We start from the raw sequence: 72089 nt of genomic DNA on the forward strand, positions 1-72089 counted from the left end.
AAATTCTACTGAATATTTTTTGAAAAATTCCAACTCTTACACAAATTCTTTCAGAACAACAAAATATCAGAAATTCCTTATCTCATATTTTGAAGACAGTATGATCATGGGTTATAAAACCTAGAAAGTTGGGACACCTGGGTGGCTCAGCTGGTTAAGTGTCTGCCTTCAGCTCTGGTCATGATCCTAGAGTCCTGGGATTGAGACCCGTATTGGGCTTTGGTGGGGAGCCTGCTTCTCCCTCTGCCTGCTCTGCCTGCCACTCCCCTGCTGTGCGCTCTCTCTCTCTCTCTCTCTCTCTGTCTCTAACAAATAAATAAAATCTTAAACAAACAAACAGAAACCTAGAAACTTTTATGAAAAAAAACTTAGACCAATCTCTGTCATGAACATAGATAACAAAGTCCTAAAAAAATTAGTAAACCAATATATCTATAGATAAAAAGCACAATATTTCACAATTAAGTTATATTCATTTTAGGGCACAAGGCTGGTTTTACATTAATGTATGAAATGATGTAATTTACCTCATTAGCCTAACAAAGAAGAAAAACTATATGACTATCTCATTAGATAAAGAACAAGCATTTGCTATAATTCAATACATAGTTATGCTAGAAATTCATAAACGAGAAAGATGAGAGAACTTCTTTAATTTAATAAAGTATATCATACAGAAAACTTAGACCAATTATCATACTTATAAGTGAAACCTGAGAAGCATTTCCTTGGCTATTAGAAAGTAGAAGGCTGTGCTTCCTTCCAATATTGTAGCTAAATAATCATGGTTATTGTGAAAGAAGAACTAAAAATATAAAATAAAAACAAGAACTTAAGACTCTACTACCACCAGATTGGCAAAATTATAAGGTGAAAACATCAAATATTGGTGAAGATGTAGAAAAATAAGAACCCTCATAAACTGATGGTGGAAATATGAAATGATTTGGCTACTTTTTAAAAAAAAATTAATTTAATTTTTTCCAATGGTTCAAAATTCATTGTTTATGCACCACATCCAGCGCTCTATGCAATACGTGCCCTCTATAATACCTGCCACCAGGCTCACGCAACCCCCCATCGCCCTCCCCTCTAAAACTCTCAGTTTGTTTCTCAGAGTCCACAGTCTTGCATGGTTCATCTCCCCCTCCAAGTTCCCCCAACTCACTTTTCTCTATCTCCCAATGTCCTCCATGTTATTGCTTATGCTACACTAGTAAGTGAAACCATATGATAACTCTCTCTTCTTGACTTATTTCACTCAGCATAATCTCTTCCAGTCCCATCCATGTTGATACAAAAGTTGGGTATTCATCCTTTCTGATGGAGGCATAATACTCCATTGTCTATATGGACCATATCTTCTTTACCCATTGGTCCATTGAAGGGCATCTTGGTTCCTTCCACAGTGTGGTGACTGTAGCCATTGCTGCTATGAACACTGGGGTACAGATGGCCCTTCTTTTCACTACATTAGTATCTTTGGGGTAAATACCCAGTAGTACAATTGCAGAGTCATAGGGAAGCTCTATTTTTAATTTCTTAAGGAATTTCCACATTGTTTTCCAAAGTGGCTACACCAACTTATTCCCACCAACAGAGTAAGAGGGTTCCCCTTTCTCCCCATCCTCTCCAACACATATTGTTTACTGTCTTGTTGATTTTGACCATTCTAACTGGTGTAAGGTGATTTGGCCATTTTTAGAAAGCAGCTTGACATCATCTGGAAGATGTTGAAACATACATATTATATTATCTGGCAATCCCACTATGTGCATAAATACACTGAAAAACATGAACAGAGACATTCATAGCAAGACCATTTGTCACAGTTCAAAACTGCAAATACCTGTATTTCCATCTACACTAGAATGAGTAAACAATCTATTATATATTCTTCCAGAAAATTAGACCTCAATATATACATATGCATGCAAAAAATGAATAAACCTTCATAATGTTGAGTGAAAGAAACCAAATATAAAAGAATACCAACTGTTTGGTATTTATATAAATTTATATAAATTTCATTTATATAAATTTCAAAAACAGGCAACAAATTCAACATATTATTTCAAGATGAACAATTAGTAAAATAATAAGGGAAGGGAAAAGGACCTCATATTAGAATATTCAGTAGCATTGTTACCATTCAAATTAGTAAGGACATTTTGATCCAAGGAGCTTTCAGATGCTAGCCATGCTCCAGTTCTTGACATTGGTGGGGGTTGGAGAGACATTTATTTTTACAATTTGTTAAGTTGTGTATGTCTTTTTTGTATGTTTGTTACATATTAAACTTAAAAATAAGGCAGTGCAGAAAGACAAGAAATAACAAGAATAACTATTGACAAGGAAAAAATACAAATTTCAATTATTAGGACATGATGTATTTATGTATGTAGAAAATTTTTAGAAATCTACAAATTCTCCAGCCCCTAGCATGGCTAAGTATAAAGATAAAGAGGTAGACAGGACCAAGAACAATGGAATTTCATTGAAGGGATTTGAGTGCATGAATGACTTGATCAATCACAAATTTAACTGAAAAATCCTAGTTTTAATTTGGCTTGAAGTGCTACAACTTTGCCTCTTAACTGGGATATTACGTTCTTTCTGGTTACAGCTTCTAGGTAGTATTTTTTCCATGGTACAGTTTCAATAACTCTTTGTGGATTGGATTTACTGGGAAATTGGCCCTCTGCAAATACTTTATTAATTTGAACAAACTATTTTTTCTTTAACATTGTAATACAGACATAATAGTAGAAAATTCTGAAAATTATGGATTATATTTGTAAATTTTCTGTTCTATATACAAATATAATTAGCATAACTATTATGTCTACATATCTAATGCAAAAAAAAATACAGGTTAATAATACATTTGGGTGGAATTTAGCCTAAATGTTATTTTAGCACAAAAAATAACCAACCAGCCAAACATTAAAATAAACAAACACACTTAAGTGAAATTTTCCTGAATTGTCTAAAATATTGTTTTTTTTTTATTTAATACTGCATATGTAGATGCAGATTTTATTGATTATAAAATGATTTTGAGCCATCCTCCAAATACTCCTATCTAGAAAATGACTTCAAATCAGTTAACTATTTCCAAACTAACAATTTAGGATCAGTATCACAATTTTCTAAATAAGAGATGCATTAAAATATGGAGTAATTCAAGCCTTTATGGTAATATTTATAATGTATAAATACATTAAATATTACTAGAGCGTTAATAAAATATTAACATTATGACCTAAAATAAGAATAACAAGAAGTATTAAACTTATATTAGCATTGCAATATTGTCTTAATACTTATTAAATATTCCATCTAGCAAAACATATTTAGCATTAGAAACTGTAGCCACATTTAATACGAATACCTTTTGGGTTTGAAACCTCATACGTAAGCATTATCATCTCTTTTTTTTCCTTCTAATTTATTCTCCACAGAGATGGTAAGGTAATTGTAAATAGGGAAAGGAAGAGAAAGGCTTACTAAATCAAATATTGTTTTATAGAATTACGGGCAATTTAAAGTAATCCATAAAATGCATACATTTTTGCCAAGTATTATTTAAATTCCCATTAAAAAATATATATAGTCACATATAGTCTAGATGCTATATATTATGGCTTCATATTGCTACATTGGGGATGCTACATGGGGACAAAATAGTAGGTTACATTGAAGAGCAGAGTTTTAGGATTTTGAAAGGGCATTAGGCATTAGCTGATTGAAGAAATACAGAACAGATTTCATGCAATACCATGCCATATAGGAGTATCTTGAGCTGAGTTTCTCCATTCTGGGTTGTGGCTCAAGATAGGGAAATTTTAAATCTGACCACTGCTACTCAGAAATCTGTCCAGAAGTATTGTAGGGGCTGCTATCATCAAATTTTTATGTTACTTCCAGGTGTTTGTGAGCATTATTTGGAAAAACTCAGTCTTAGTGCTCTGCAAGTTGGCATTTGAGGCTTTGTACAATTTGTCTCAACCTTTATTTCCAGTTTTAATGTCCTCTACACATATTTGTCAATACTTCCCTCCTAGATGTTGTATTTGCCTATGATGTGTTTATAACTTTCAGAAATGTGAATATCCTTCCTGTTAACCTATTAAAGGTGATCCTGCCCTCCTTCAAAATCCAAATAAATTCTAATTTTCTCATGAAATATCTTCTTTTACTTTATCATTGGAAAGAGTAAGTCTTAGAGTCTTCTGGCATTTTTTAAACTTCAGTCTTCATTTACATACAGCCTACCGAAGTCATAAAAGTTCTCCCAAATTGAATGTAAAATTCTTAAAAGCAAAAACTGTCATCTTTCCTTTGGCTTTTAGCACAAACACTTGCTTATATCAAATGCCCTTCCATCCTCACATAACTTCTTTAGAATTTTGGAATGAACACAGAAGGGCCATACTTCAGAATTCCAATCCTAAAGATTAATGAAGTCCTCCAGATTATATACAAAAATAGAGTCCTGCTGGATGCTTCATGCATTAGTGTGTTCTCACTAGGTAAGGCTGCAGTAACAATCTCCAGATATTGTTGACTTGTAGCAGAGATGTGTTTCTTTTTGATGGTGTTTATAGACTGCAGTGGCTGTGGTGGTCATGATCAGTGTGGCCCTTCTGTGTTCATTCCAAAATCCAAACTGAAGAAGCAGTTCCTAGTCTTGACCTACCCATCTCATGGCAGAGAGAAAAAAGCAATAGAGTGCCAGTAGAACCTTGCAAATAGTTTGTAAACCTATGCTTAGGATCACAGATGTCTCTTCTGTTCATATTTCATTGTCCAAAGACAGTCAAATGGCTCCTAACAATGAGTCAAAAAAGTAGGTAGAGAGTCATACATGAAAATGCCATGTGTTTGGTGGTGCTTACATAATGAGCTTCGGATATAAAAGGAGGCCAGAATTACTGAAGAACAGAATGTGAGGGGCAGAGAATAGGACACAAAACTGGAAAGGTGATCTTCCCAGTACAAGTAGGGACTAGTGCCTGCACTGAAGATTCTGATTATTATTCTAGGTTTTATGGAAGAACCACTGAAGGCTTTTAAGTAGGAGTATAATCAGGTCACACTGAAATTTTTTTAAAAAAATATTTTATTTATTTATTTGACAGACAGAAATTACAAGTACACTGAGAGGCAGGCAGAGAGAGAGAGAAGGAAGCAGGCTCCCTGCTGAGCAGAAAGCCCGATGCGGGACTCGATCCCAGGACCCTGAGATCATGACCTGAGCCGAAGGCAGCGGCTTAACCCACTGAGCCACCCAGGCGCCCCCACACTGAAATTATTAAGCTTACTTTAGCTTCAGGATAAAAAGCTCTGAGACCTGGTAGCAGGGGCCAAGTAAATGGAGGGGAAATCAGTAAGAAAGCTAGGTTAGGTGGGACTAGAGTATTTAAGAAGGATGTAGAGAGGAGTGAATGAATGAAGAGATGTTTAGAGAAGATTCAAAGATGACTTCTATATTCCAAACTTGCTCAGTCAGATGAATGATAGTTGCATTTAATGACGTATGGAACATTAAAAGATGAGCAAATTTGCTTTTATATTGTAGATTTTAAATCTGGTCTCAGAGTACTGAGTTTACACTATTATTAAGACAACCAAGAGTTAAAGATGAGTAGGCCGTTTGATTAAAGTATCTGGTCTCAGAGTAGCGATCTGGGCTGGAGATATAAATTTGGAAGTCACTGTCTAGACCTTATGGAGCTCATGTATCCATAGTTCACCTAGAGAATACTGAATTTTCAAAGAGAGTAGCCAGAGCGATGGGAGGCAAACTTGGAGAATGAGCTATCTTAGAAGCCAGACGAAGATACCATTGCAAGAATAAGAGAAAAACGCTCGAGAGTATCAAATGCTGCATGGAGATCAGGTGTTATTGGATTCAAAAATTTCTTTGCATTGAGCAATTTGAAAGTCATTAGTGAAACTGATGGGAGTGGTTTTGATGGGGTGAATAGACTGGAGTGAAGAGTGACTGTGAGATAAGGAAATGACACAGTGAAACGAGGTAACTGGAGAGAAGAAAGTTATCACTGCAGCTGGAGGGGAACATTTGGATCAAGGGATTTGGTCTTATTCTCATCAATTATAAGAGAGTCTTGGAATATTTATGGGAATATTGACTAAGATGACAGAAAGGGGATACCTGATAGGCTAAGCCAGTTGTTTCCAGAGTGGGAAACAAGCACTCCAGAGAATGAAGGAGGTACAGTAAAAACTAAAATATGTATATAATTATTGTCTATATGTTTTATTATAAAACTGGGATATATCGTTGAACTAATTAATTAATTAATTTTAAAGACTTTATTTGAGAGATTGTGTACACGCATGTATATGTGCACACATGAATGGGGCAGAGACAGAGGGAGAAGGAGAGGGAGAAGCAGACTCCCAAAGAGGAAAGAGTCTTATGCAGGGCTCAATCCCCAGGACTCTGAGATCATGACTTGAGCTAAAGTCAGATGTTTAACTGACTGAACCACCCAGGGGCCCCTCAAATTTATTTATTTTTTATTATTTTTAAAATATTTTATTTATTTACTTGACAGACAGAGATCACAGGTGGGCAGAGAGGCAGACAGAGAGAGAGGGAAGCAGGCTCCCTGCTGAGCAGAGAGCCCGATGCGGGGCTCGATCAGATCCCAGGACCCTGAGATTATGACCTGAGCTGAAGGCAGAGGCTTAACCCACTGAGCCACCCAGGCGCCCTTCAAATTTATTTTTAATAAATGGCACACACAATGTAATGTTTCCCTTATTTAGAGAATACAAATATGAGGCTGCTGAGAAACCTGAAGGGAAGAAACCTTTTTCAAAACTTTATTATGGGTTTTTATATATCAATGTAAACCATCTAAAACAGGAAATTAATGAATACTCAACTATTTTATATACTGCTTTATTCTACATGCTTCCCAAAATATGCAAGAAAATTACCTTACTTAAACTTACTTAAGTTAGTTTTTCCTTACTGGCTAAATTTTTCTACATCATAAAAGTTGATATTATAATCAGAGGCTTACTAGGAAGCTTTTAATGATGTCAGACTCAGATCATCTTTAAGAGCATATATAGGTTGGAAATAAAGGGATGTTTACTTTCATGCATGCAAATGATAGCCAAAGGAGAACAGGAGTGGCTATATAAACTTTCAAACAAAATTTTAGTTAAAATTGTTTCAGATAAAATCAGTCAAAAGAGAAAGATGTCAATTTATATAGAGGATGTAACAATAATAAATTTATATGCACTCAACATCAGAGAACCTAAGTATTTAAATCAAATATTAACAGAATTAAAGGGAGAAATAGACAGAAATGTAGTAATAGTGGGAGATTTCAATATCCCATTTTTAACATTATCCAGAAAGAAAATCAGTAAGGACACAGCATAGGGGTGCCTGGGTGGTGTAGTCAGACTCTTGGTTTTTGGCTCAAGTCATGATCTCAGGGACACTGGGCTCTGCTCTCAGCACAGAGTCTGCTTAAGATTCTCTCCCTCTTTCCCTCTGTCCTTCTACCACTCAAATAAATAAATCCTAAAAAAAATGATTATGCTGAGTGAAATAAGTCAAGCAGAGAGAGTCAATTATCATATGGTTTCACTTATTTGTGGAGCATAACAAATAGCATGGAGGACAAGGGGAGATAGAGAGGAGAAGGGAGTTGAGGTAAACTGGAAGGGGAGGTGAACCATGAGAGACTATGGACTCTGAAAAACAACCTGAGGGTTTTGAAGGGGCGGGGGGTGGGAAGTTGGGGGAACCAGGTGGTGGGTATTGGAGAGGGCACGGATTGCATGGAGCACTGGGTGTGGTGCAAAAACAATGAATACTGTTACGCTGAAAAAAATAATAATAATAATAATAAAAAAGAAACAGTATACCTGAATAATGTTACAGGCCACATGGACCCAACAGACAAAATAAAAACATTCCATCCAAAAGAACCAGAATACACATTCTTCTCAAGCTCACCCAGAACATGTTTCAGGATAGATTACACGTCCAGCCTCAAAACAAGTCATAAAAAATTTAAGAAGACTGAAATAATATCAAATAACTTTTGAGACCACATTTTTGTGAATTAGACATCAATAACAAAAGGAACACTGAAAAATTCAAAAATATGTGGAAATTAAACAACACACCTCTGAAAAACCAAGGGGTCAAAGCAATCAAAATGGAAATTAAAAATACCTTGAAACAAATGCAAATGGAAATAGAATATACCAAAGCCTATGGGGTGTTGCAAAAGCAGTTCTAAGAGGAAAGTTTATAGCAACAAATAACGTACATTGAGAAAAAAGATCTCATATAAATAATCTAACTTTACACTTCAAGGAAATAGTAAAATAAGAGTAAACAAAATTCAAAGTTAATAGAAGGAAGGGAATAACAAATCAGAGCAGAAGTGAATGAAAAAGACTATAAAAATAAGGAAAAATTAACAAAAGAATTTTTTAAAAGGTTTTATTTATTTGACAGAGGGGGGGGGGCAGAACACAAGCTGGGGGAGAGGCATGCAGAGGGAGAAGCAAGCTCCCCACTGAGCAGGGAGCCCAATGTGGGGCTCAATACCAGGACCCTAGGATAATGACCTGGGCTGAAGGCAGACACTTAACCAACTAAGCCACCCAGGAGCCCCAAAAACTAGTGTTTTGAAGAGATCAACAAAATTGACAAACTTTTAGCTAGACTAACTCAGAGAAAAACAGAGAGGACTCAAACAAAAATAATCATGAAAGAGGAGACATTGCAACTGATACCACAGAAAGATAAAGATCACCTGAGGCCATTATGAACAACTATATAACAACATATTGGGTAATCTAGACAAAAATGGACAAATTTCTAGAAACATATAACCTACACCAAGACTGAATCATGAATAGAAAATCTGAACAGACAAATACAAAGTAAGGAGATTGAATCAATAATCAAGAGCCTCCTAACAAAGAAAAGCCAAGGACCAGGTAATTTCATGGGTGACTTCTACCAAACATCTAAAGAAATAGTGCTAACTGTTCTCAAGTTTTTCAAAAAAATTGAAGAGAAAAAAAATTGCCTTATTTTATGAGGAAAGCATTGTCCTGATATCAAAGCCAGATAAGGACACAAGAAAAGAAATTACAGGTCAAATCCCTGACGAATATAGATGCAAAAATTCTTTTAAAATATTAGCAAATTGAATTTATTCATATTAAAGGAAACATACACCATGACCAAGTGGGATTTATCCCTGGAATGCAAGAAAGGTCCAACATATGCCAATCAGTAAATATGACACACCACATTAATAAAATGAATGATAAAAATGATATGATCCTCTTGTAAAGAAAAAATGTTTGACAAAATTCAATACCATTTCATAATAAAAACTCTCAAAAACTGTATATATTAGGAACATAACTTAAAATAATAAAGGCGATATATGAAAAACTCACAGCCAACATCATATTCAGTGACAAAAAGTTTAAGTCTTTTCCTCTAAGATCAGGAAAAAGACAAGGGTGTTTACTCTCACAACTATTCAATATGATATTGTAAGTCCTAGCTAGAGCAATTAGGCAAGAAATGGTTTCCAAATCAGAAAATGATCTTTGTTTGCAGATGATATAATCATATATAGAGGAAACCCTAAAGAATCCACCAAAAAACTGCAGAAATGATTAATGAGCTTGGTAAAGGAAGACCATAAAATAAACAGAGAAATATCAGCTGCATTTATAAATTTTAACAACAAACTGAGAGAGAAATAAAGAAAACCCTCTCATTTACAATAGCATGAAAAGCAAGAAAATATTTTGGAATAAAATTAACCAAGGATGTGAAGGATCTATACACTGAAAACTTTAAAACACTGATGAAAGAAACTGAATTATTCATTACTGAAGAACACTATTCACATTACCTAAGAAGCATTATTCACAATACCTAAGACATTAAGGAAGGAGTCTTTGTCACATGTTATTTCGTAGCTTGATAGCTTATTTCTTTTCAGTGTTGAATAATAATAATATTCCATTGTCAAGATGTACCACAGTTTATCCACCCACCTATCAAGGACATCTTGGCTATTTTCAAATTTTGGCTGTTATGAATAATTCAGCTATAAACATCTGTGCTCAGGTTTTGTGTGGACATGTTTTCAGTTCACTTGGTTTAATTTCAAGGAGCACAACTGCTGGATTGTATGGTAAGACTCTGTGTAGATTTGTAGGATACTGTCTTCCAATTGGCTGTACCATTTTGCATTTTCAAGGGCAATGATTGCAAGTTCCTGGTGCTTCACTTCCTTGCCAGAATTTGGAGTGGTCTCTGTTTGGAATTTTGGCCATTCTAACAGGTGTTGTGGAACCTCATTATTGTTTTGATTTGCACTTTCCTGATGACATGTGATGTTAAATGTCTTCCAATATTCTAACTTGCCATTTTTATTATCTTCTTTGATGAAATGTCTGTTTAGGACTTTTGCCCATTTTTAAATCAGGTTGTTCACATTCTTGTTATTGAGTCTTAAGAATTCTTTATAGATATAGATAACAGTCCTTTATTAGATGTGTCTTTGAAAATATTTTCTCCAAGTGCTTTATCTTTTCATTCTTTTGATACTGTCTTTCTCAGAGCACAAGTTTTAGAGTTTAATGAAGTCCAGTTTATCAATTATTTCTTTTATGGATTGTGTACTACATTGTACCTAAAAAATAACCATTCTACTCAGGGTCATATAGATTTTCTTCTATTATATCTTCCAGAAATGTTACAGTGTTTCACTTTACATTTAGGTCTATGATCCATTTTGAGTTTATTTTTGTGAATGGTATACAGTCTCTAGATTCGTTCTTTTACATGTGAATCTCTAGTTTTTCTAGCACAATTTGTTGAAAAGACTATCTTTGCTCCAATGTATTGCCTTTGATCTTTTGTCAAACATTGACTGACTATATTTTTGTGGGTGCATTTCTGGTGTGTTTCTCTCTTCTGTTCCATTGATCTGCTCATTTATTCTTTCACCAATACCGACCACCTGGATTACTAGCTTTACAGTACGTCTTGAAGTTGGGGTAGTGTAAGTTCTCTGAAGTTATTCTTCCTCTTCAATACTGTGTTGGCTATTCTGGGTCTTTTGCTTCTCCAGATAAACTTAGAATCAATTTGTTAATATCCACAAAATAAGTTTCTGGGATTTTGATTCAGATTGTATTCAATCTATATCAAGTTTGGAAGAACTGACATCTTGACAATATTGAACCTTCCTATTCATGAATATGGAGTACCTCTCCATTTATTTACTCTTTGATTTCTTTCATTAGAAAGTTATAATTTTGGGGGCACCTGTGTGGCCAGTCAGTTAAGTGTCTGCCTTTGGTTCAGGTCATGATCTCTGGGGCCTGGGACAGAGCGCTGAGCTGGGCTCCCTGCTCAGTGGGGAGTCTGCTTCTCCCCCTCCCTTTGCCCCTGACCCCTGCTTGTCTTTTCATACTTTCAAATAAATAAATAAAATCTTTTTCTAAAAAGTTGTAATATTCCTCACATAGCTACTATACATCCTTTGTTAGATATACTTAAGTATTTTTTTGGGTGCTAATATAAATGGTAATGTGTTTTTAATTTCAAATTCCACTTGTTCATTGCAGGCATACAGGAAAGTGATCAACTTCTGTAATTTAACCCTGTATTTTGCAAGTTTCTATAGTCACTTATTAGTTTCATTAATTTTTTGCCTCTTCTCTTTGGGTTTTCTACTTAGATGATCATGTCATTTACAAAAAGACAGTTTAATTTCTTCTTTCCTAACATGTCTACCTTTTATTTCCTTTCCTTACCTTACGGCATTAGGTATGACTTCCAGTATGATGTTGAAAAATAGTCATGAGAAGGGACAACTTTGCCTTGTTTCTGATACCAGCAGTAAATCTTAAACTTTCTCACCATTAAGTATGATGTTAGCTGCAGGTATTTGTAAATGTTCTTTATTAAGTTGAGCAAATTCCCTCTATTCTAGTTTGCCTGGAGCCTCATTTATTTTTCAAATATCCTCTTAGACACTCTGCAATTTTTGTTTTTTTAAGTTCCTTATATGCAGTGGGTATGTATTTTTAGATCTTACTAGTACAGTACCAATACTATGAAAAGACATTAAGGGCTTGGGTGTGCACATGATGCCTACTTCTTCCTCTTAAGGAGCAAAAATATTTAAGAATAAAGCTTGATAGAAAGAAGATACTAAATATAAACGCCACCCTGATATTTCTTGCTTGAATATTATCTATCTCTTTTCTTTTCTGTTTTGTGTCTACTGCCTTGCTTTCTTGTATTCATGTATGGCTTTTATTAAAGAATTTTCACATTCTAAGAAGTGAGGCTTTCTTAATGTAAATTTTAGATCTAATCTAGATCCTTAACTTTGCTACTGTTTTCTTGCACAACTTTGGACAAGATTTTCAACTTTGAATTAATTATGGTTTTTTCCTAGGCTAATGGCAGGCTATGTCCAAAACACACACACACAGCACTTGACTGATATTTTATGGTAGATATACAGAGAAATCATACATAATTTATAAAATTAAGTGATATTCTGATAATAGTAATGCTAATAATAGTGATAATTAAAACAAAGTTTATGTTTTCTTTGGTAGAATACATAAAATAAATTTCTACAAGACTGCTTTATTTACTTGTAATAGAAACAGTATAATAAAATTTGTAAATATGTGATTAGGTAGGAAGTGTCATTTTATGGATAATTTACCTTCAGTTTTTTTTTCTGATATTTATATTTCAAACAGCATCTGCAATGAAAAGAAAGAAGATGTTTCACTGTCATTTTAATCAACTGTAGATGATAATGAGTGGGAGCTTTTTTGCTAAATAATGAAAGAGGACTCCCAGATGGAAAAATAGGAAATGTGAAAAAAGTGGTTATATATGTGTATGTGGAGATTTACAGGAACAAAATATGTATAAGGGATGGCTAAGCTGAACAACTTGCACTGATTAATCTTAAGACATGTTTAAACATTTGGGGGAGAAATAAAGTCCATTAAGGCTGCCCAGTTACACTCAGCTATACCCTTTTGGCAGTGGACGCCATACAATACAATGTAAATGGTGCCCTCTGGATTAGTGCAATGCTGTGATGCTATACATGACAAGTTGAATTTAGAGCACCATTGATAGCACAAATAAAATGCTTATAGGTTTAGGAATTTCCCCTAAAGGAGACCAAGGGGAAATCTCTGAAATCATTCCTTCCAGGCATTAAAAAGTTCTGTCTTACTTTTCTGGCTGAAAGCTGAAGTGCTGAATTAATAACTAAGTCACTGCCTGCACTTAGAGTTAAGGTTCTGTTCTAAAGAATCTGATGAGATTCCACTATGTCCTCTAAGAAATTCCCATAAGATGTTCAAAAAAGAAGACAATATTTCAGTGTACCTGAAAAAAAAAGGAGGGAAGTTTTCCCATGCATCTTTTTTCTTCATCACCATATTGATAGATTTATCTGCACTAAACAAATTCTTTATGCCAGTGTGGTGGTGGATATCTCCTAGAGCAGATTGATGATTTCCAAATTCAATTATATGTCTGGCATTCAGTTGACTTGACAACAAATACAGCAAGCAGCCTACATGAGTGAAATTGTGTATGTCCTTTTAAACAATGAAAATGCTGAATAAGTTTTCTGCTGAATAAAATTTTAATTTTGATTATGCTAGTTTTAAATATATCAAAAGACATTGTTTATATACCTTAATTCTTGGTATCTTCTCTTTACTATGGAATTAGAAAAGAGTAATTTTTTCAATTCCTAATTAAAAAAATGTTAAGGACCTTATTTAATTCATCATAAAGCAGATTTAAGCTTTAGCCGTTTAAAAAGACTGAGGCATGATGAGATATATAATGATGAGACATGTATCAAAGTTAAGAGTTGAAGGGGACCTTAGTCATTATCTTGATCTGTGCTATCCAACAGGGTAGCTCTTATCATTTGTGACTATCAAGCACTTTACATGTGACTTACATCAACTGAAACATGCTGTAAGTATAAAATACACATCATGTATCAACGACCTGGCATGAAAGTATATGTAAAATATCTCAATAATTGTTTTTATATTGGTTGCATGTTGACATGGTAATATTTTGGATACACCAAATTAAATAAATTATATTGAAATACTTGTTCCTTTTTTAAGGTAGACTCTAGTATATTTAGTTATAAATGTGGTTCACATTACACTTTTATCAGTGATCACTACTGCTTTGGACCAATTGCATTTCAGGTTTAGAAAACCAATCACTAATTGGCCAGATTCCTCTAATTTCCAGTTCACTTTATTGCATTTTTGCAGGGCTCGAAATGTTTGATATACATTTGATTTTTATGGCAACTTAGTGATTATTATGGATTAGAAATTTAATATCCAGTTTACAGAACAGGCACAGAAGTTTAAGTGAGTTGGTGAAGGTAGTATGCCTAATAAGAGGAAGACACTTAATCTTTCATGACTCCTAGAATGTGTAGTTTATAACTACCAGTAATTATGAGTCATTATGATCACTGTAGGTGACACAGCCAGTATTTTGTTTTGTTTTGTAATTGCGGCTGTCATAGCAGAGGAATTAGTAAAAGGGTATCCAGCAATACTGTAAAGTCCCTATATTTTTTTATAGTCGCTATCAGTCATTTTTGAGACATTATAAAAACTGGAAGCGAAAAAATGAAATATAGCCAGATTTCAACAAATTACTTGATAAAATTTCTAAAATATATTTGAGTGTAACATGGTAAAATGTGGATTTGATTAAAAATCTGAATGTCTGGCCTCTCTTTAAAAAAGTCAGAGTCTCTGTGAATATTGGGCTAGCATGGTTACAACAGTGGTAATTACTTGGAACAGAGTGACAGCTGCCCTCTATGAATGTTTAACACCCTCCCCACTCTTCCCCATTGTCTTAGAAGTATCCTCTTGCATTATCTGCTGGATCCTATAGGTGTTTGGTTTGTGGTCCGCAGACTTGATGCTCTCAAAGGCACTTTCCAAATCCCAGTGTCTATCTATCTATGGGCCCATAATTATCTAACTGCTTTGCAAACCTCATAATTGAAAGCTATTCAACAGCTCGCTAGATGATACTATTGCTTTTTTTCACATGATGCATACAACCTAATGTACTTTCTCCAACTGCAGATTTATTATCTTTATGTGTTTGCTGAATGTTATGCTTATAACATTTTTATGTTTATGCTCTTCTTCTGATGTTGTGCTTTCAATATATTTCATTCTATTGAACAATACATAGCTCCCTATTGACCATTTTACAAAAGTGATGTGTATTAGCCTGGCCCCCAAGGTTTTGCATGGATAGTCTCCCACCCACTGTTTTTCTTGCTTTCTCATTATATACTAATGCAAAGATTTTACTCTAATGATGTAAGTCTCCTTCCCGTCACTCCCAGTTGAGCTGTGGTATAGTACTGTGGTTTCCCAATACCAGTCAGTGCCTTTCTTACTATATGTGAAAGTCTTATTCAAATACATACAGATTTATCTGTCCTTACACCAGATTTAGTGAATCAAAACCATTGAGGATGGGATCTATATTTCTACTGCATAATATATTACTTATCATTTACCCTGAAACCAAAATACCTGTATTTGAATCTTATCTTCTGTATTTATTAGTTGTGTGACCTGCATAAATCACTTAACCTCTCAATATCTGAGTTTTCTAATCTGTAATCTGTACTAATAGCATCTACCTTAAAGGATTGTTATGAGGATTAAGTGAGGTAACATAGGTAGAGTGTTTATAACAATTCCAGGTACAGAAAGCACTATGCACCTATGTGCTAAGTGTGTTAACTAGTTAAATCAGAAGTTTCTCCATGTGGTTTTGACATGAACAAGGCTTAAGAACCAAAGAAGATGGAAAGAAGGTGCTGAAATGGTTGGCCCACTTCTCACTGAAGATCTGTCTTCTCTTCCACTTCTAGTCATTCTTAACAGAGGTAGGGCCATACCCAGAGGATGCTTTGGCAAATATGTGGAGATACACGGCAGTTGTCACGTGACCAGTCAGGGCGGCGAGCAGGAAGATACTAGACATCTGTCAGTGTGAGGACAATCTTGCACAATAAAGAATTGTTCCAAATTTTCAACTTATTTGAATAGTCACTCATTTTTCATATAAATGAGAAGTCTGTTTCTAATTATTTAAGACCAGAAATTAATGCTTTCACATAGAGGAAACAAAATGGTTTCATACAGTTTTAATACACACTGATTTTTTTCATGAGTGTAATGCACATATAAGCTAAGGGAAGATTTATTTTCCTTTGGAACTTGACCAAGAGTCAGTCACCACTCTGGAAATCCACCCTTCTGACAGCCATGCCTCCTGATTTTCAAGTTATCAACATATTTGCAGTTGTCACATACAGGACCAGTATTTGACCCTATGTCTTTTTGTTTTCTAAGTGTACCTGTGCTGATCAGTTATATTTTCAAATATATATGATTATAAATTATTTTTACTTTATTGTCCTTTATGTTGCAGATTAGACATTAATGTCTTTGAAATTATGTGTATTGTTACATTTTTATCATCTATTAATTTCATTTTGAGACAGTTATCATAAAATATCTGTTATAAAAGGATGCATGATATCTGATAGGCTTGAAACTCAAAACTCATATCTAGAAGAGATTTCTTAATCGATTTTGCATAATACTAAATAAAACTGCATTCTTTTAGAATTCATATAACTGTTCTGCTAAATTAACACATGCTTATTTCAGGCCATTTTTGGAGTGTTTTCGATGCTTCAATGGGAATGTATGTTCTGTCTCACCAAGTAGATGTTACAGTCTTTCAGGAAAGAAAACGTTGCCTTGATTCCTTTTGTATCTCCTCACAGCAGGCATTCAATAAGTGGTGTTGACAGCTTGACTCAAGTTTAAAGAGAAGCAGGAAAACTCAGAGAGTACAGTCAGAAGTTTAAAGTAAATTGAAAAAAAGAGTTCCTGAAAAATGTTAGTTCATCAGAAGAAAACCGTCAAAGGTAAAGGAAACAGAAACAGAGAAAGCCTTCAAGGCAGTATTGGGGAATGTAATGTTTAGGCAACTGGAAAATTCCGTGGTTAGAGACATACAGGTGTGCCCTATCTTAGGAACACCCACTATAGGCACTGACAATTAAAAAAACAAACAAACAGATAAATTAGAGGCATTTTTTTTGGAGGGGGTAGGGCTGGAAAGAAAGAATGTCAATTACACAATGATTGGACATCTGCTATGTGCTGACAATTTTGTATTCAAACCTACAGATTCCTTTTAGTAGCTTTAAGTATATCCACTTACAATGGAGCTAGCTATATTCAAAGTATGGTCTAGTTAACAAAACATTTATTTTATTTAGGCTTTTTGGCAGCATATGATTTCAAAATATAAATGGACATTGAATAAAGCTAGGTAGTGATTTTATTGTATGCCTGAAAATCAGGAAATATCATATTCACCACAGTAAACAGACACCATCATAATCTTCATCATTCTATCTCAAACAGGTATATAGGCAAATAAACACAAAAGAGAGAATAAACACACTGTAAATGATCTCAGTTGAAAGCAGATGAGGAGCTATGTGGTGGAAATTAGAATGGAATATTTACTTTGCTCATAGACAATGAATGTAGCTTGAAAGCAACTTGAATACACTACATTAATCACAATGGTAAAGAATGGTGTATCTGTGCAATATGATGTGATAGCAACATCTCTACTTATTTCCTAACATCACCATTTAGTTAGAAATTCTTTAAGCAACCTGTAGATCACACACATATATACCCATGTACACACACATATACACATATATACAAATATTAATTTTTAAGTATACTTATTTAGCAATTATGAAGAATAAATGAAACAAGATGGGATTGGGAAAGAGACAAACCATAAGTGACTCTTAATCTCACAAAACAAACTGAGGGTTGCTGGGGGGAGGGGGTTTGGGAGAAGAGGGTGGGATTATGGACATTGGGGAGGGTATGTGCTTTGGTGAGTGCTGTGAAGTGTGTAAACCTGGTGATTCACAGACCTGTACCCCTGGGGATAAAAATATATGCTTATAAAAAATAAAAAATTAAAAAAAAATGAATCAAGAAAAAAGTGTGGAAAATAAAAGTTAATTTTCAGTTCACTATGGCCTCCTAAATGTACCTACTATCCCATATCTCATGGAAACATACATAAAATGAGATGCACAGCAATTTAGAAATCTGGGAAGAGTGACTGAAACTAATTTTTTAAAAGAAACAGAACACATAATATTAGGTGATAATTGAATGCAAGATTGCTGAAAATTGCACACCAAGCAAAGATAAGTGCTCAGAAAGCCAACTTTTCTTACAGGTAGTTAAGTTTTAAAGAAGGAGGCCATGTGAGGTCTGGTTGGTAATTAATAACAGGGTTGTGAAAAAGTTTTGCCAATTGTATTAATCAGGTTCTTAAGTGTGAGCCAAAAATGCTACTCTGAATGAAGGAGATAAGGATTTGGGTGGCTCACCAAATTACAAGAAGGCTGGAGAACCAGGCTGGAGGTTGGGCTGCCAGGAGCTACAACTATATCCAAGCCACAGAAGTGCCCTTACTATGAAATTTCTGAAACCTCACTCAGGCAAAATTATAATAACTTACCATTGAGCCAGTTCTGTTCAAGGACATGAATTCTGTAGGCTTGGACATATATCTTCCTTTACAGATCTTCAAATTGTGGCACAGATGTATTTTGATTGGCAGAGTCTAGGTTAGATAACTAGAAAAGAGAATCACTGGAGTTTCAGTTTTCATAAAGGGAATCATTCTTTGCCTCAGTTAGACTCACATGATGGACAATTCTCCTAACATAGAAAAGGCTGCAGCTGCTGGATGGGGGAAAACTAATGACGAATGCCTATTCATTACGCTTTTCCACTCTTTCCTAATTTTTGGTCTCAGGATAGAGTTGGAGGGGTTAAGATATGAATAAAGAAATTCTTTTTAAAAATTGTTTATTTTAGAGAGACCATGAGTGGGAGGGACAGATGGAGAGGGAGAGAGAATCTCAAGCAGACTCTGAGCTGAGTGTAGTGCCCAACACGGGGCTCAGTCCAGGACTCTGAGATGACAACCTGAGCCAAAAGAAGAGTGGGACGTTGAACCAATTGAGCCATCCAGGTGCCTCAGAATAAGAATTCTAATTTGGACATTCTTACAAAAGATTACAAGAGTTTACAAGAGTTATGGAGATTGAAGTATGGAGAAGGTTCCAGATAACATGTCTGCCATGAAGAATGGGAGCTCCCCCCAGTACCCCTTTTCCTAAACAGGCAAAATATTATCATGTACTCACAAAATGCTAATTTACCAGAAGTCCTGCCTTTTGCTCCACTGTATAACTGCTAGGGACAGGACTCCTAAATTAACTGCCCCCCACCACCACCCCAGCATGGGTTTTTTCAGTGTTTCCTAGAAGCTAATCTGAAAATATGAACATTCAACATGATCCCAGGCATGTAAGGAAACCCAGAAGATGATATTCAACAAAACTAAGAAATGATCATACACACAAAAAATATAGGAGAAAAAGAAAATTTTGAAATAGTTATTAGTATACTCTAGGACTAGAGACTAAAATGACAGTCTGCAATGGAAAAGCAAATCTGACATCTTGGGAATGAAACTAAAAGTAAATACCGGGGGTGGGGGTGGGTAAGATAAAATAAAGGATACTGCTGGAACTAAATTCATGAATTGGAAGACTAAGCCAAATACTTTTTTTAACTTTATTAGGTACTAATTGAAAAATGTAATTGTGTATATTTAAAGTGCACAATGTGATGACCTGATATACATATACATCATAGAATGATACCAAGATCAAAATAAACACATCCAACACTTCACACAGACAACTCTCTTCTGTTTGGTGAGAATGCTTATTTACTCTAAGCAACTTTCAAGTGTACACAACTGTATCACTGACGATAGTCACCATGCTGTACATTAGAGCCTCAGAACTAACTTTTCTTAGAATTGGGAATTTGTACACGTTGATGTGTATCACCTTATTTTCCCTGCCACTCGTGTTTTTCTTATAGAATGTGGTAAAAAGGATGAAACTATATTAAACATGAAAGAAAAATAAAGATAGGATCTATTCAGGAATTTTGTACTGCTTAGGATAGATCTTAATTGCAGATAAGACAACAAAAATAATTGTGACTTTAAAAAAGTAAGATTTGCTCTTCAGGGACCCATGTTCTCATTCAGTTTAGAACATTGACGTTAATACCCACACTCCAGGTGGGAGGAAGAAAGGACAACGAGAAGTGCCAAAGAATGAGTGGCATGTTTTTAAAGAAGGTGCCAAATGTCGCCACTGGATGCTTCCACTCCCAGCCCACCAGCCAGAACCCCAGAACTTAGTTGCATGACCGTGTCTAGCTGCAAGCAAGATTGGGAAATATAGTTTTCAGCTGGTTGGGGAAAAGAGGAGAAATTAAATATATACTAAATGTCTGCCTTATTTAAGAGATAACTGTAGATACTTCTTATTTCTCAAAGTTCATAAGAAAATACGTAACAAATGATTTTTAAAGCCTAAATATAGTCACTAATAGTAACAGAAAATAGGACCCTATAAAACATCAAGGACAAACAAAGAATGAAAAAATTAATCTAGTAAACATATGATACAGAAATGAAGAAAGATAGAAATAAGCAACCATAGCAAAGAGAACACATTGTACATCCTTGCATAAATGGCATAAACCCAACTTGATCTTGACGTTTTGCTTTTAGTAAAATACTGAATTTGGTTTGGTAATATTTTAGGTATCTAGTTCATGTTTATGATAGATTAGTAAAACTGTATTTATATATATGCTGCAGAAACATATTTAGGTACATGAGAATTTAATGACATACGTAAAAGTGGCATTTCAAGTGGTGTAAGAACGATATTTTGTGCTTTATAAAGGAAAAGTTAGGCCTTGCCCTCATTTCTGTATACAAAAAAAAAAAAAATTCAAATAGATTAGATATACCAATGAAAAAACTATAAACCATCAGTAGTGACTGAAATACATACTGACATGTAAACTTTTTCCAAGCCCAGAAAGTTAAATATGGACAAAATTTACTATGTAAAAATTAGAAAAACTTCCACTATGAAAAAGTTCCATTATAAAGCATAAAAGGGGCGCTGGGGTAGCTCAGTGGGTTAAGCATCTGCCTTTGTCTCAGGTCATGATCTCAGGGTCCTGGGATCCAGACCGACATCCTGTTCCCTGCTTAGCAAGGAGTCTGCTTTTCGCTCTCCTCCCTGCTCGTGCTCATGCTCCCTCTCTCTCAAGTAAATGAATACAAGCTTAAAGAAAGAAAGAAAGAAAGAAAGAAAAAGAAAGCATAACAACTAAGGAAAAAAACAGAAAAAAAAACCCCAAATAAAACCTATGATACTGATTTATGTATTAATAAGAAAAAAAAGTCTTGCAAATTCTTTTGTAAAATGCAACTCAGTGGAATATAGTGTGAATAGGCTATTCAAAGAAGAAATATGAATGGTTAATATAAAAAAATGCTAAATTTTATCCTGATACAAGGTCAAACAAAGCCAACAACGCACAGTTACCCTTCTCACTCATTTTCTACTGGAGGACTGTAAATGATAAAGATCAGTAACATCCAGCGTTGGAGAAATAGGCACTTTCACAGAATGTTGGTCTGTCTGGTACATGTCAAAGATACTAATAGAATTAAAGATGCTTGTTAAAACAACGGCCCAGGAACATGGTGCTAAACTGCGCATGCTACCTACCGCGCGCGTCAGTCACCAACTTGAGACTTAGTTACAGTTTCAGCGGTCCAGGGCCAGTAACCTCAGGAGTCACCTGATCGGCACTAGTTAATCAGCCGTTTCCTAAAGGAAGGGAACCTCCCCCCCCCCCCCAGCATCACTTTCTTCTTCGTGCTCCCTTTTGTCTATAAAATTCTTTGACTTTGTATAGCTCTCCAGGGCTCCTTCCACTGCTGCTGGATGTTGTCCCTGTTTGAATCCATTTTTGCTCAGAGGAACTCAGAATTTTTAATATGCCTCAGTTTCTCTCTGAACAGTCGTGTTGTCAGAGGAGGGAACCCAAGGAGACCTCCTTCGCCTCCAGCAGCAAAGAGCAACCAGGTCAGGATACCTGCCGAGGCCCTTGGGTTCGTTCGCTGCCGTCGAGCTGTCTCTGGCGGTGGCGGGCAAGTCTCTGTCAGATCCCAGCTTTGCAGTCTTTGCGTTATGAGCTTCCAGATTTTATTCGACTTTTTTTTTTTTTTTTTTTTTTTTCTTATTAGCCTGGACTGAATCCCGTGTATCCAGCCAGAGTCGCTCTGGGTTGGATTTAAGAAGCCGGACAGGGTCCGGGGTTCAACTGGGTCCGACTTGGAAACCGGTGTGGGTTTGGCTTGTACTGGGTCTGACTCGGCAGCCGGACAGAGTTCGGGGTCGGACCCGGTCCACATTCGGTCTGGGTCCGTCTTAACTGAGGTTGGTGTGAGGCGAGACCTCAGCTGAAAAAAAAAAAAAAAAAATTTGTTTTAACGCTGAACAGACAAGTTACCCTTAGCAAGATTATCTTGAATTACAGTGGCTACCGTGGAGAATTTTAATGTAGATAAATGTTTCCATTTATGAGGTGCCCTGAAAAAAAAAAAAAAAAAGTTCTCAGCCAAGCACTCGCTACAAAGTGGAGGGGAAATTATTTTCCTCTCTAGTTTCTGGTGACCAGGATGAAAGCCACTTGCTCTGGGAAATGAAGACAAGATTCTGGAAAAACCCAGAAGCTGCCCATGGGTAAGATTCTTCACTGACATTATTTCCTCCAGATCTCTTACCTGTGGTGCTTGGTTAAGACAGGAAGATACAATTTCATGTTTCCCCCTCCTTTCCAAATTCAGATTGGCAAGCAAAAGAAAAAAAAAAAAAAAACATTTGTGAGAATTAGTTCTTTGAAGTGTGACGCCTGAATTTAATTTCAAGTAACCTGTTGGTTTGTCTCTCATTTTATGTCCTGTGAATTTAGTTTGGCATTTGTTAGGTTGGGGGCTTCCCACAATATGGTTGGACCCAAATGTGGGTTGTACTCCATCTGAGACTAGGGTTCCCCTCACTGTTGCCAACCCTCAGAGGTACTGTCTTTCTTTTGCTTATCTTTAGGATTGTCTCTGTACCCAGTGTCCTTGGCACCCTCCTGTACCTCTTACGTCCAAGGGGTTGTCCATACCACCAGGAATATTTACTGCCTGCATGGCAGAAAACTTGAGAATATATTTAAAAGGATTTGTTTATTTTTAAGTGTCTCTATGGTCAGAAGTTGGTCAAGTTGGAAGCCAATACTCAGAGGCTGACAGAACTTGTTTTTTTTTTTTTTTTTTTTTTTAATGATTTCTCCCTTTAGCTAAAATGAAACTATGTATCCAGAGGGAAAGGGAAAACATTCAGAGCTTTTGTGGAAAGGTTTGCCGAAACATTCCAAAGACAAACAGCTCTCAATCTAGAACACAGAAATCTTTTGATTTCCATTTTAGTTGAAAAACAAATGGAGGATAAGGTAGTTTAATGGGTGGTTCAACATCTTGATACCCTTCATGTGGTAACCCAGTTTTTTGAAGAATTGGAAACAATGGTACTTGTCTTGCGTATTGAGTATTCATAAGAACAGAAAATGTAGCTCTAGGGGCACCTCGGTGGCTCAGCGTGTTAAGCATCTGCCTTAGGCTCAGGTGATGATTTCAGAGTCCTGGAATCAAGCCCCACTTCAGGCTCTCTGCTCACCCGGGAGCCTGTTTCCGTCTCTCTCTCTGCCTGCCTCTCTGCCTACTTGTGATCTCTGCCTCTTTGTCAAATAAATAAATAAAATCTTAAAAAAAAAAAAAAAGAAAAGAAATGCAGCTCTAGGAAAAAATCCCACTCATCCACTTTGCTGATGGCCAAACCTCTATTCAAAATAAGGGATTTAAAACACTTTTTATTCTCAAACTTAAAGTTAATATCCTGCTTAGAAGAAAGTAAATCAAGAATGTTAGATTAAAAAACATTTTGAAGAGAAAATAATTCAAGGTGATGAACAGGGAAGAGAAAGTCATGTTAAGAAAAAGAATAAAAGAGTGTCAATTTGGAGATAATTAGGAAATTGTAGGGTTGATTTTCAAAAGGCAAGGGACTAGCCAAAAATAAAAGAGAGAGAGAGAGAGAGAGAGAAAAAAGAATGTCTGAGAAAAGTTTTTTTTTTTTTTTTTTTAAGGAACTAATCTTTCTAATTTACATTAGTCAATTCACTCAACAATCTCCTCGATCCTAGAAAGTTCAATGCTGATTATTTTTCTGGCAAACTTATTCCCACTCTCAAAAGCCTTTATCAATAATAAGTTGTAATATACATTATCCTGTTTTAAAAACCAGTTTGTTCCCACAAGATTGGTATTTTAGGGAACAATTTGAACATATGTAATTTTTGCATTCACTTATGCATCATTTTATCTGTAAGAAATATTAGATGGATGCAAAAAACTGGCCAAGTGAAGTGATTCAGGTAGGAATACACAAAACACACACACACACACACACACACACACACACATCCCTCAAACATCTTCCAGCTGCCTCAGTTCACTGCTTTTGGTATTGCAATATTTCCTGTGATTTCTGTTAATCCTCCTTCCACCTCTTGACAATAACTCACAAGCTGTAACCTGTTGCTCACTTATACAAGTCAACTTCAGGTCTTTTTTCAGGTAAAACACCTTGTGTATTTTAGTACTTACGTATTTCTTAACTATTTAACTTGTATAAAACTGTTCTGGCCATATTCATTAGGTTCCCATTTTTTTTCTAGTGTTTCACTGATGATGCCTGAGTCTCTCATTTTTGTTGTTGTTGTGGTTGTTGCATAAGCCTTAAGGTTTTTATTGCACAATTTTGCAGAATGCACTGTTATTTAGGAACACATATGACTCATTATCTCAGAACTGACTATATGCGGGTATCATACTAATTAGAATTCTAATAGCTCCTTCTTTTGCTCTTAGTCATTTTACCTAGAGATTAAAGTTGTGACTGAGATTTTTTTCAGTAAATAAATTTAAGAATTCGGCATTTTATTACTATTGAGTTAACTACTATCATCCTTTTGGATATTATCCAGTTGTGTCTAATTCCAGATTCTTTGTGCTTCTTCATTGTTTCAGCTGAGTGTTCATTTGCCATTTGGAAACAAATTATGATTTGAATGTACACATTATGAGAATTTGTAGAATTTATTTGTAGAACTTTAGAGAAATATGGTGTTGCCACATAGTTTCTAATAAAAATGACTGGAAAACTACTTCTCTAGTTCTCATGTGAATAAAACCCAACATTTGTCAGAGCAAGCAAATGCCAATTTTGAGATTCAAAAGTTCACTAATTCAGTAGACTCTGCATTAGGATTTAGTCTAAGTATTCATCACCACCCATATGATAGATTATTCTGATTTAATAAATCAGAATATTCTGTTTTAATAAAAGCTGCTGAATAACTTTAGTTACATTTTTTTCCTCTCTTAAATAGACCTTGTGACAAGATAATTTTTTAAAATGATATTTCTACTGATATTTTTAATAATTTTATTAAAAATTATATTGGAATCTATCAGACTATGAGTTCAGATATATGGAAAATGATAATAACTTATTATTTCCTAGTACTGTCCTGAGCATTGGTAAATACCACTTTAGGCGGGCAACAAAATCCTCTCTACTTATATATGAGAAGCAGTAGGTACTTGAAAGTAATTTGCCTTAATTTACATTAACTGGTGATGAAGCATGGGATTTGAACCTTCTATTCAGACCCTTGAATCTGTATTTCTTCACAATATGCCTTGATTTGGAAGAGCTGAATATGTTATTTCCTGGATTAAGAAAGCCAATTTGCTTTGTAATATTAACCTGTGATAGTGGTCACTTGATCTAGCTTCTAGACCTCTGACCAACAGATTTCAGCTACTAGGTAGTTTCTCCCAAAACTTAAGGGTCCACCTACCATTACCCTTTTGTTTCACTGCTGGGGGCAGATCCAAACTTAAATTACTCTACCCACAAGAACTGCTTCTTCAATATATCTGTATCTGTACTCACCTAATTATATTTCTCTCCACTGGGGAATAATAACCTGAATTTGTCATTTAACTGTAGAAAATCACTTTAACATTTTCCTTCTCTAAATTTTACAACCCGAATGCCTTTAATTGCCCTCGTGAATGTTGTCTGCTTTTTCTTTTTTATTTATTCTTACTTTCGTTGTTCATTCTGTACCATCTCATGTTCACCTTAAACAGATATTTTATTTAAAATATCGATCTAGAATATTTTCATTTTCCAAATTACGGTGTATTGAATAATAAATTATAGGGGCCATAACTATTATTTGCCAATTTTTTTCACCTAGAGAATTTAACTGTAGTTGAATTAGATATTTCATTATAGGAAACAATATCTATAGTGAAGAGAACATTGAAGTTTGTAGGAATAAAGAGATTGAAGAGTTTGATTTTGAAGCAACAACATGTTTGTAACATGCGCCATTATTTTTGTGAGGGCTTGAATGACTTCATTGTTTCTTTTGATGTCAGTTGCTTCTTTATAAAATTAAGAGTTGAGCTAATTGTGATGTACTGTTCCTTTTAGTTTTAACATTGGTTGTTGACATATAAGTGACTTCCCATGCCATTTTACTTAGTTGTAGTGTGGTATAATTTCATCAACAGACAAGACATTTTGTTACTAATTCAGTGCTGAGTCATTATTGTTTTCCTGTCTTTGTCTAAGAACCCTTGAGCATTAAGAACTTTTTAATTTGGTTTTGTCCCAAGGACTTATTTTTTTTTAAAGATTTTATTTATTTATCTGACAGGGATCACAAGTAGGCAGAGAGGCAGGCAGAGAGAGAGGGAAGCAGGCTCCCCGCTGAGCAGAGAGCCCCCCCCCCCCCCCCGATATGAGGCTCGATCCCAGGACCCTGGAATCATGACCTGGGCCGAAGGCAGAAGCTTTAACCCACTGAGCCACCCAGGCGCCCCCCCCCACCCCACCCCACAAGGACTTATTTTACTTAAAATTCACTTGGTCTTTGTTTCATTTCTAATTGACTAAGATTCCTCCTCCCCCTTATTATTTTAGAAAGCTGTCCCTTTGTGAAAGTTAAATGATTCTCCCCCCCATATTTCATTTGAAACAACAATTAGCATTAGGTTTTTGTTTTGTTTTGTTTTTAATTTATTAGAGAGAGCGAGAGAGCACAAAGGGAGAGGGAGAAGCAGACTCCCCACTGAGCAGGGAGCCTGATCCCATGACCCAGACCCCAAGATCATGACCTGAAGGCAGACCGCTTAACCTACTGAGTCACCCCGGAGCCCAGACACACTGATTAGAATTAAAGTATGTCAGTTCTTCAACTGATCTCTGTGGACTGGAAAAGAAAAAGAGGAAGTGACTCTTCTAGGATGATCTATCTTTTGGCAGATATAAAACATGAAGTAGATTAGATTTATTGTCTATTTTCACCAGCTCTCCAAAGCTGTGAAATCAGAGGCCAGAAACAAGATTTTCCATAGTTCTTTCAACAGCTCCCCCAAATTTTACTTAATTGTATGTTGCTATAGTCTCAACATTCATAAAATGAAACTTTTAGTTTTTATCTTACACAATTAAATTTATAGCTAAAACAATTAAGGGCACTGGGAGGTATATTAAAATAAAAGTATTTGATATTTAGAAAGATGAAAATAAACCTTAAATAAGTGCATTGTATTACATTTTATGATCACATTTAAGGGAAAATGTTACACCCATTAAAAATAACAGGATGCCATATATAATGAAAAGAGCAAAACAGTAAACTATTAGAGGTACCAGAAAATTATGAAATGTATAAATTAATAAAGTTATATAAAAAGATATCAACACATTATTTTTTAGAATGAAAGGGCCCTTTGAGTTTCTAGCTCAGTGAATGGAAATATACCCACATTAAAGAACATATTTGTGAAATTTCAGAATAGTAGGGACAAAGGAAAGATCTAAAAGCTTCCAAAGAAGGAGGAAAAAACAAGTCACATACAAAATGACCAATTATAGCTGGGCCAGCAAATCCCAAAATGTGAAGAGTAACGATTCCATGTTCCACTTCCTAGAAATATGGTGGAGAGGCGTTATTGAAATAGGAACCTTCTTGTTCTTGGATACTTGTTCAGTATCCAAGACAAGCCTTGGTCATCAGAGTGTATGAAAAGTGTGGTGAAATGAGCCAAAGAGAGAGTAATACCTACTAGACATAAGGCTGACCAGGGAACACAGAGGTGCAAGACACAGACACTAAATAGACTGAAGCAAATCTTTCAAGCAGGTTATAGCTAATACTGAAAAGGCAAAGTGGAAGTGGCATTTAGACCAAGCCTCAATGAAACAAAGCCTTGGCTCTCATTCTCAGTATATTTCTCTCTCTGTGTGTGTGTGTGTGTGTGTGTGTGTATTTTGGGAAGGGGATGGGCAGTGATGTTTTGTTAGATGAAAGATCCTATTGAAGGAATGAATATCCAGAATGGTTAGTCCCTGGAGAAAGATATAAATCTCCAGAGTGGCTTAGAAAGGAAAAATAGGGTGTTCCTGGCACGTGGGACTTTGAGGGCTAAAACGGAGAAAGTCTGGCATCCAGCAAAGCTGGATGCAAAGTGAAGTTCCAGAGAGCCTGAGAACGAACAGAACAGATAAATCCATGGATGGCTGGGGCACCTGGGGTGGCTCAGTGGGTTAAGCCTCTGCCTTCGGCTCAGGTCATGATCTCAGGGTCCTGGGATTGAGCCCTGCAATGGGCACTCTGCTCAGCAGGAACCTGCTTTGCCCTCTCTCTCTCTGTCTGCCTCTCTGCCTACTTGTGATCTCTGTCTGTCAAATAAATAAATAAATAAAATCTTTAAAAAAAAAAATCCATGGGTGGCACTGGCATATAGGAAGAATAACAGAAGGAGAAGGAAAGTGGAGTGGTCAGAGTTTAAGAGTAGAGTTCAGGCTAAGCCAGCCTTTGAGGGAGTTCTTCAACCAAAAAGATGAAATGCTAAGCTTAGGGTTGGCATGTGGTATATGACCAAGACATTGTAAATAGCTCATTTCTGCCCTTTCTCAGGTTGGAGAAGGTCTCTGTAAAAAAAATAAAATACACCAAATTCTAAATCTACCTCCTCTCAGAATTAATTGGTAATGCATGTGAGTTTAATAATTTAAAAAAAAGACTTTTTCTAGATATTAGAGTTCATGAACAATTTTGTTTTGATTCTGATTCTTTGGACCTACATACCATAGAGAAGCATCACTCTCATTAGAAACCAGACACCCCCATGAGAGCTTCACAGTGACACCCGTGCTCTTCCTCCCTCCCGTGCTCTCCTTTAGGCCCATGCTTCATTACCTTTTGAAATTCCCAAGGACACCGTTCATTTTCATAAACATAAGATGTGATAGAATTTAACAAAGGCCCCACGACATTGGCTACTGTCAGGAAAAAAGCCTAATTGGTCTGTCTGCTAAAAAATATTCTCAGAATGCAGCCCTAGACTGAAATCTCAAAGGTTGGTTTTGAAAGATCTGCTGAACCAGGGGGTTTGGCAATGTATATTTTAAGAAGAGAACATTAAAGTAGAAATTGAAGCATAATTTGAGATTGGATATCTGTGTTTCCCCTTTCTTTCTCATGTAGAAAAAGTATAAGCTTTTTCTGAGTATGACTGCCCCTTTTCCATTGTCAACACCGTGAGACCTGATGGCATCATTTCCCATCATCTAATTTACCCCAGCAGTTCTGCATTTTTGAAATACTGGGTAATTCTTCTCTGTACTGGCTCTTCATTTTGTGTGCCATATGGGATTAACTAGAAGTAATATTTAAAACTTTTAGGTATTTGGAAAAGTAACAAAGAAGATGAAATATGACAGAAAAGCAGGTTAATGCCTTTGAGTGTAAATAAATGATAGAAAAATTCAAACATTCAATGGGAAGATAAAAGTTGTAGAAAAGTAATGCTGTAGGGTATTACATAAATGAGAAATAATAAGTTAGATATTGAAATAAAACATTTTTTATAAAGGGCAACTGCAAGTTAGAAAATATTTCATATTTCCCACTGTGGTTGAGCCTGTTGTTTTCAAAGTCACTGATGAGACTTAAAACAGACTATCACTTTTTAAAATAGATTCAAATCTGTATAACCTTGGAGCTCTTAATCCATTTGCATTTTACCATCTGCTTTGCATGCTTCTTAACTTAATATGCATATCAGAATTGATTCAACTTACAAGCTCCTTCAGGAAGACATGTGCTGTTATTGTATTGCCGAAATGATGATATTCAACAGTCTGTACAACATAAATCTGAAAGGACAGCATGGAGAGAATACCAGACAAAGAGTTAGGAGACTTCAGTCCAATCATATAATAATTATTAACTCACTTTGTGACCTTGAGCAACAAATCTAAACTCTTCAGGCTTCAATTTTCACATGTAAAATGGACTGTGCAACCTCTAAGATTCATTCCATGTCCAAAAGTCTCATGAATACATCGTCTTCTTCCTGGGGGGTAGGTTTGATCATTTCAATTAAGAAACAGACATCTGCTGCCTCTACTCCCCTCTTTTGATAATCCTGTTTAGGAAGGACCTCTCAAGAGCTTCGAATGAAAAAAAAAATCATAGTCCTGTAACAAATACAACTAATAAATACTACAGTCTGGATGTTAAAGTCTCCATACTAATGACATGCATGAGAAATTCAAAGCTGAAATGAACTTAAATGTGTCAATAATCACAATAATTGTAAATGTAAGAAACTTTCTTGATGATAATTGGTTACTGAGAAAGGGAGAAAAGGACTTGCTATAAAAGAAAAACCTAAATCAATCTATAAGGTAATTTCAAGAGACATCCCTATGATATAAAGTAACAGGAAGGTTGAAAAGTGAGAAATGGAAAATATTTGTTTTCAAAAATCTAATAAAAAGAAAGTTGATGTAGCAATGTTATCAAAATGGATAGACTTCAAAGACAAATGTATTGTTAGAGGTAGTGAGGATTATCTTAACCATAATTGGAACCATAAAGATAAAACAATTCTGCACCCTGAATACATCTACCAACATAGCCTCAAACATGATAGATAAATATTGACAGGGTTACCAAAGAAAAATTGGCAAAACAGAATTTTGATGGGATATTTTTATACACTGATAGATCAAACAAACAATAAACAACTTAAACTGATAGGCATGTATAGAACTCTGCAAGCCAATATTGAAAAAATACTTAGGCTTTTCCAAAGCAACAAAGCCTGCTAACACATACACACACATACATATATATGTGTATATATGTATATATATATATAATTTGTGCATCTGCATCTATGATGACACCATTTGCATTATGCTATTAAATGTCATAAATGTGCAGATCAAAAACAAGCACTACAAAACTCCTTAGACATAGGAGTTCTTCATTATGGTAGCCAAAGAGAGCAAAAAAGATGTTATTTTCAATGGAAAGTTTTATGTGATTTGATAAATGTATGTATCTGGGTAATTACCACTGAAATCAATATATAGAACATTTCCATTATAGCAGCTTAGGTCCCAGGTAGTCATAGCTATGCTTTCTGTCATTTTATATAAGATTTGTCTTTTCTAGAGTTTCATAAAAATGGAAACATATAGAGTATGCTTTTGTGTCTTCTTTTTTTCAGTGTGTTGTTTCTTGATTCAGCCACACTGTTCTTGATAGACTTTCTGGTTGCTCCCAGTTTTTTACTGAAGAGAAAAGTTGCTGCGAACATCCCTGTACAAGTGTTTTTGTGCATACATGTTTTCAGTTTTCCCAGGTGAATATGTTAGTTGAATAGCTGAATCATATGGTACCTGTATGTTTAAATTAAAAAAAAATGTCTCCCAAAGGTTTTATCCTTTCATGTTCCCCCCCAGCCATGCATGAGTAGCAGTTGCTATATTACCTGGACAGGTCTTTTCAACTTCAGACATTTGAGTGTGAGTGTACCGTGTTACCTTATTGCAGTTCAAAGTCATATTTCTCTTATGACTAGTGATGTTGAACATCTTTTCATACATTTATTAGTCATTTGTATACCTTTGTATAATGAAGTGTCTGTTCAGATTGTTTGCCCATTTTTAAATTGGATCTCCTTCACATTATTGAGTTGTAAATATTCTTTATATATTTTTCATACAAGTACTTTGTCACATGTGTGTATTGCAAATATCCTCCCAGATTGTGTCTTTATATTTAACATTGTCTTTGCAAAAATAGTAATTTTTAATTCTGATGAAGTTCAACTCTTCTATGATTCACATTTTTTTTCTGTATGTGTGACTTAGGAACTCATTTCCTAGTCCAAGATCACACATCTGTCTCTTACATTTTCTTCGAGAATTTTATAATTTCAGCTTTTACATGTAAGTCTAAGACCCATTTTGAATGATTTTTTAAGATGCAGATAAGAGGTGATATTTATTTTTTTCGCATATGGTTACTCTAGTTTTTCTTATACCACTACTGAAGAGGCTATATTGTGTTCTTGATTCTTCATGTTTCTTGAAGTCTTAAGTTGCTATCTTTGCATGTAAACAAGTGGCTACCTTCTCCAGTCTTTATGTTCCCCAGATAAGATCCATTTGTGGATTGTTTATCACTATCTTTATTTTACCCTATCATATAGGTTAAATCCTATATGTTATACCTATATGTTATACTTCTTATATGTTACTAGATTTTATTTACTATAAATTGTTAATGGTTTTGGGGGCACCTGGGTGGCTCAGTGGGTTAAGCCTCTGCCTTCGGCTCAGGTCATGATCTCAGGTTTCTGAGGTGGAGCTCTGTGTTGGGCTCTCTGCTTAGGATGGAGCCTGCTTCCCCATCTTTCTCTGCCTGCTGCTCTGCCTACTTGTGATCACTCTCTCTCTGTCAAATAAATAAATAGAACCTTTAAAAAAATTGTTAAGGGTTTTTGTATTTATGTGCAAAAGGATATGGGCTGCAGCTCCTGTGTTTGTAACGTCTGCATCTGAGTTTGATATTACAGTGATGCTAGCTTTATAAAGTGATTTGTTAAGTTTTTCCCTCTGTTTTCTGTAAGATTATGTATATGGTTATTATCTTTTCATAAATGTTTGACATAATTCATTGAAATCATGTCCTACAGTTTTTGTGAAATTGTAGAAAAATCAATGTTTTAATGAATATTGCAAAAATTCAGTTTTCTGTATCATCTTGTGTTAGTTTTGGTTTATTGTGATTTTCAAGGAATTTGATTTTCTTGAAGGTAGCATAAATTGTTATCAAGTTGTGAAAATTATCCTTTATTATATTTTTAAAGTCTATTGGCTCTTTAGTGATATACTGTGTCATTTATGGTAAGTTGGGTCTTTTCTCTCTTTTTTTATTTGATCAGGCTAAGTAGTTAGAATTTTGTCGGCCTTCTTGAAGAAACAACTTTTGCTTTAACTGATTTTTCTTTATTGTTTTCTGTTGTATTGCTTTTAATTGCATATGTATTATTTTCTCTATTATACTAATTTGTTTTTAATTAGCTCTTCTTTTTCTAGTTTCTTAAATGAAAAGTTTACCTTGTTTATTTTTAGACCTTTCTTCTTTTCTAATGACAGTATGTGAAGCTATAATTATCTCTTTAAGCACTGTTTTCGCCAAATCTTACAACTTTGATATTTTGATGATTTCATTTTTTATCAGTTCAAGGTATTTTCTAATTCTTTTGATGATTCTTTCTTTGACATATTTATTTAGAAGTACATTGTTTCATGTCCATATATTTGGGAATTTCCCAGATAGCTTTGTTAATTTCTGTGCTAATTCTCTTGTTGTCAGAGAACATACTGTGTATTTGAATCTTTTAAAATTTATTGACTTGTTTTATAGTCCAACATATGGTTTATCTTGGTGGCATGTGGCATGGCCAATTGAAAATAATGTATGTGCTGCTTTCTTTGGTAAAGTGTTCTGTAAATAAATGTCAGGTCAAGTTGTTAGAATGTGTTGTTCAGTTTTTTGTATCTTCACTGAACTCTGTCCAATGTTTTATCGTTACTAAGAGTGTTAAAATCTCTAATTATAATAATATATTTACCTCTTTCTCTTTTCAGTTCTGCCAGTTTTTTGCTTCATAGAATTTTGAAATTCATGTTTGAAATTTATGTTTAAGCACATAAAATATAAAATTATTTTATGTTCATTAGAAATTGACCCATTTATCATTATGAAACATTATAAAATATTCTTTTTAAATTCTTTGATTTGCATTTTCTTCTACCTACATATATTTACAATAGCTTTTGTAAACTAAGTGTTGTATAGTCCATCTTTATGCATCATTTTACCTTTATCCTGTTGATATCTTTACACCTAGAAAAAATGTAGACAAAATGTGGCTCATTGTTCCTTTTTTTGGTTCAGTCTGATAATCTCTAATTTTTAATTAGAGTGCTTAGACCATTTATACTTAAGTAACTTTTAACATAATTGGGCTTAAATTTACCATAATGCTATCTGATTTTTGTTTATTTTTTATCTTTTGGATTAATGAAATTTTGTTTAATTTGTTAATATTTGTTTATCTTTACTTTTGGTTTATTAGCTGTACATCTTTATGTATCTTTTTGTGGCTACTATAGATTTTATACTATCTATATCTTTAAATTAACATATGACTTAAAAATCTTGAAATATTTTTCTATACTATTTCCCTTCCAGTCCTTTGTACTTTTATTATGGTACATTTTACATGTATATAGGTATAGGAATATGTTAAACCCCACAACATATTGTTGTTTAAAAAGAGCCAATTATTTTTAAGATTTTTTAAAAAAATTCAATAAACATGGTTTTTATGTTTACTTGAATATTTACCATTTGTTGTTGTTGTTGTTTTTTTTCTTTCTTTCTTTTTTTGTCACTTAGTTTTTCATCTGGTATCATTTCATTGTATCTGAAAAATTTTCATCAACATTTCTTTCAGTGAACACTTGCTGGCAAAACATTCTTTTAGATTTGTTTGCTTGAAAAGTCTTCATTGCTTAATTTTTGTAATATATTTTCACTGTGTTCTAATTTGACAGGTTTTTTTTATTCCCCTTTCATTTCATCAGCTCTGGATCACTGAGTTTGATGAGTTTGTGTTTTTTTTTTTTCCTTCTGTTCTTTTTTTCCTGTGCCTTTTCTCTTTATTGCCAGTTTTCAGTAATTTAATTATAATGTGTGTGTGGTTTTCTTTGTGTTCATTTGGTGTTTATGGATCTTGAATCTGTGGCTTTATTATTTTCACTTAATTTGGGAAACTTTTGGATAGTTTTGGAATTTTAATTTCTTTAAATATTTTTCCATCTTCCTCTTTTTTTCCCCTTTTTCTGGTACTCCAATCACATTGTGATTATGTGTCTTGCAATTAAGCACATGTCACTGAGCTCTTTTTTTTTTTTTTTTTTTTCATCTCTTTTTCTTTCTGTTACTGTATTATTTTGGGTAGTTTCTGTTATGTCTTCAGGTTCACTGATCTTTCTGAGTGTCTAATTTGGTATTACTTCTTCCTAGTGATAGTTTTATTTCAGATATTTCATCTCTAGAAATTCCATTTGATACTTTTCTTATATTTTCTATTTCTCATTATGTTTTTCTTTAAATCTTTGAACATAATGAACACATTAATAATACTGATTTTAGCATCCTTTTCTGCTAATTCCATTGTCATTGTCATTTCTATGTCTGCTTCTTTTAGTTGATTCTTCTCCTGGTTATAGGTTACATTTTTCTGCTTTTTCGCATGTCTAGTGATTTTGATTTGCTGTTGGGCATTATGATTTTACTTTTTCTTTTTCTTTTTTCTTTTCTTTCTTTCTTTCTTTTTTTTTGAGTACTGGATTTGTTAAATATATATGAAGAATGTCCTGACAGGCAATAAAGTTACTTACAGGTTATTTTGATGCTTTTTGATTTGTTTTCAAGCTTTGGGGGTTAGGACAGGGATAGAGTAGCCTCCATTCTAGCTTTATTACTGAAGCATGATTCTTTTGGGACATTTACTGGATGCCCTGTATATTAACAACAAGGTCTTTCTATTTTGATTGCTGGGAACACAGATTATTTCTTGCCCTGAGTGAGCACTAGAAATTACCTGACTACAGATTACCAATAAGTTTTCATTGCCTGAAAGTTGTTCTTTGCCTGGCTCACTGCACATATGTGAAGATTCATATTCAGCTAAAGATTAAAGAGGACTGCAGTGCATATCTGGACCTCTTTCTCTTCATAGCTTTCTCTGCTTTGATGTTCTACAATCCTGCCCCCATCCTGCATTTGAGTTTTCTTGGCCTCATTGAACTTCAATCTCTGTCTCCTGTGCTAAGAAAGATTGCAGTTTCTGTTTGAATTTCCCTTCTCTGTTGTACAGTCCTAAAATTGTGTATAGGCAAAAAGCCAAGGACTCTTATTTTCAGTGACCATAGGTCTGTGCTATCTGTTTTCTAGTGACTAAAAGAGTAATTTCATATATTCTGTCTACTGTTTTAATGGTTTACAGTAGAGGAATTATTTTGGCTTTATTGCTCCCTTATGGGCAAGCAAGGTTTGAATTTCTTTTTAAAGTAGATTTAGATATGTTTTTCTGCTGTGTAAAAATTCTGTTTATTCCAAAATGTCAGCCACAGAAGATTTACTATGCATGGAAATAATGTTATCTTATAAAAAAATCATTTCCAAAACTATAAGAAATCTAAAGGTCAGATTCTGAATATAAATGTACTTGAAAAATTGCCCCCTTTTTCCCTGCCAGCTCCATTTTGATTGCCTATACATGATCTATGATTTCTCGGTGTATTAATGGTCCAGGTCAGGTACTATGTGGACACAATGAGTGTAAAAGTATTTTAAAAGATTACAGTATTGTTTTCCTTGAATAGGTTATAATCTAATGAAAAATCAAGAACACAAACATAATCATTAAGTTTAAAACATGAAGTACTAGAATTTTTCAGTGTATAGAGAGGGCACAGCTGTCTGCTATGGAGAGAATTTCAGTGGCCTGATCTTAACATTAGACAGTTCCAATGTGAGTCAGTCACTTTACATTTCCATGCTATAACCAAGTTATGGTTAACTCAGAAGTGCCTCAGAGCAAGCAAGGCCTTAGGCAAAGTTCACACCCTAAATAGATTGCATTCATCATCTAAGAATAAGCTTTTCTCTTTTTGCATAATCTTCTCATATTCATTTCTACTCATGGACATTTATATGCAAGGTATAATTATGTGTACTTTATATTTTCAATTTATATTGCTTATACTTTGCATATCCTTTTGTCTACTAAATTCTGATAACAGACATAGAGTTCCATGAGTGACCTTGTGGTGACCAGAGCTTCACCAGGTCCTCAATGGTTAATTTTCCTTGTGGTTTGATTTCTCTGAATATCAGTCAAATAAAATTGCAACATCCTTGCATTGAGGTAATGCCATATACATCTTACATTTTACATTTTAATAGTTCTTATTTGTTTTCAGTGAATATCTGAGACCATCTACTTCAGTGGAGTCTGCAAATGCATTGTCAAATGGTGCAATTCTCTGTAGAATGGCTGAAGATATGTTTACACACATTAATGGAGAGGGAACATGTTTACCAGCTATGACTAAGTGGTTCCACTTTATTGGGTTAGCTTGGGAGGCATGTTTACTATGATTTAGTTCAAGGTGAGTGGTTTTGGATGCAACTACACATACAAAACCCTCGTAGTGATACCATTTACTTTCTGTAGAGCTGCTTACCAGGATGAGTTTTAAGATCCAGTAAGAAAGATGATGCCAATTTCCATAATTTGAAGTTCCTTTCACAAAAAAAAGTATCTGTCAGAGGTTTTTGCCTTAGTTCAGGCTTCAAAACTGACTGAGAACTGAAGAGTTAGTAAAGAAACTAAAATTGCTAATAAGAAAAAGAGAGCTAAATTTATGTAGATTTCAAGGCACATGATGAAAGAGTTGGATAGAAGAGGTAAATAGAGTACCTCTATGAAATTAATTTCCTGATCGAGGAAAGGGAACCACAGTGATCCCTGCTCTGGTTACATCTCGATTAACTCTGTTATGTTCTATAATTTTATTTTCAGTTGCCATGAGGAGGGAAGAAAGTTAATGCTATTATCTGCAAACTTTAGAGAAGAACTGATTTTATTTCTGACCCTCTGTCAGCCAACTGGGTGACTAAGGTAAGTCACCATGACTCTGGGACTCAAGCTTCCTATGAGAGGGTTAAACTAGATGAGCTCTAAGTTTTCTTCCAACTTATTTCATGACTTTGTAAATTTTAAATTAAGGGGATAAAGCTCAGAAACTTAGAAATAACCATGACTGGTCAAGATTAATGTTGCATCTAGCCCCCAAATCTGTGCAAACAATGGCCCTAGGGGATGAACCATGAGTGGTTGTAATTTTTCATCCTGACATCAACCTTAGAGGTAGAGCATGCATCAGCTCTTCATAATCTCCATTGATGACACTGTGGTGTATAAATTCAGCCAATTCCCTTCAAAACTTACTTACATTTGCCGTCAGTACCTACCTCTTGGGGATTAAGAGTTTCCTAAGATTATTGTCCTCTGTATAAAGAAGTACTTCCTTTTTTTTTTTTTTTGGTCCTAAATTAACCTTGCTGTTTTGAGAAGCATCTCTTTTAAAGGAGACTTGAATCTAGTCTTTCAGATTTTGAAAGTCAAATGTATGCATATTATAGTAATATCAGTCATTTTGTATTTTAAGAATTTTAATGCGATTAGCATCCTGTGGTTTTGCCTTTCCAGGTTGAAGAGTTTTACTCTTTCAGTGTTGGCTGTCTTTCCTAGCTCTATTCCTAGTCTGAATTCTTATTATTGCTTTAATTTTCTTTTTCTGAAAATCTACCAGGTCCATTTTGCATTTCTGGAAGTGCAACAACAAAGAGATGTATAGGGTTATAGAGGAAGAAGCAGATGGGAGAGTCGTATTTTTTCTTATATTCTTGCAAATGGTTCATGCCTTTCTGGACTTTTGGGTTACAGAAACATCATATGTCTGGGTTTTCAAGAAACCATTTGCTGCTCACCAAATTGAAATTAGTTTTTTTTTTTTTAAGTGTATATTTATTCTTTTTTTTCCCCTGTTTCCCTCCTTCCTTCAGTCTTCTCTCCTTTTTTATTCTCCTTCTGTTCTCACTTATTGTTGTTTAAGCAAGACAATCATTTGGGTTCTGAGGTTTTAGAATGGGGACCTCTATCTTCTAGTGCTTATTTCCTAAATTTTAGTTTAAGACAGTAGACATTAATTTTGTAGATGAAGCAGAATGGCTTAAACTAAGTCTTTTTATAAAATGAGTCCTTAAGGATATTGAAAGTAAGACTTTTACTTACTTATGAGATGTACTACCAATGTATGTCCACTTCCTTTAAAGTATTGAAAATATAATGAGCCTAATTTAAATATATAGCATCAAAATAAATAATCATAATATAAGGCAAAGATTTCCTGTAAGGCAATGGGGAATGCTGAAGAGGTTCTTGAGGAAGAAGAAACTAAGGGCCTCAGAGATTTAAACTAACAAGAATTAAAAACACCTAAGCTTGAGTTATTTTATTATGCATTTGAGATGTATCACTTTGTTGCTCTCTTTTTATTAAGGTTTAGTTCTACTTTAAATGAAATCCCTCTAAATTTATGTTTACTTCCTTTCCATAATTCCATCTTACCAGAAATCAGCATCCATTTGACTCACTCTTGTACATGTGCTTAGCCTGATGGTCAATAGGGATACAGAAATAGCAGAAGAGGCCAGCATGCTAAAGTTTACTGAGCATCTGCTATATGTCAGGCACTTAGCTAGGCACTTTTATTGTTTCATGAAATCCTCATAATATCCCTGAGGGAGAATTGTTATATTCTTCCTTTTACACGTGAGTCATTTGAGGCTCATTCATTTTCCCTAGGATCTCCAGGTAGAAAGCAGCAGATTTGGAATTTGAATTCAAGTTCTGCCTTGCCAATAAGCAGCTTTAAACAGCTCCATTAGCTATGGCATTATGAGATTGTTAGAATCAAGATTTTTCATTTTTTATTTAGCTTTTGTTTGAATGTTACAATATACAACTATTGTCTTCATAAGGTAGTTTTCTTTATTCTTATTTTTTAGGAGACTAAAATTTACTGTAGAATTTTGTAGATGAAGCAGAATGGCTTAAACTAAGTCTTTTTATAAAATGAGTCCTTAAGGATATTGAAAACATACCGTATACCCATCTACTATTCTTCCTGTAAATAGTGCCCATTGCCCTCAAGTAGTAAAGAATCAAGGTGTGTGTGTGTGTGTGTGTGTGTGTGGTTTTTTCCCTATCTTAAGGAAGCCCTCATAGGCGGCCTTAATGTATCTGACCTGGTTTCTGTTGTAGTTGTTGATAATGATTTTTTAATACTTTTAGAATTATACCATAGATTAATTTGCAACTGTGGGAAAATTCAGAGACCTCGTAGTAAGTGGTTTTCTCTAAATATACCTAAATCTCTAAAGATTTCAAAATTGATCAGGAATGGCAGACGATGCAAATGAAGAAAAGGAAATAAAACAGTTTCTTGATAGGTCTCATTTGAAATATTCTTTTGAAATTGGAGTAGAAGTTTATTTTAAAAATATCTACTGTGAACATGCATGCTTCTCATGTTAATAAGTTATCAATTAGCTAATTTTATAATTGTACATGGTCTGTCACACACTGAATTTCCTCAGTAGGAAAATGCAATACTTTCCTTCTCAGGAGCCCTCAAGGGGAAAAGAAGTAATTACTGTCAATGGTCCTTCACTCCCTAAGTGCCATAAGTTGCAAACCCACTCATTTGTAATTCTAGCCACAGACTCTTTTTCTCAAATTAGTTTAGGTAATAACTGGATGCTGACAGAATGCTTATTTAAAATCATCACTAGGATATATATGTATATAGATAAAAATTATCTTAAGTTACTGAAAGAGATTGGAACATTATAAGAGAAAAACAATTGAAATCATAGGAGTGATGGGGTTCAATTTTTTCATTACTCCTTCCAAATTCAATACAACCTGTATTTATGTTCCTTAACTGGTAGTCAACTTGACTGATTTGACTCAGCGTTATAATACCACTTAATGTTTCATCAGCCATAACATGTAAACACTTCAGCTACAGCAGAAACGAACAAAAAATTCGTATTTTTCACTAAGGTCTTTTAAAGATATAGTCAAACTTATAATGCAGTAGGTGTAAAAAGTCCAAACCTGGGTTTTGGAAATAAAGTAATTTTCAGAGGTATAAGGGTCTGGTTCCGGTTTCCATAGATTTGATTATTTTGGTGCCTAGTAATCAAATCCCTTAATTCTTGTCTGTCTTTGGTCTCTTAATTTACTTTTAAAAATTTATTTAGAGAAAGAGAGAGAGAGAGAGAGAAGAGCAGAGGGAGAGGGACAGAATCTGAAGCAGACTCCCCACTGAGTGGAAAGTGCATGGGGCTTGATCTCATGACCCTGGGATCATGACCTGAGTTGAAATCAAGAGTTGGATGCTTAACTGACTGAACCACCCAGGCATCTCTGGTCTCTTAATATTTTATATGCCCTAACCGCATTTGGAAATCTGGTGACCCTGTATATCCCTTTCTCAGAATAATGTTTTAAAATTCATATAATAAGATACATAGGATTGCAATGAAGACCATTTATATTGAAATGCAATTAGCAAATATTAAAAAACAAATTTGTGATATAGTAATTATGTGCTTACTTAATAATGCATTAAATAATACTATCAAGTGGTGAGTCTAATAAGTACCATCATTTTGAAGCTGTGATCAACATACACAGGATATCAAGATTTCTGAGACAACTGTATGGGGTATGGAAATTCCATTGATTTCTATTGATGACAAAGTTACAGTTATTGTTTTATGTTACTGTTTATTTTCTTACATCCATAGTTGAAGAAAATTTTCATTTCACTTAGAGATTGGTAAGGCTAAGGATATCTTTTTATTTTTCTTTCTTTTTTTCATCTAAGTTCGTGGACTGCTTAAATTCTTTCCAGGCCTTGGAGAAGATAGTGTCTTACTAGAGATACATTTCATAAATTTCATGCTTCGGAGTAAATAATAGCACAGTTTGCCAAAAATATAAAAGAAGACTTTAATTATAATAAACTTAAGGATGGAAATAAGGATGCTTCAGTCACTAAGTCAGTCAGTTACTTTCTCTCTTGTTCTCTCTCCCACTTCCAATCTGGTCTCTAATTTTTGCATTGTCTTTGTGACTTCTCTATACTCTGTTTTTTCTTCTATATGCATATGGCCATCCATGAAGCTCCTCAGTTAATTCTTCCTCATTTCAAATGACTAACAGATACTGTTTCAATGGATACTAATACCAAATTGTCTAGGGACAACAATCTGATTGTTCTAACTTGAGTCTGTTGTCTCCTTTTTCAATAACAATGGAGGAACACGGTAATGAAATATAAACATAACTTCTGAGTCTATCACTTTCAAAGTGGATGTGTTGATAGTGTTAAGAAAAGTATATTTATGGGCTAGACTAACAGCCTTCAAATTTCAATTCAAAATGGTTGAGCCATTTTGTCTATTCTCATAGACCTGTTAGAACTATGCTCATAAGCCATGTCTTACTCTTACCCTACCACAAATCATGTGCTGGAAATACGGTTCCACCATCAATTTGGTTGATGTACAACAACCAAATAACCAAGACCAGGGGCTTCCATTCCATTCCATTCCGTTCCATTTCATTCCCTTCCATTCCCTTCCCTTCCCTTTCCTTCCATTCCGTTCCACTTTGTTTCATTCCAGTAGCCAAGAACCAACTGTCAGCCAATATGCTAAGATTTGAATATAGGAATCAAAATGAGATACAGCCCTTTCCTGAAGGTTCTCAGAGTCTAATATTAGGGAGAGATAAGCTTTAGAAGAAACTACTTTCATGTAGCTCATAGTAGACTCTGAAAATGACGTAAGAGATAAGTTACAACAAATGAGAGGTAAATAACCAAATGCTAAGTTGTTGGGCCTCTAAGGAGGTTTAGCATAAATGCCATTTAGCAGACTTACTGTTGTAAAAATGTATTAAATGTTATGATTGTAGACTGCATCCACTATTGTCAGCATTAGCATGCATTCATCTTATAACTAATTCATATAGCTGGAAATATATGGTGCAAAATAAGATTGCACATTTTGGTTAGGATGCATGTAAATCTGGAGATATAGGATAGTGTTCCAGAGGGTATAGAGTGGTACAAATAAATATGTCACATCATCCCCAAAAATCAATTTTCTTTGAAAGTTCTGCATATAAAAAATAGAGTTCACTTCATGGTTACGGTTTTAAGAGACCCAGTGATCACTGCAATCTAAGTGAACTGGTTAAGTATTTCTACCTCACAAAATTTCTGGCTGTTCTCTAAACTTGCATCTGCTTCACACATATGGGACAGTTCCATTGCAAACTTAATACCACACAGTGGATACTTAGATAAGCAAAACCAATGGATCTTAGGAGCTTGCTATGGGCTAGGGCCACCTATACTCTTAAGGAATTTGTAGGCATATTCTTGAACATAAATCTTGAGCTTACTTGGGATTCTTCTGTCAGAAGGAATAGGATAGGTTATGCTGCTGTAAGAAACAACTTCTAAAACACAGTGGCTTCTGTGTAAGTTTTCTTTCTTTCTTCTTTTTTTTTTTTTTAAAGATTTTATTTATTTATTTGACAGCCAGAGATCACAAGTAGGTAGAGAGGCAGGCAGATAGAGAGGAGGAAAGAGGCTCCCTGCTGAGCAGAGAGCCTGATGCGGGGCTTGATTCCAGGACCCTGAGATCATGACCTGAGCTGAAGGCAGAGGCTTTAACCCACTGAGCCACCCAGGTGCCCATGCGTAAGTTTTCTATTGCATGTAACAAATGACCATGAACTTGGTGGTTTAAAACATATTAATTATCTCAGTTTCTGCAAGACAGAGGTTGAGGTTCTAGATTCTCTGCATGAAAGTCTAAGCAAGTTACAACTATTAGCTGGGGATGTGGTTTCACCAGAAGCTTGAGTAGAAAAAATTTCAACAGCATAAGCAGATTTAGATCCCCCAATTTCTTACTATTATTGAACCTAATTCAGAAAATAACAGAGTGATAAGACATGAGCTGCTGTCTGGGATCAAGAATAAATAGACTTTGACACTGAAAATGAGTGGAGAATTTGAAATGAGGTAAATATGATTCACTTTTCTTTTTCATTTTGTTGGCAGACTCTACCTCATATTGGCTATAGAACTGAGGCTTCAGTTTCATTCTTGAGGTTACCTTTCTCTACTAGATACTGCCCACCATTCCTTGCCACTGGGCTTTTCCAACACAGATCTTTCTTTCATAATAGCTTACTTCAAGGCCAGTGAGGGGAGTCCCTGGTTAGTCTGCAGGTAAGATATTTTTTCATGTATTGTTATATCATCACCAATGACCTCCTATCCCTTTTGCATATTCTGTTGATTAGAAGCAAGTCCCACCCACACTCAGCGGATTTCAGAAAGATTGAACAATAGGAGATGAGCAGTATTGGGCATCACCTTAGAGTGTGTCCACCAGAGCTTACAACAATACAGGTTTATTCTTCATCATATTTATATACATGTTCACTGGGGACAATCAATGACAGGCTAATGGAGACTCCATTTTGACATGCATTTTCTTATCACTGCAGCAGAGCCAGTGTGTACTGACTCTAGATGTTTTTGTTTGAAAAAGTGACTGATCACTTCTGCTAACATTTCATTGACCAAAGCAAGTTGGGTGGCTATGCCTGAATTCACAGGGAATGGAGAAGCACGATACTACCATATGTGAGAAAGCAACTAGAGGAAATACTTGTTTAACAGCATGTATGGTTGCCATACCTTCTTATGAAAGGTGGGGAACCAGTTCCAGCTGACTTCTTAGCACCTGCATTTGACTTCTGGGTCTGCATCATATTTACCTCAGTTCAAATTCTCCACTCATTTTCAGTGTCAAAGTCTATTTATTCTTGATTCCAGACAGCAGCTGATGTCACATCACTCTGTTTTTTTTTTTTTTTTTTTTTTTTTCTGAATTAGGTTCACTAATAGTAAGAAATTGGGGGCTCTAAATCTGCTTATGCTGTTGAAATTTTTTCTAGTAAAGCATTGCTATAAATTGCTCCCTGGGTCTGATTTTTGAAAACGACTTCCAAGGACTTTGCTGAATGGTTTATTTAAAATGTCTCATATGTCTTAAAATATTTCTAGCCCATTCCCTGCCTGTTTATGGTCAGAAATTTGAATTGCATTCTAAAATTTCTCCACTTTCACGGGCGCCTGGGTGGCTCAGTGGGTTAAGTCGCTGCCTTCAGCTCAGGTCATGATCTCAGGGTCCTGGGATCGAGTCCCGCGTCGGGCTCTCTGCTCAGCAGGGAGCCTGCTTCCCTCTCTCTCTCTCTGCCTGCCTCTCCATCCACTTGTGATTTCTCTCTGTCAAATAAATAAATAAAATCTTAAAAAAAAAAAATAAAATTTCTCCACTTTCTTAAATACCCATTCTGTATTATATGCTATTTTATTTGCAAGATAGTTTCACTGGTGGCTTTGGGACCATATGTTTTATCCTCCCAACTTTCTAATAGCTAATTTCTCTACTCTCAAGACCTGTGACTGTACTGAACATTTCAGGAACATGCTTTCTCCTGGCTCCAAATCCTCCTGTGTAAACCCTAAATATATGCTCTGTTAAAGTCTCTTGTTTACAGTAGTTTGTAGGCTTGTTTAGAGATTCCAATTTCTGCCAGATAGACACTAATATAGCAGTCCTGGTTGGAGACTTCTCTCTCAGTGGGTAAAATACGAGAAAGAAACTCAGCTTAAATATATGTGCAATGGATGTTTTTCCTTTTCTAGGAAAGATTTCTTCAATTTCTTAAAGCATGGCTTGTCAGTTAAGCTCTGTTAAAAAGTCGGCTGGTTCAGGTGGGAGTTTCTTAAAATTGCGGAGTCTAATAAGTTCACACCCAGCTTTTTGTGTACTTAGCTTTCCATTTGGCCCCATTCAGCAGTGTAAGTAGTAGTTCCCAAACTTTGCTTTGACTTCGAGGTGCATTCCAAAAACAATCAGGACTTGTGCCTGGTGATGCTCTATATCCTCATTCAGTTCTTTCAGTGGATTTGAGACAAGGCAGGAACATCTACAACCTGATTATGTCTGAGGGTAGATGATTACATATATCTAGTCAAATCATGATAGATAACAGGATCCAAGACATAGAGTCTAAAAGGAAACCCAAGTGACCACAGGCATAAGAGGTTTTTATTAACCTGCTACCAATCCCCCAAATCTAATCACTTTTATTTGCACATCTTTTTTCTTGGCTATCACCTAACTGCATCTATCCTTTTAGTCATAATTTCACCCCTGCTACATGAGTGCAAAACTTCAGCTTTCACCAGTTTCTCACAAAATCTGGCATGCAGTCATTGAATTTACTAATTCCTTCACTGTGGGAATTCAGCAAAATGTGGGTGGGATCATATTTTAAATTATGGGGACCCCATTATCCATCACCATTTCCCCTATCTTTTGCTGTGCTCCTTTGTGCTCTGGGGAGCAGAAACCAGCACATTCTTTGTCTTGTGTAGGGAAGATTGTGGAATGATTCTGCTCATACTGAGGCCCACCAAGGTTTCCCCTTAAATCTGGAAGGACCTTGAGTATTAATTTATGTCTTAACAGTGTGCTATCACAAGGAGAAAAAGTTTCCCTTTTTACTAGGTATAATTAGAATTGTATTTATACCAAATAACATACAGTAGATATGAGCGATGTAGTAGAGGCTTTGGAAATACAGATGATTGATTCTCATGTGGAAGGCTGGGATAAAGAAGTAAAAATGGCTGGGAAATCCAGGACATGGGCATGACAGAAGCAAGGACATCTGTAATTATGATGTATTTAAAGAAAGTTGAATAAATGGCACTGAAACAAGGATAGGAGAAACAGAAGGGGGTTGATGAGAGAAAGGTAGATGGTTGTACCTAGGAAGAGTCATTCTGTTTTTGGACTTATAAATATTATGAAGAATCTTCTGGAAAATTTGGATAGACTGTAGAACTGAGTCATTATCCTCAAAGCTTTTCTCTCCTTAAAATTTCTGCTTCAAGTGGCAAGTATGAATTTGAAATTTTGTAGAACAAAGTAACTAAGCAACAAGATGGAACATGTTAAGTTATGAAACAGTGACATTTGATTTAATATTTCATAATAGTACATATTGTACTTAGGACTATATGGAACATACAAAAGTAACGGAATCTCATATTCTGAAAATTCACTCCATGTGTATTAAACCTTAGTAAACCAGTAAGAGTTTGCTCAAGCATTACTTGACAGTCAGAAAGAATGATTTCCTCTCTTAAGCTTTAACGTGAAGCTTAAATTATATGGGATCTAACTGAATTGAAAAAGTGCTTCTATTTTAATATATTTTACTATAGAAATGTGGATATTTTGTGAGATAAAAAAAAATGCAGGGCATTGAGGGAGCACTGAAGTAGAGAGAGGGGGGACATCTTCCTCCTTCTTTTCCTGTCTCTCATTATTCCTTTTTCCACACCTTTCCTTCCTTCCACAAATATGTATTGAGTGTTTGTTATGTGTCAGGGACTATGCAAGGTGCTGGGAGACAAACTGGCAGTTGCAATGGTGTGGGATAAATATTCTTAGAAAAAGGTGTTCTGGAAGTGTATTGGAGGAGTCTGAACCTAGACTTGAGGGATGAGGAGAACATTCCAAAGAAGTAAATTTTAGGTGAAAATGTGAAGAATGAGAGATGTCACAGAGACTTGAAGAGTTTTGAATGTTGAAAGGATTACTTATAGTTAGTTAATTTCTGGATAAATAGTAACTTTATAAGACAAAACAGTGTTATGCTTTTAAGTGTAATTTATAAATTTTGAAATAGTTTCCAGAAATATATTAAAATTTCAATAGTCATTTTGATTTGTGATTACTCACCTGAATAAATCCAAAATGAGCATACTAACACCCCCCTTAAGCAATTAGTCTGTTACCTTAGTTAATAAAATTTTCTTAGGTAACAATTTTATAAAGAAAATGAAACAAGAGACAGACAAGAGACAGATATAAAGAGTGTATGGAAGGCTCTTATGATGAAAAAACATTTGAGCATTAACCTGAGGGAAGTGAGGAAGAGAATCTTAAAGGTATCTGTGGAGAAAGCATTTCAGGAAAAGGGAACATTATAGGCAAAAACAAGCTGTTTATGTATATGAAAAGACACGCTTTTTGAAGGTTAAAAATGCATATTGTAATCTATCTAGTAAACAACTAAGAGTAAAATAAAAGGCATAGCTAAAATGTCAATAGAGGACATACATGGAGTTTCAAAAAATACTTAATTTAATGCATCCTACTGACCCCCCAAAAGAGGAAGGAAGAACAATGGAATAAAGAGCTATGGGACACATAAAAAATGCCAATATCATAGACTTAACTAAAGATAGCTCAATAATTACATTAGATGTACATATATTAAAGAATGCAATTAAAAAGCAAAGAGTATTAGGCAGCATTTAAAAAATGATCTACATGTTGATTATAAGACATATTTTAAGAACAGACACCAAGACACAGGCAATTTGTAAGTTAAAGGTCAGAAATATAAACATTCCCTGTAAACACTAAGCATAAGAATGTTGATGTGACTGTATAAATATAAGGTAAAAGTGTCAAACAATCAAGAATTTATATAAATGTTAAATAGGTCTGAATCTAAAATCAAATTTTCTAAAATTCTTTAACCAAAATTGTCAAACTAAAGGGAAAAAGTTTGCATGGAACCACAAAAGAACCCCTATAGCCAAAGCAGTCTTGAGAAAGAACAAAGCTGGAGGTATCACTATCCTAGATTTCAAGATATACTACAAAGCTGTAGTAATCAAAATAGTATGGTACTGGCACAAAAGTAGACACATAGATCAATGGGATAGATTAGAAGTCCACAAATAAACCTGTGCTTATATCGTCAATCAATGACAAAGGAGGCATGAATATAGAATCGATAAAAGACAGTGTCCTCACTCAGAAAACAATAAAGTACTCATGAAAGAAATTGAGGAGGACACAAAGAAAACGTTCCATGCTCATGGATTGGAAGAACAAATACTGTGAAAATGTCTGTGCTACCTAAAGCAATCTACATATTTAATGCAATCCCTGTCAAAATACCATCAATTTCTTTTTCAAAGAAATGGAACAAATAATCCTGAAATTTAGATGGAACCAGAAAAGACCCCGAATAACCAGAGGAATATTGAAAAAGAAAGCCAAAGTTGGCAGGATCACATTTCCAGACTTCAAGCTCTATTACAAAGCTGTCATCATCAAGACAGCATGGTACTGGCACAAAAACAGATACACAGATCAGTGGAATAGAATAGAGAACCCAGAAACAGACCCTCAACTCTATAATCAACTAATCTTTGACAAAGCAGGAAAGAATGTCTAATGGAAAAAAGACAGCCTCTTCAACAAATGGTGTTGGGAAAATTGGACAGCCACATGCAGAAGAATGAGACTGGACCATTTCCTTACATCACACACAAAAATAGACTCAAAAATGGATGAAAGACCTCAATGTGAGACAGGAATCCATCAAAATCCTTGGGGAGAACACAGGCAGCAACCTCTTCAACCTCAGCCACAGCAACTTCTTCCTAGGAAGAAGACAAGGGAAGCAAGGGCAAAATGAATTAATGGGCCTTCATCAAGATCAAAAGCTTTTGCACAAAAGGAAGCAGTCAACAAAACCAAAAGACAACTGAAAGAATGGGAGAAAATATTTGTAAATGACATATCAGATAAAGGGCTAGTGTCCAAAACCTATAAAGAACTTAGCAAACCCACTACCCAAAGAACAAATAATCCAATCAAGAAATGGGCAGAGGACATGAACAGACATTTTTGCAAAGAAGACATCCAGAGGGCCAACAGATACATGAAAATGTGCTCAATATCACTCAGAATCAGGGAAGTAAAAATCAAACCCACAATGAGATACCACATCGCAACAGTGAGAATGGCTAAAATTAACAAGTCAGGAAATGACAGATGTTGGTGAGGATGCAGAGAAAGGGGATCCCTTCTATACTGTTGGTGGGAATGCAAACTGGTGCAGCCACTCTGGGAAACAGCATGGAGGTTCCTCAAATGGTTGAAAATAGAACTGCCTTATGACCCAGCAATCACGTTACTGAGTATTTACCCTAAAGATACAAATGTAGTGATCTGAAGGGGCATGTGCACCCCAATGTTTAGAGCAACAATGTCCACAATAGTCAAACTATGGAAAGAACCTAGATGTCCATCAGCAGATGAATGGATAAAGAAGATGTGGTATATATATACAATGGAATATTATGCAGCCACAAAAGAAATGAAATCTTGCCATTGGCAATGATGTGGATGGAACTAGGGGGTATTATGTTGAGCAAAATAAGTCAATTAGAGAATGACAATTATCATATGATCTCTCTGATATAAGGAATTTGAGAGGGAGGGTGGGGAGTTTGGGGGGTAGAGAAGGAAAACGGGAAATGAGATGTGATTGGGAGGGAGACAAATCATAAAAGACTTAAACTCACAAAACAAACTGAGGGTTGGCGGGGGTGGGTAAGGGAGAGGATGGTTGGGTTATGGACATTGGGGAGTGTATGTGATATGGTAAGTGCTGTGAAATGTGTAAGCCTGATGATTCACAGACCTGTACCCTGGGGCAAATAATACATTATATGTTAATAAAAATAATAAAAAAGAGAAACAAATTACTAACATGAATAAAATAGGGATCATCACCAGAGATGTTAAAGAAAATAAGAGTATATATGAATAACTTTATAACATATCATGCAGTAATTTATAGGAAATTCCTATTCCTTTAAAAGCACAACTTTCTATAACTTTTACAATAAGAAATAGATTTTTTAAATTGTCTTCTAATAAAGAAATAGAATTTTCACAATGAAAATGGTAGTTCCAAATGGCTTCAGTATAAATTCTATTAAATATTTAAGGGAGAGGGGTGCCTGGGTGGCTCAGTGGATTAAAGCCTCTGCCTTTGGCTCAGGTCATGATCCCAGGGTCCTGGGTTTGAGCCCCACATCAGGCTCTCTGCTCGGCAGGGAACCTGCTTTCCCCCCTCTCTCTGTCTGCCTCTCTGCCTACTTGTGATCTCTATTTGATAAATAAATAAAATCTTTAAAAAATATTTAAGGGAGAAAAATCATGCCTGTATTTTATAAACTTCAAAAAGTAGATAAAGATGATCATTCCCCTATTCATTTTAGAACCAGGAATAATCCTGATACCAAAATAAGACAAAGATGTTACAACAAGAAAAAAAACTGAAGACTACTATTTCTCATGAATATAAATGCAAAAATCTTTAACAAAGTATTCTATTGATTACAATAGAACAGCAATATAAAATAGGGACCATTATTTATGACCAAGTAGGTTTTATCCCAGGATTTCAAAGCTCTTATATGAAAAATCAGTCAGTAGAATTCACCACAGTAAAGGATTATGAGAGAAAAATCACACAATCACTTTAATAGAGCAGAAAAGTATTGGCTAAATTCAGTGACAATTTATGATTTTTTAAAAAATTCCCAACAATAAACCATGAATGGAAGAAAACTTCTTCACACTGATAGAGAACACCTATGAAAACTTGATGGCTAGTATGAAATTCAATGATCAGAAATTAACCTTTTTCTCTTATATCAGAAGTAAAGAAAATACTGCTCTCATTTCTCTCCCCCACTCAAGTTGAAGGAGAAACCAAAATGCAATAAGAGAAAGAAATAAAGTTTGATAAAGATGGAATAAAGCAGTAATTATTCAAAGGCAAGCAAACTGTACATAAGGTAGTCAAAGGAACCTATAAAATTGGTATGAAATGGTAAGGGAATTTTGTAAGAATTCTCAATACATAGTCGATATAAAAAAATCAATTATTTTCTTTAAATTTTCAAAGTATAATCGAGGAAAAAAAATTTAAAACATTCCCTTTGCAATAGCATGTGATGCTTAGGAATAATCTAATGACAGTCACTTTAGACTTCTATACCCAAAATTATAAAACATTTCTGACAGTTTAAAACTCTAATAAGATAGATTAAAACCAATAGATAGATAAAAACTCTAATGAGAAATATATATCAAAATAATGGATTGGAAGACTTTATATTGTTAAAGTATTAATTATCCCCCAATTGGCATAAAAATTCAACAAAACCCAGTAATATTTGTTTGTTTGTTTTGATAAAAAAATTATAAACTGGTTCTAAAATCTGTGTTGTAAAGAGAAGGACCTAAAGAAAATAGTAAATTTTCTTGAAAGAAAATAGTAAATTTGGAGCTTTTACCTCTATTTCAAAACTTGCTATAAAGATGCATAATTAAAGTAGTGTAGCATTAGTGATAGCACAAAGTAGATCAAAATACACAACTGAAAAACCATAAATATTCCCACAAGTAGGGCAAATGACTTTTGACCAAAGTACTAAAGCAACTGGGTAAGAGAACAGAAAATCTTTTCAGCAAATGCTACTGGAGAGATTGGATGGGGGAAGGGGAAGAAGACTCTGCACCCGTAATGTCATACACAAAAACTGACTTGAGTTGAATGATAGATTAAAATGCTGAAGTTAAAACAATAATACTTCTAGGAGAAAACCTGGAGGAATATCTTCACAATCCTGGGATTATGAAATCTTTAGGTAAAGACCACACAAAAAACACTAACAAAAAAGGAAAAATTAAAAAAAAAATTAGCCTTCATAAAAATTAAAAGGTGCTCAATCTGTGCAATAAAAAATAAACAACAATAGTGTTGGATTGATTATAAGCTAGAGAGAATTAAATATATATTCACAAGTCCACACTGATAGAAATAAAGAATGGAAGAGAAGAATTACAGAATTCCAATTCATAAATGAAGACAAGTGACAAAAACAGAACATCATTTGAACATTACAGTAATGATTATACATGCAAGTTCCACTAATGCCAAAATAAGTAAGGAAAATTTTAAGCAGAGACAAGATATTTGGGTACTGTCAAAGTAACTCCTCCCAAATATTTATCAGTTTCAGAGCCAAAAGTAGTAACTTTACAGTGGAGCATCCTGGTAGACACTACTTCAGGCTGAATGATTAATGTTAATATCATTAGTAATACATATCAACATCATGTACCCCTTGAAAAAGTCACCTCACCCTGTGGCATCCTTTTTGATAATGTATAATCTCAATTTCTTTATGAAATTGAAGAAATTCTACAAAATACATGATGGGTATACTTCAAAGTGTCAAAATCATGAAAAACAAGGACCGACTGTCATAGATTGCAGGAGACTCAGGAGACCTGACAACTAAGTGCAATATGGGATACTTGTTTAGCTAGAACAGCAAAAGGACACAGATGAAAAGAGTGTTGAAATCTGAATACTTTCTGTACTTTAATTATATGCTAGTATATCAAAGTTAATTTTTTAGTTTTCATTAATGTTCAGTGGTTACACAGATGTTAACATAGGGGGGATTGGGTGAAGGGTATATGAGAACTGGTGTACTTATTTTTTAACTCTTCTATAAGTCTGAAGTTATCTTGAAAGAAAATATTATTTCCTTAAAAAAAAAAAAGATTTTATTTATTTATTTGAGAGAGACAATGAGCATGAGAAGTGGGAGGGTCAGAGGGAGAAGCAGACTCCCTACTGAGCAGGGAGCCCGATATGGGACTTGATCCTGGGACTCCAGGATCATGACCTGAGCCCAAGGCAGTCACTTAACCAGCTGAGCTACCCAGGCGTCCCACAAAAGAAAATTTTAAGCAAAACAACAGTGACCAAAACTAAAAACTCATTTCCAAGTCACTTCTCTGTAAGAGCAACCTCATATTCCTGGTCTGTCTGTGTAAATGATTTCATTAATGTACCTTACTATCTATGGGACATTTTGAGTAAATGCCATACCCACAGCCTCTTTTGAGGAAGGTCATTAAGGTGTAGGTAATTTGACATAAGGCTTAGTAAACTTCCCTAAGAAATGCAAATTTTAACTAATCTTTCTTTAGTTAGGCAAAACATTTTTCTTCCCCTTCAGGACTAAATGTTGCTTCTCCATAGGAAATTTAAAGATATTACATCATAAGTTCAGTAATGTCTTGGTTTACACTAATGTCCATTTGAATATCTATTTTAAGGAATGTTTGGTTATATGAATGATAATGAAGTCTTTCACGGAAAGAGGCTCTCTTTATGTACCAGTGGAGCAAAAGGACGAAGTGTTCTGAAAGGAGCAGGAATTTGTTAATGAGACCCCTGAAATCAAATTACATAGATTTCTGCTCTACTTAGCTGTCTATGTTGAGCTTAGTCTTTATAATATTTAAGAATTCAAAAATTATTTTATGCCTTTAAGAACAAAAATACTTGAATATAAAAAACTCAGTCCAGCATATTATCTTTGCATCCACACTGTAATGATCTATGAGTGCTCTTGATACAACACTGTTGATAGTCCTGACAGAGTACCTCAGAAAGTTCACAATGCTAAATCACAATAATAGCTAAGAATGAGGACATGAATCAAGTGGGGAAAAAAAAAAAAAAAGTGAGTAACAGCAAATGTAGCCCATAGGTAAACTTTCTTTTGGACTGAAAACAGAGCAAATTAGTAGACATTTCTAACAGTGTCCTTGAATAGACTGTGTTTGATTCACAAGGTCACATCTTCAGGAGTATGATGTATGATGTTTATTCATTTCCATGTTTCCTCTGTCATTCTCAGTAGTGTCAACTAATGATCTTATGTGTCCATTAACATTTTCTTGTAGCTGCTTTTTAGCCAGGGAAATAAAAATACTGCACTGAAGGCAGAGATACATCTTCACCCCATGTTACACAGCTGTGAACGACTTGTTTTTATTTAGTGATTTTCACTGTTGATAAATATGTTTGATCCAGTGTTGGTAGCAATGCTTCCCTTGTCATTGTCATTAATGGCACTGTTGAAGGACCATTGATACTTTGTGTTTGGAGATGTTTTCTCTTGAATCCAATTCCCCTTGAAAAGAGACCTTCTCTGACACTATGGAATAAGCATGTTATATTAACTTACTAAGACCATTGGGGAACAACTTAAAGAACTGCTGATTTCCTTCAGCAAGTTTACTGGGCTACTATTTCTGGTGATCTGCATTGGAATACTTCACATGTTTGTTTCATGGCACTCAAGGCTGGGTTTTGTAAAACTGGGAAGTGGAAGGGCAGATATACCTAAAAGAGCATTGAAGGCCAAGGTTCTTTTCCCAGGTTATTTTCTTACTACTTACTAATTTCTAAAATTGGGCAATTTATTCACCCTACTCTTAGTTCTACTTTATTTAACTATTTTTTTAAAAGAAATTTATGAAGGATTACCTAAGTATTCCACATGGATATTACAGTGATTGAATATGAGGTAGTTTTGCAAGAAGAATACGAATGTAGGATATTCTTACTTACACTAGTTAGAATAGTAAACAAAAGTTTCTTTGATACTTGGTTTCTCCTCCTTTTCTTTAATTTACCTCGCTGAACACTGTTTTCTCTTTCTTTTTTTCCTTTCTTTCTTAATCTTCAGGTGTCTGGTATCCTTAGGTTCACTTACATATTTAGAAATTCTAAGTTACACTTTCCTATGATTTGCTCTCCCATACAAGTATCTTTTTTTTTTTTTTTTTACTTTTCACATTTTAATGTAATACAGATACTTTCCAAAGGAATGAGGCTAAAATATTAGATTTCATGTAGGATGTGCCTTTTTCTTTTTACACCTTTATTATAGCACTAGCCAGACATCACTTCTTGCCTTATAAGTAATTGTTTCTGTCCCCTCCCAGCATATTTACCAAATATATAAATTAATCATGAGCAGATATTCAACTTAGAAATACTTATACTTGTTTCCAGATATTTTCAGATTCAATAGATGTGTAATATATATATATTACAGAATTTAGTCAAATCAGCAAAACTGAAAATGAGAAATACTTGGCAAGCTAATTGCATTTCTTCTGGCCTCAGGCATACCCCCCCTAGGCACAGATCTCTTTTCAGCTGGGCTGGGTATGGGCCTTAGCATATCCCTGAAATGGCATTTTAGGAGGCATGATAAGTTCATTAGACTGGCTTTCTAAATATTACCTGCCTGCTATCCTTCTCTTAACAGAGATGAATTCAGATATGGAAAATTACTTTTCTCTGGAGCTCTGGTTTACCAATTGCCAAATTAAAATTACCAAAGACATAGATAAATGAATTGTAGCCAAAACAAGAGAACTGCTGAAGGTGGTGTCTGTTGGCTCTCTCTCTTTCTATCCTGTTATGAACTTGATTCTGTTTTCTTTCTTTTGTCTTTATTAATTATAAAAGTATAAGAAGTCTTTTATGGAAATGTTGTCTTAGGGACTTTATCATACCTCTGATTCAAATTTAACCCTCTCTTCACAACCTCACCTGATAGCTCAATTGTTCTTAATTTCCTATCATCTGTCCTCATGGGTCTCAGATGGCTATCAGTTTCCCAGGGATCCTGGAAATCAGATTCCAAAGGCTGTGAAAGGAGAAAAATCACAAAACTGTATCCAGTGCTCATGTCTAAACCACTCACCTCCCAGGAAAAAGCATGAGATTCCCCACAATAAGTTCATACCAATCAACAGATTTCATTCCCTACAATGGGAAGCAAATTCCTAAAAATCATGGCTGTTTGGAGGTGAGTGAACAAATTGGGGTTTAGTTGGAAGGAAATGGAGAGGAAAATTGGAAAATTGAATAGGTGGTGGACAGTGTCTGCTACATAGTGGCAGTGTGCCCATCTAATTTTTGATCGTGTGGAGTCAGTTACTGCCATATATTGTGAGAACAGCAACTTCTCAGTCTTGTATCTTGCCATCCCTTCCATTAGAAACCTGACAATCTTTCAAGTCCAGTTTTACCATACACAGAATCTAATTTTCAGAGCACATTTGTGGCTTAATAACATATTGATAGGGGCCCACACATGAATTTTATTATGTTTGTGTTTGATGGTGTTGAAGTGTGAACCATTTTCTATAATACAGGAAATTATATGGGGACTCTTAACTGTGAGTCAGGTTCTGGTCTAAATAGCCTTTACTTTTTTCAGATGAGAAATAGTTTTGTAGATGAAATAGAGTTGGTCATTATAGGAGCTCTAGATATGGAACTGATCATGTTATATCAAATATAATAGAAAAGTCCATTACGTTTGGTAATACAACTAAGTGATGTACCTAATATTTGTAAAGACTAAAGATAGCATATTTAAGTGTAAACTAAGAGTAATAAAGGTACGTATCTATACATAAATTCTGCACAACACAATTTCTGTTAGATTTTCTTTAGCAGTTTTTACTGTGTTGTCATTGCAGTTTTGTGTCTTGTCATATTTTAATCTATTTCTATGTACAATCAGGAAATTGCTTTGGAGTGCAGTAATATACCCATAGAATCACATTACAATGATTTGCAAATAATGTCACCATCACTATTACAGTTTTCACTTGGAAAAGTATCTTATCTAGCAAGTTTCTCTTAAGGCAAGCTATAAACAACTTCATTAGAAATAGTTTTTTTTTTTAATGGTACATTTCAAACTTATTTCCAGTTTTGTTCTGTCTTCTTTCTAAATTTGCAAGAATTTGATTGATCAGCTGTCTTCACTCTTTTTTTTTTGTATCTTCTAAAGTATGAATGTGTCTTTCTAAGCATCAAAATCTGACCCATCATGGATTATTGTATGGACAGCCTTACAATAATTGTGTTCTGTCTAACATTTAACTTAACCTTAGAAGATCAAGTGAATTACTTATTGCAGCTTCATTCCTTAAAAATTTCTTATGGCCTTGGTGTTGAGACTGGACCTGGAGTCCGCTGGGTAGACTGACTTGAGAATAAGCCATTTCAGAATTTCAGAACTAAAAGGAGGGGAGAATCTTCTTCACTTGGGCTTGGATGCTTAGATTACATCTGTGATGAGTTTACTGGGGGAGGGGCAGCTCTCTCATTCTTCTTGTTGCTGTGTTCACATGGAACCATCGTCATCTGCATCTCCCAGAGAATGTGAAGGTATCTCCAGCTAGTAGAATAGCAGCCTCTTTCCTGCCTTTGACGTTTCATTCTGGTGCTTTTGAAATGACTCTAAAAAAGGTGAAAGATTAAAGGAAAGCAGTCTGCCAAGTACCTGAAAGAAACCAGCTTTTGGAGCTGAGCTTATAAATATAAGCTTATAAACAAGAGCTCAGGCTTCAACAGAGAAAGGATAAAAGGGCCAAGGAATTCCTCTGTCTTCTGTACTCAGAGGATGTTGCTTCCTTGTCAAAGGGAAAAATGAATAGAATGGTCTCAAACTGAACAGAGAGGGTGTTGAGAAAGAGAAAGATAAACTTTCAGACACCTGCAAAGGGCAGAATATTTTCCCTAGCATGATTGCTTTAGACTATATGAATCTGCTGTCCTCAGGGGCCATCCTGCATGCCATTGTAAGAGGAAGGCTGCAGGAGGAAAGGGGGAAGTCACATGTCTGGGCTTTTCCTATAATTGTTCCTAGGTTCCCAGTCAAGCTAATTTTTCAAGGTAAGAAGGACATTTCTCAGTGGACCTATATCTTCCAGCTGTTGTCTTGCTTTCCCTTTTGTATTTGACACAGCTATACTTCCACTTTTATTTTTCATTGTCCTCTTTAGGTAAACTCTACATGTAGATTATATGGCTTTCTATAAAGGAGTCAAGCCCTTCACATCTTTCAGCCCAAGATTTCGATATTGCTTGGAGAAACATGAATGGACATCTTGTCATGAAGAAAGCACCTGTGTGAACAGTTGCAGTGCTGTTTCCTGAAGCTTCTCCTTTGGGAAGACTATTTTATATCTCCCTATTGTACCCTTATATTATTAATTCTAACATTAGAGCATCTTCCCTAAATAAGTCTGAATTATTTTGCCCTACCATCTTCAACATTTTATTTTGGTTTTCACAGATGATTATGTTCCATTTGAATGTATTTTTCATATGCTATGCTCCTCCTAGCAAGATAGGACTTGTTAGTATACTGTTCTTGAACCATTAGGAAAGCTTTTTCTCATTCTGATATTCATCACTGCTTTTATTATTACAACAATAGCAAAGCATAATCTTGCCCAAAAGGGAGGTGATTATTTTACATTCATAACTTTGGAAATACCTGCCATGTGCAATGCTAAAGGCATTCTTTAATTATTATTGTTTCTTTTTGATAAGCAAGAAAGTTAGACCACATGATTGATTCCTGTGTCTTTGCCACATGAACATTTTAATTACATGAAAAATGGTTATGGTTTAAATTAGTGGGCACCTGGCATAATTCAGATTTTGAATCATCTTCTGGCAACCCCACTGCCGCCACAATTTACATTTCTACTACTCTTCTCATGACTAATATTTCCAAATAAGAAGCAGTAGGAAGCAACAACAACAAATTCTAAGAAGAAGCTATTTAAACATTTTTAGACAATTTTTATTTCTTTTAATTTTTTTAAAAAATATTTTATTCATTTATTTGAGAGAGTGGGAGGGAAAAACACAGAGGGAGAGTGAGAGGGAAAAGCAGATTCCCCACCGAGCAGAGAGCCCTGTGTGTGACTCAGTCCCAGGACCGCAGCATTGTGAAGGTGGACTCTTAACCAACTGAGCCACCCAGGCATCCACGACTATTTTTAAACTTAAGAGACCAACCTATAGAATGATTAAGGACAATAATAAAAAGTACCTGTCATCTCTTCTGAAGACAGGGACTAATAATTTATGAATAATGAGAACAAAGGGAATCAGGACACAATAGGTTAATGACAGGAAAGCGACCACTAGGAATAACTGCTGCCCTAAAACCATGTGTGGAAGTTAGATACTAAGGGAGGAAATAAAGAACTATAGATAAGAGACTTTATGCTTACAGATTCCCTTTAAGTGTCACCTGAAGTAACTGGTAATGTTCAATAAAGCAAGTGTGAAGATATTTGGTAAACTCTCAAGAATGATTAGATGAGACTTAGTCTATATATTAAGTATTTTACTTCTAACTAATACACTTAAATTCCTGATTTGGTATGTTGTATAGAAAACAAAATATTTTTTAAGAGGCAGGTTGAATATCATTTAAATAAATTCTCCATTGTTTTCATGTTCCTGAATCTGTAAGCTCAGAGCATCAATTTCTAACATCATTTGTGCCCATGAATTGCTTCAGATGTTTCTTGCATTCTTAACTTGGATTTTCAAAACACTTTGGTAGTAGTGTTTACTTAGTGCCAGTTCCAGCCTCATGGTATGGCTTGAAAATATGTAAGAGGGTCAAAGTGGAATAGAAGAAAAAGTTGCTCTTTGTTTGTTCATTTTTGAGCTACTATCTTAGGAGGTGGTGGAGATGAAGGAGGTGGTAAGGGCTGGAGGGATAGGTTCATGCTGCTGAATGTTTAATTTTGTGTCTGGGAAGAGCAGGTGTGCAATGGGAAGTCCTGACTTACCTGCTCTCACCTCATTGATTTTTCAGTAACTAGACCATGAACTATTCCCACCTCATTCATAATATCTATGTCACAGTCACCTCACCTGTCATAAAGACATAAAAATGAATGAAATAAGTGTTCTTTTTTTGTTTTTGATGAGTAGGGCTTGTCATTGACTGTCTGACTGTGAGTTGAAACTCTGGGAAGCGTTGGGGTCTTTGAGATTTTTCACTAGCTTATGTGTTAATTCAGCCGCTGGATATTGCCTTGTTACCAAGTAAGTGCTTTAAGATTCTGTTCATTTTAAATCTTCAAAAAGGAGGGGCACCTGGGTGGTGCAGTGGGTTGAGCCTCTGCCTTCGGTTCGGTTCATGATCTCAGGGTCCTGGGATTGAGCCCCACATCGAACCCCACATCAAGCCCTGCATTGGGCTCTCTGCTCAGTGGGGATCCTGCTTCCCCCTTCTCTCTGCCTGCCTCTCTGTCTCTCTCTGTCAAATAAATAAATAAAATCTTTAAAAACAATCTTAAAAAAGGAAAAAAAATAATCAAATAAGATCACTATATTTATAAAACTTTCTCCCTTTATCCACAGACCTGACATTCCTTTTGAAGTGAACTCTATGACTCTTTTTTAGTATAGGCTTTTTGTGGGATAACTTTTAATCAAGAAGATGACACTCCTGATTCATCATGTTTTATTATAGAACTTATTACATGGAAATGGGGGTGACCAATATATAGGCACAGGCCCTGGTTATTTTCTTCAAATGGTCTTAAGAGGCTATCAACTCTCTCCCCATTTTAGCTTGCTGTCAAATGGAGGTATTCTTACTAAATTAGTAACACAGAGTATGGTAATCCACATATTTTTTAGAGTACAACATCAAATGTTTTGCTATCAGTTATTTATCAGAAGATTGGTTATGAGAAAATTGAACTGAAGAATATCTAGAGAATGATCGTCAAAGAGTTGATTGTGGAAGGTTATCTAGAGAGTACAGTAGATATGTATAGCTTTAGAATAGTGTATCTTTCCCAAACTAGGTTTCCTGAGTCACAGGGTACCTCAGGAGTTAATACAGTATTCAGAAATTTAAGGAGAAAACAGTTGCTGCACTAGTTCCTTTAGATTTCAATCTTGGTTTAATTTAGAATATTGAAGCATTGTGTTTTTTGAGCACAATATTTTGGCATCCATTGAGCTGTAGTTTGGTGATAGCCATTGTCCTTCATTGAGGAACTTTCCAAGAGTAGACCTCTGAAAGTCACTGCTAAACATATTTCAGGAATGTTGTCGAGAATCTGATTTATTCTAGTCACATTTTCCCTTTAGGGGGACCCATGTGGAGAAGTTCCCCTCGGTTCTCACTATTGAGTATAGGTCTTTTTTTTTCTTTGAAGATGTATTATTATTACTCATTGTTAAGTACTATTTTAAAATTATTATAAGATCTGTAAAATGAGCATTTGAAGATGTTTTTACTTTCACTAGGTACCAGCAATCTCAAAGTCACATTTGCTGGTTTGCTCTAAGAAATCTTCTAGATCTTTTGGTATGTCTTTCATATACTTACAGCTTCATTTTCTTTTTCCTGACTTTATTTTATCATCTCTAATCTTCTTCAGAATTTTAAACCTGGTTTTATTACATGTATATGTGTAGAGTGAATTATATCTCGCTGGAGTGGGATGGAGCTATACATACAGTACGGTTTTATGCCTTTTCTTATCAACTTAACTCGATTTCAAGCTTTTTTACCACAACATTCACATCTTAGTCACATGCTGTTTCTTTCCCGTATAGACACATTCCCTGTTCATGAAACACATTGTATTCATTTGTTTAACTATTATGTCTTAGTCACCACTACAGACATTGTGTGGAGCGTGTCCTAAGGAACATGAAGGATGGAGTTGCCATTTACTGAGATGAGGAATACTTGCAGGAAAAACAGTTTTGGATGGGGTGAGAAATTAGGAGACAAATTTTGGACAAGTTAAGTTTGAGATGAACACATGCAATCATATCTTCCTAAGAATTCTTCTGGGGGTGCGTGGGTGGCCTGGCCAGTTGGGAGTCTGCCTTTGGTTCTGGTTCTGGTCGTGACCTCTGGGGCCTTGGGATGGAGCCCTGCATCGTAGGGCTTCCTGCTCAGTGGGAAGCCTGCTTCTTCCTCCCCCCCCCCCAACTTGTGCTTGCTCTCTCTCTCTCTCTCTCTCTAGTATTCTCTTTCTTAAAAAAAAAAGAAGAATTCTTCTGGCTATGCTTATAAACAGGCAATGAGTCACATCTAAGGAACAGTGGCATAGATTTAGACCATTACTTAGTGATCTCTTTTCCTCCTCTTTTGATGGACAAGGAGACAGCATCTAACTTGTCAGGGAACATCAAATATATCATGTCCTCTGATCCAGGTCTCAGATCTTTGATTTCTGAAGAAGATACAGGAATTTTCAGTGGTAATGAGGTGGGTCCTCTTTTGGCCTCAATCCCTTAATTGTTGGGAATTGGGGAAAACCTGGGTTCCAGCTAAAACCACCATGCTATCATTGGCAGAAATGAACACAGAACTCCAGGACTCAGCATGCTCTGCTTTTCCCTATTCATAAAGCACTCAAAGCCCCTCTCCAACTGCTTATTTCTAGCTTCAGGGCAGAACTAGGATGAGACCAGGTGGAGCACTGACCTGGGGAGGGCAGGATGGGCTAAAAATTAGAGATGGTAGTAACGTTTCAGTAGTCAAGATAAATACTACTTTAATGCAACTTTTTTTTTTTTTTAATCAAAATTTGGGCGCCTGGGTGGCTCAGTCATTAAGTGTCTGCCTTCAGCTCAGGTCATGATCCCAGGGTCCTGGGATGGAGCCCCACATAGGGCTCCTTGCTCAGAGGGGAGCCTGCTTCTCCCTCTCCCTCTGCCAGTTGCTCATCCTGCTTGTGCTCTCTCTATCTCAAATAAATAAATATAATCTTTAAAAAAAAGCAAGCGTACAACAAACTACCCACCCCACTTTTTTTTGTAATCATCCACTGACCCCAGTATCCATCTCCTTTGTTCCTGGAAGATTTTTAGCTCTTTTCCAACTGTCAAGTTCTGCAGCATTGCTCATTTATGGTTCCTAGTGATTTCAGTATCCATTTAGTTAATTTTTATAATCACTTGGCCTCTAATTCTTTGCTCACATCTCCTCCAATGATCTTGTTCTTCACTATTCCACAACCTTTCATTCCTAAGGAAATGCCGTAGATGACATTATTACCAAAAAATAAGATCTTTGTAGCCTTAATTTTAAGCATCACACTGTCCAAGCACCTCTTTATATCTTTTTATCTCAACTTTTCTAGAACCCCCAAATGAACAATTCTTTGAGCTCTTTGGTATAATCTATGGATTCTTGTACTTTTCCATGCTCCTTTACCACTCTGTCTACAGCTGCTTCTTTATCCAAGTTAAATTCTGTCATTGGACATTCAAACTCTCCTTTACATATGTTCTCAACTTGCTTACCCATCTCACATTATCATACTTGTCTGGCAAATTCCAAACCTGGTTAAATACTTCTCTTGACCTATATTGTCCCTGTGCCTGCAGTTGGAGCAACATACAAAACCAGGCTGCCAGTCTCACTTTAAATTCATTATATCTGACATTGAGTGGCCTCTCAGTGCTGCTGAGCCATCCTCTCTACTGCTTTCATTCATTCACTCTCACTCCACTAGGCCTGTTTTCCCTCTTTTCCAAACTTTCTTTGTTCCATCTTCATTCTTAACTGATTTCTTTGCTTTAATACACTTTGCTTTAAATCACTTTAACAATGCAAATCAAAAGAATGTTTATAGACTCCCACTATCACATCTACCTGTCTACTTACACCTGTACCCATATATTTCGATTTCCATCTCTGTTTGATGGACTGACCATGTTCCTAGTAAAGGTGAACCATCCACTTGTGGAAATGTCAGTGTAGACATTTTCTTGTTGCTCTCCTAATTCAAATATTTCCCCTTTATACAGATCATGCTAAACATTTAGTATCTCTAATTTCTCCCATCTTTAAATAAAATCAAAACCAAAAAGACCTCCCTAGACTCCCTAATCTTCTTTAGTTTCTTATTATTGCTTTTTTACCTTTTAGAGAGTAATAGTTGAAATAATTGTCTAAACTCCTACCTCTGTGTCCAGCTTCTGACTCAGTTTTGTTTCTATCCACTATTCTACTAAAACTGCTCTTTTCAAGACACCAAATTTCATTTCTCTGTTAAACCCAATAATCAGTTCTAAGTCTTGATATTTCTTGACTTACTAGCTGCACTTGACCAAGTTGTCAATTTTCCTCTTTGAAATATCTTCTGTACTAGCTTCCAAGAACACCATACTTATGGTTTTACTACTAACTCCCTGTTGTCCCTTTTCTTATTCTTATTTATCTTCTCAAACTTTAAATATGAGAGTAGCCTTGGTACTCTTTCACACACATCCTTTTGGTGATACCATCCAGTGCTGTGGTTTTAATTATCATTTTTATATAACAGAATTCCCAAATTAATCTTTAGCTTAGATATTTTTTAACCCATTTGAATATCTAATAAGCACTTGAAATTTTAAGTGTCTTAAAGTAAATTTCCAGTCTAGCCTCTGCCCCACCTTACCCACAATGGAATCATTTCAAAATGTTCTTTCCATCTTAATAAATGGTGACTTTACCCTCCAGTTTCTCAGGCCAAAAAACCATGGTGTCATCATTGACTCTGTTCCCTTACACACAGTATACAATCCATTGGCAAATCCTACCTTAAAATTTTTTACAAATCTAAGGACTCTTTACCATCCGCATTGGTTTTATCTTGGTCTAAGATATTCCTGTTTCCTCCCTTTCCCTCCAGCAGTCTAACTCATAGCAACCAAAATGATGCCTTTAAAACGTAATATCAGGTGATGCCCTATTTATGGTTTCTGTCTCCCTCAGAATAAAGCCAAGATACTAAAAATGACATAGAAGGGCCTACATGATTCAACCTTTCACACCTTTTCTGGCCCTATCTATTATTCTTTCTCTTGCTCATTCACCCAGACACTCTGCTTCCTTTTCCTTCCTTTGGACATGCCAGTCGTGTTCTCATCATCTTAAGTCTTTTGCCCCTGTTTTACTCTTTGCTTTGAAAGTTCTCCTCCAAGATATTGCATGGCTTGTTTTCTCATCTCCTTCATGTATTGCCTTCTTAAGTGCCACTCTCCCTAAAAATCATATTGGCCCAGATTTCCCTAATCCCTTTTCTTGTTTTATTTTACTTAAAACCTGTAATCATAATTGGACTATTGTATTTTAAATTATTTGCTAGTAAAAATGAATACTTTACGAACGAGGACATTTATGTATATGCAGTCACTTTCGCTGGGTTTCTAGATGACTGTAGACCAAGAGTGACAAACTGAAATACCTTGAGTGTTCAGAGAAAAAGCATACATTTGTCCAGTAAGGACATTGGTGACATAGGAAATGTGTTTCCCATCTGAAGTGGACAGCTGATGTTCAGAATCAGTCAATAACTGTTAATATTTATTTGGGTTCAAAACAACAGTCAATAACTGTTAATATTTATTTGGGTTCAGAACAACCAGATCTTCAGATTTTCAAAAGAATTTGGAAATGCATATTGTTCTCTGAAATCTCTTCATGTTTAAAATCTGGCAAAAAGCTAAAATTTTGAAAAATCACTGTTGTACACTAAAAGATATTTATTTATTTATTTTTTAATTTTTTATTTTTTATAAACATATATTTTTATCCCCAGGGGTACAGGTCTGTGAATCACCAGGTTTACACACTTCACAGCACTCACCAAAGCACATCTAAAAGATCTTTATAATTTAGATTTGGTTCCTGGGGTTCTTGTTTGCATTCTTTGCTTTTAGATCTTGTGTGCCCAGTTGTGTAGGCCTAACCACTGATAGTTGTTAAAGTACTACTGATAGAGTGTAAGCAGAAAGCTCTCTGCCTTCTAACCTATGGCTTATTCATTTTTGGATTGTGAGCCAATAGGTCCAGAATTTTTGACAGGTTCTTCATTCTAGATTGTTAAGATACCTCCAAGAATTGTAAAGTATATCTTCTCTGGATAAAATTGGAGTTTACAGTTTTAGGGCTTTATAATTTATTATACTTTATAGACTTGTTCCATTATGTGCATTCTTCTTACCAACATTATTTTAGATCACTCGTTTACTTGTTCATTCAAAAAATACTTAGTGAGGGTTTCATATGTGCCATGCAAGGTACTCGTTGCTGTGTTTGTGTTCAGTGACAAATACTATTTGATGAGACAGAGAATGAATAACTGTTCTCTTCTTTTTTAGTAACAGCACCAGTTTAATGTGGAATGGTAATATATCTAGCGAACGTTGGTTCTTTCCCTCATGCTTGCATATTGTTGTGGCCATCTAACTAAATCCTATCTAATGAGGTTGTTAATGGGTTGAATTGTGTTCCCTAAAAAGATATGTTGAGTTCCTAAACACAAGCACCTCAGAATGTGACCTTTTTGGAAATAGGATCATTACAGATGTAATAATACACTTAGCAGTGTAGTACTCCACTACTCACAGTAGAGTAGATGGGGAACCCCTCAATCCAATGACTGGTGTCCTTATAAGAAGGGAAGATGCACAGACAAAGGGAAGAAAACACCATGATAAGACACAAATAAAGGGAGAATGCCATATGACAACAGAGGCAGAGACTGTAGTGACACAGCTTATATAAGCCAGGGAACACAAAGAACTGATGTCCACACCAGAAGCTAGCTATTTCCAAAAAAGGTCACAATGAGTTGAAGCATCCTTGCACCACAAGAGTGGTGAGAGTGGGCATCCTTGTCATGTTCCTGATCTCAAAGGGAAGGCTGTCAGCTTTTTCTCATTGAGGATGATATTTGCTGTGGGTTTTTCATAGATAGATTTTATGAAGTACAGGAATGTTCCCTCTATCCCTATGAAGCATTTTAATCAGGAATGGATGCTAGATTTTGTCAAATGCTTTTTCTGCATCAATTGAGACAACCATGTGGTTCTTCTCTCTTCTCTTATTGATTTGTTCTGTCACATTGATTGATTTGCGAATGTTGAAGCATCCTTGCAACCCAGGAATGAATCCCACCTGGTCATGGTGGATAATCTTTTTAATATGCGGTTGGATCTTCTTTGCTAGGATCTTGTTGAGAATCTTAGCATCCATATTCATCAGTGATATTAGTCTGAAATTCTCCTTTTTGGTGGAGTCTTTGCCTGGTTTGGGGATCAGGGTAATGCTGGCTTCATAAAAAGAGTCTGGAAGTTTTCCTTCTGCTTCAATTTTTTAAACAGCTTCAGGAGAATAGGTGTTATTTCTTCTTTGAATGTTTGGTAGAATTCCCCAGGGAATCCGTCAGGTCCTGGGCTCTTGTTTTTTGGGAGGTTTTTGATCACTGCTTCAATCTCGTTACTAGATATCGGTTTATTCAGGTTGTCAATTTCTTCCTGATTCAATTTTGAAAGTTTGTAGTTTTCCAGGAATGCATCCATTTCATCTAGGTTGCTTAACTTATTGGCATATAACTGTTGATAATAACTTCTGATGATTGTTATAAACCTGATAAACTATAAGGATAACTATGAGGGGATGATAATTTTTAATCAATTCATATTGAAACGAATAGCCTTCTTTAAATATAGGATCATTTTAAACTTAGTCTATTAAATTTGTTTAAACACTTTAAAATATATTTAAATTCTTTTATCCTCTGACTTTTCAATGTACAAAGTAAATTTAATCAATTATGTACCTAATTCTAAGCTCTTGCCAGGGTTAAGTTCCTCTTTCTCACTAAGGAAACAGCTTTACTATTCCAGGTAAGTTGGAATTTTCATCCCACAAGAACAGGGAGAAGTTATGGATATGAGGGATTTTTATCTAGACTGGGTGAAGCTGACTCATCTTATACCAGTGAGAGAATGTACACTGTTGGATCTAGCTGCCCCCCCCCAAGATTTTATTTATTTATTAGAGAGAGAGAGAGAGAACATAAGTAAGATGAGCAGCAAGCAGGGGGAGAAGGAGAAGCAGATTCCCCACTGAGCAAGGAACCCTGTGTGGGGCTCCATCCCAGGACCCTGGGATCATGACTAGAGCCAAAGACAGATGCTTAATGAATGAGCCACCCAGGCGCCTCTCTAGTTGCTTTTACAACAGTGATTCTTAATCTAAACTCTTTAAATTCAGTTGTTTTCTTTCAGTTTTCAGTTACATTTTACCAAATGTTTTTCACCCTATTTGAGTCTGCAACATCTCAGAGAGGTTGCAGATAACCTCCATTAACCACTTTTCCCTGATGGAGTGATCACTGGATAATTTTTATATTCTATGGCTGTTCACAGCTCTTTTGTGGATATTAAAAACACTTGGATTCTGTACATCTCCCATGACTTGGTCTTGTCCATTAGAGCACAGTTTCTAAATCCCACTAATTATGTTACCAATCTATGCTCACTTCTGCATGGACTAGTGTTTATAACCCAGTGGGGAAAACTACATAGTCTCAACCAGAGGAAGGCTGAGTCCAAGATCCTAAAATGTAGGGAAAAGAGAGGGGGGCATAGATGATAACCTAATTGCCAGCATTGTCTTCAGTTGTGTGTGAGCTACAGTCTTAGCTTCTTTAACTGTGTAATACCTATCTCAATGTGTGCAATAAAAGGTCAGTGTGATCATACACTTGGAGAACTGATGAGATATTTTTACAAATAAAAGGCATAAAGCCAATGAGTGCCATATTTATATTTCTTATCATTTGGAGAGAAAATAATAATAATTCTTTTAAAAGTAAACCTTAAGTGTATTTGATTTTAAAGAGATGGATTGTGAATGAGTGAAAGATTGCATTGAAAACACTATGCAACAAGAGGAGTCCTTCGAATTTTGTGAGTGAGTATATATCACGGAAGGAAATAGTCGTAGGTAATAAAACAACCCAACTCTGCTAAATAGACTATGTGACACAAAATATGTATTGCTTCTGAAGTAAATTAAATATGACTTAGGAGAATGAGCTAAAGAGACAGTTTCTGGGACCAAGAGGCTAGAACCTTTTACAATAAATAAAATAAATCCTAACAAGTGCTCTTTTTTTCCCCTTCAGGCCTTTCCTATTAAAGTGATAAATGCTTACAAAACAGATATCTAGCTACATAACCAAGCAGATTGAATGGGACTGGGGGACATTACACAACAGTAATTTTGATTCTTCAAACTTTTGGAAACAAAACTACTTTGAGATAAAGAATAAAATTTTAAGCCAGAATAGCATACAATGAAAAGCATTTTAAATCCATGCCTTCCTCTGGAAGTTGTATCTTTTTAGACACTCAAGAATGAGCTGGATTTACAGCCACAAATCAAATGTTCGGAGATCCTTGGCTTCTGAGCCTGACTGCCCTCACCCAGCCAATTGGGCTATAAAACACCTGGGTTGATGCTATTTATTCCAGAGGGGAGGAGCAAAGTTGTGAAAAACAAAATGAAAAAAAGACTTCCCTAGGCAAAATTATGATGTATTCAAAATTTCTTTGTCTTCTCATTGTCCTTGTGGCATATGTTCTTTCTCAGCCTTTCGTTCCCAGTATCTCCATGACTGAAGAGTACAGAGTGATGTTTCTTGATCTTAGATCAGTTTATCAACCCATTGCCCTAATTAGGATTTGTCAACCCCACCACCGATGCAAACTTGTTACCAATGTCACTCTCACCTTACTCTGCCTTTTAGATGAAAATAGGAAATTTTTTCAGTAGGTTGATCGTTGTGAAGGTCATCTATCAGTGTCTTAGTCAGCTTGGGTTGCTATAACAAAATACTATAGACTGGGTTGTTTAAACAACAGAACTTTATTTCTCCCAGGTCCAGAGGCCTAAGTCCAAGATCAGGTTGCTGGCATGGTATAGTTCTGTGAGAGCTGTCTTCCTGGCTTGCAGATGTCTACCTTCTTGCTTTATCCTCATATAGCAAAGAGAGAGAGCGTGCACTTGTGCCTCTTGTAAGAACATTAATCCCATCATTGGGGCTTTACTGTCATGACCTCATCTAAACCTATTTCCCTTCTGAGAGTCCCATCTACAAATATCATCACACTTGTGATTAGGATTTCCAGAGAATTTTGGTGGGACACAAATATTCAGTCCATAGCAATCAGTATATGAGTTGTCATTTTCTTGTCTTTTTAAGGAAATCTGTTAAAATCTCTCTAGTAGGTTGTCATGCAGTATAGCAGGCAAGAAACAGAAAAATGAGTAAGTGAAATATTTTAGCAATGGTCAGTTCTTTAGCCCTCTTCTAAAAGTTTTTATCATTCAGGAGACATTACTTCTGTTTGGAGCAGGTCCAGGATAGGTAGGGTTCAGTCACTAGAGGGATGACATCTTTTTTCCATCTCATAAACAAAGAAAGGATTCTGCTCTGTTTGTCTTATACCCAGTGACACTCACAGACAGCTATAGCAGGCACAAGGTGACTGCTTGCAGTAGGCTAACACCCCTGCACATTTCAGCCAGAAGTCAGCTATTCTGCTTCTGAAGAGGTAAACACTACTACCTTATGAGGATATTTCTTAAATAACATGGATGCTTTTTCAATGTTGGCAATAAGGGATTGAGTAAACAAATCTGAAGGGCACAACATCAGGAGCCAGGAGGTGAGTGCCAAGAATAATCTGAGCAGTGGGTAGGAAATAAAACTGGTGGGACTGGGGAGGCAGGAATCAGTGGCGGGAGAGGAGAGCTAAACCAGCTGTTCCCACGAAGTTGTCTGGTATCCACAGCAGAAAGCAGGAGAGATTAGGATACCGGAATGGAGCTGTCTGGCAAGGGAGGAGGGAAGGCAGTACCGAAGTCCATCTGAAGTCACAGGGAAGGGGTCTGGAGATTTAATGGGAATAGAAAAATCAGGAAATGGGGCGCCTGGGTGGCTCAGCAGGTTAAGCCGCTGCCTTCGGCTCAGGTCATGATCTCTGGGTCCTGGGATCGAGTCCAGCATCGGGCTCTCTGCTCAGCAGGGAGCCTGCTTCCTCCTCTCTCTCTCTGCCTGCCTCTCTGCCTACTTGTGATCTCTCTCTGTAAAATAAATAAATAAAATCT

Source organism: Mustela nivalis (genome assembly GCF_964662115.1).
Source record: "Mustela nivalis genome assembly, chromosome: 8".
In the NCBI taxonomy this organism is placed as follows: domain Eukaryota; kingdom Metazoa; phylum Chordata; class Mammalia; order Carnivora; family Mustelidae; genus Mustela; species Mustela nivalis.